The sequence below is a fragment of the Lytechinus variegatus genome, chromosome 6, assembly GCF_018143015.1.
Source record: "Lytechinus variegatus isolate NC3 chromosome 6, Lvar_3.0, whole genome shotgun sequence".
Lineage (NCBI taxonomy): Eukaryota > Metazoa > Echinodermata > Echinoidea > Temnopleuroida > Toxopneustidae > Lytechinus > Lytechinus variegatus.
In genome coordinates, this window is record NC_054745.1 from 31990933 (window position 1) to 32055654 (window position 64722).

The following is a 64722-nucleotide window of genomic DNA, read 5'->3' on the forward strand; positions in this document are numbered from 1 at the left end:
ATAATGAAGTTTTCCTTTGGGATGGGTGATTCTTTGGGATGTTTTTTTTTTTTTTTTTATTATTTATTTTTTTTTACTTGTCGATTTCTTTTTTTGATTTGCTTTGTCTTTGATGAGTGCAAGCCAAGTAATCTCATATAGTTTTAAATCATTGTTGAATATTTGATACATGAAAGGAAAAGTGTTAGGCATATTATATGTATTTTTTTAAGGGGATCCTAGTGTCAGTATATCTATTTGTTAATTGGTTTGTTTTGGATTTGGGTCTACTTTGTTTTGTTCTTTCTTTGTATTCCATGTATAAATAGCCCTCCACAAATGTGCAAGGGAGGACTTTTTGATTGGGCCGGGGGGGGGGAGGAGTGGTGTTTCAAACATTTTTATAACTGATTTCATTGTTTCTCCTTTAACTCTTTAAGCGCCATTGGCAGCTATTTGTGACCATAGGCCACTCTTGCCGGTGGCAGCTATTTGTGCCCAAGTAACTTTTTTTTTTAAACCAATTTTACAGCCAGAAAATCAGCACCATACTCTGTGTATATTATATTTGTTGATGAATTCGACTTGTTAAATGATTTGTCGCCCTCATGCGGCAGATAATTAACGATACGTTGAAACCGGCAAAATTGAATTGTTGATTGCCTTAAATTTGATGAAATCGCTGATATAAAAGGATTTGAGCCAACGAAAGGGCACAGAGGTCAGTATAATATATGATTTAACAATTGCTTTCAATAAAATAAGTATTGTGTAAAGGATTATAAAGATTAAGAAGGATATATAAACCAAATGATTGCACTATTTGTAGATGACACGTACGCAAATACACAGTGTAATGTACGAGTAGAAATGTCATGCATCTAGTTGTGTTATGAAATGTACAAGATAAAATGCACTTGTATTCCAAGCAATGATGTGAGACGTACAATTATGTGAGAATGATAGGTTTATTACTGACCACAGATATGAAAGGATTTTGAAGGATGAGTAGATTCAAGACAATTTAGACAAATCCAAAGATGACCTCACAGTGATTGGAACTCAGACTTACATGAAAGGGCATAGGTGGGACAATGTGTTATCATTTTCTTATTGTATCACCCTTAAGGTATTGCTCTAATATGATTCTTCTTTAACGCATGAGGTTTATGACTTGCATGACAAATGAGTATATGGTTATTTCCAAGCATGCAGTGTGTTGGGTTTAATTAGCCAAGATTATAGGGTTGTGATCGATTCATCATATAATAGATATCGCTTATTTGGGTAACTGTTTTGAAGCATGATAGCACAGTTTGAGACTAGATTTATTTGCATGTGCTTATTATTCTTGCAATTTATATCTTTGTCATGCAGTTTTCACGGAGTTGAACGACATGGAAGCAAACAATTAAACGCTAGACAACTTCAGTTGAGACCTGTGCCTAGTATTCATTTATAGCTCTTGTGGCTCTGCCACAGCTACAGTGAAAACTCTCGCCATGCTGAGGTTCAAATTCTATCGTCGTTAAAGTGTCAGAGTGTCTTCGCAATTATCATCAACGGAAGTCATCTGAAAATGTCTACTCATCACGAGGAAAGCTTATCTGAACCTGGAGCAGTCGGAGGTGACAAGCGAATTCGTCAACCTACCAATAAGGGATTACAATGGCAGTTAGAAGTGAAGGAAAAGAAATGGAAAAGCTGCATTACTTCATGGAGAAGATCATCAACGAAATTAAGGGCTCTTCTTACTGATGAAGATGCAGAAGTTAATGCCATAAAATCCCACAGAGATGCTCTGCAGGCAATTACGGATGATGCTATAACAGCTCAAGAAGAATTTTCTACAGCTGCAAAGATGCTTTCTAAAGAGGAAAATAGTGAAGCAAAACTTGATGAGCTAGAGGAAGAACATTCAGTTCTAATGAAACAAACGTACAACAGAGTGAGAGCCACCCAAGGAAGTTTGAGATTGTCTACGTCAAGTTCTTCATCGAAACGTCGATGTCAACAATGGCTTGATCAACAGTTACAACCCAACAATACAGATGACGTTCAAAGTGATAAAGTACGTCAAGAAAACAGGGTTGAAAAGAAAGTCAATGCTGACAAACCAATTCCAAACGAAGATCTCAGACCTAGACAACAACAAACATTTGAGGAGCCTGCAAATCCTGTGCAAGAGCCTCATCAAGACCCAGAACTCCTCACATCATGTTTGATTGACCAGATGCGACTCAATCGACTCCCTATTCCCGAGCCACCAGTCTTTGATGGAAGCCCCCTACAGTATCCGGCTTGGAAGAGAGCTTATGACATGCTCATTGAAAGGAAAGGAATCATGCCAGAAGACAAGTTTTACTACTTGTTGAAATACCTAAAGGGCCGTCCCTTTGAGTTAGTTCAGGGATACTCACTCCTTAGTGACGACCATGCTTACACAATCGCAAGACAGGAATTGGACAAACGTTATGGAGACACGTTTGTCTTGTCCAATGCATTTCGAGACAAGCTAGATGCATGGCCTAAGATAGGTGCAAGGGACTCAGATGGCCTGCGAAGATATGGCGATTTTCTACGTCAGTGTTTTGCTGCATCTCAGGTTGTACATCATTTGAAACACCTAGACGATGAGAGGGAGAACAGAAAGCTATTGTCAAAGCTTCCAGACTGGCTCACGCATAGATGGGGTCGGAAGGTTGTTCAATGGAGAAGAGATACAAACTCATTCCCTCCATTCCCTGTCTTTGTGAACTTTATCGTAGAAGAAGCAGAGGTAGCAAGTGTATCAGTAACGTCTGTTCAGGAAAGAAAGCCATCGTCTAAAGCTAGGACTCTATCTACTGGCGTACAGAAGAAAGATGAAGGAAACAAGAAGAAACTCGGCTGTCTTTTTTGCAAAGGACAGCACCGTCTGGCAGAGTGTACTTCTTTCGCATCACAGCCTATGGAAGAGAAGAGAAAATTTGTCCACAAATATAATCTGTGCTTCGGATGTCTTAAGCCTGGTCATAGATCGAAGGAATGTCGCTATAAGAGCACTTGTTCGAGGTGTAAGAAAAGACATCCTACAGCACTTCATGATGATAATTGGAGTAGTAAGCGACAATCTAAGATGACTCTCTACATGAGACAGAGGAATCTCATTCATCCCATGCATCAAGCAACAGGAGTAGCTCCCATACTTCAAAAACCTCTTCTATTGTTCCAGTTTGGTTATCCCATACTTCAACGCCAAAGGAGATGTTGGTATATGCAATGCTTGATACCCAATCTGACACAACATTTATCCTTCGAAGGACGAAGGAAAAAATGGGAGTTACAGGTACAGAGGTCAACCTACTCCTCTCAACAATGTCCAAGGCTGAGGAAAGAGTTGCAAGCGAGAAGATTAAAGGTCTCAAGGTGAGGGCCTTGAATGGTAATAAGGAGATTATGTTACCACCATCTTATACCCGTGATATCATGCCGGCGAATAGAACTCACATTCCAACGCCTGAAGTCGTCGAGAATCTTACCTATCTGGAATCCATTAAAGATCACCTATCGCCATTAATGGATTGTGAGATAGCCTTACTTATAGGCTATGATTGTCCTACTGCACTTACTCCTCGAGCTGTCATTCCCCCACCGGTACATGGAGGACCTTTCGCAATGCAGACTGACCTGGGATGGAGTGTCATAGGCATGGTGGACCATGGCTGTAATGATAATGACCCAATAGGTATAAGCCATCGTACCATGGTGAAGGTCCTTCCTGAGGAAGTGCGGCTAGACAGTCATCCTACAGAAGTCATGTTCTCATGCCAATCCACAGTTAGAGAGGAGATAGCACCTCATCAAGTCGTCAAGCTCTTAGAAGCAGATTTTGCCCCCGAAAGAGCACAACGTCCTTACTCTCAGAATGATACCAAGTTTCTGAAACTAATGGAGGAGCAGATTCGAGTCACAGACAATGGACACTATGAAACACCCCTTCCTTTCAAAGAAACACATCCTAAGCTGCCAAACAACAGGAATATGGCTTTGAAGAGGTTAGGCAGCTTAAAGAGAAAATTTGAAAAGGACTCTGAGTATCATAAGCTTTATACTCAAAAGATTCAGGCACTGATAGAGAAGGGTTATGCAGAATATGTTCCAAACTCATCTAGGGAAGCTGACACATTTTGGTACATCCCTCACCATGGAGTGCAGCAACCCAACAAGCTTCGTGTGGTTTTTTATTGTAGTGCACAATGCAACGGTGAGGCACTGAACCACCATCTGTTAACCGGTCCAGATCTGACAAATAATCTAGTTGGAGTATTATGTAGATTCCGCACCGATTATGTGGCCTTTAGTTGTGACATACAGGAGATGTTCTATCAGTTTCAAGTCAGAAGTGATCACCGTGACTATCTTCGATTCTTATGGTGGAAGGACGGAGACTATCGACAACCTGTATGTGATCTGCGTATGAGAGTACACCTTTTCGGGGCTTCATCATCACCAGGTTGTTCAAACTTCTGCCTCAAGCAGATAGCAACAGATCATGAACAGCAATTTGGAAAAGACGTAAAGGACTTTGTGCATCATGACTTTTACGTTGATGATGGTTTGAAGTCGGTCCCTACAGCTGAGAAGGCTACTGACCTGATCGTGAGGACAAGAGAGTTATGTAAGAAAGGTGGGATACACTTACATAAATTTATCTCCAACTCTCGAAAGGTGATTGAAGATGTGCCTGAAGCAGAAAGAGCCAAGGATCTAACAACTAAAGAATTATTCCACAATGACTTACCAATCCAGAAGGCATTAGGAGTACAGTGGTGTGTGGAATCAGACACATTTCAGTTTCGGCTAACATTTGACCCGAAGCCTTCAACTAGACGTGGAATCTTAGCAACTGTGATGTCGGTGTATGACCCTCTAGGTCTACTAGCTCCAGTTATTCTTCCCGGCAAATTAATTCTTCAAGAATTATGCAAAGATGGTGCCGACTGGGATGATCCCCTGAACGCTGACCTCCAAGCAAGATGGGAAAAATGGAAGAACGACATTGTAAAGGTGGAGAGTCTCTCAATCAAACGATGTTTCAAGCCCAACAACTTCGGTGCAATCCAGAGAGTAGAACTCCATCATTTCTCAGATGCCAGCAGCGTAGGCTATGGTCAGTGCACCTACTTGAGACTGATAAATCAGAAGGGTGATGTACACTGTGCTCTAGTTATTGGAAAGTCCAGAGTTGCTCCTGTAAAGACACCTACAATTCCAAGACTCGAGCTAACTGCGGCTTTGCTCTCAGTCAAAGTAAGCCTGTTTCTTAAAACGGAACTGGGTCTCACAATCGACAAAGAAGTCTTTTGGACGGACAGTAGAGTCGTACTTGGTTACGTTAAGAATGAGACAAGACGTTTCCATGTATTCGTTGCTAATAGGGTGAAACAAATCAGAGATGCTTCATCACCATCTCAGTGGAAGTATGTAGAAACCAAAGATAACCCAGCTGACAAGGCATCTAGAGGGATCAGAGTTGACCAACGAGAGATGACGAAATGGCTGATTGGCCCAGAGTTCTTGTGGATCGATGACGTCGAAGATGAGAAGAATAAGGATGAAAGCACAATTCTTCCAAACGATCCTGAGGTGAAACGCTCCCATGCTACAACCAAATGTGCAGAGAAATTTGATTTTGAGAGACTCGGACGATTCTCTTCCTGGCATCAAGTCAAGAGGGCAGTAGCCAACTGTCTTCGTCTCAAGCTTTACCTCCAGAGATGCTGTCAGGAAAAGCAAAAGGGTTCAAATAAAGCCAAGATCGCCATTCAACCTCTGTCCACTGAACTGCTTGTCAATGCTGAGAAAGAAATCATACGACACATTCAGAAAGATGCTTTCGAAGAGGAGCTACGGATATTGGGCGGCATAGAAGGAGCTACTCGGAAGGGCAGACGTCTCGTCAAGTCTAAGAGCCGTCTACATCAATTGGATCCCTTCATAGACACTGAAGGAATTCTCAGAGTTGGAGGTAGACTGACAAGGGTTGAGGGACCATTCGAGCTTAAGCACCCTGCCATTCTCCCACAGTCTCATATTATAGAGCTCCTAGTTGCCCATTGCCATGCAGAATTAGCTCACCAGGGAAGAGGAATAACAATCAACCACATCCGAGCTAAGGGATACTGGATCCTTGGTTGCAGTCACTTTGTGTCCAAGTTTATCTCCAGATGTGTGACCTGCCACAAACTTCGTCAACCAGTCCAAAGTCAGAAGATGGCTGATCTTCCCAAAGATCGGCTTACACCTAGTCCTCCGTTTACTTACTGTGGAGTGGATTGTTTTGGCCCGTGGACTATCAAAGAAGGCAGAAAAGAGTTGAAAAGATATGGCCTCATCTTTACTTGCATGGCATCAAGAGCAATTCACATAGAAACGCTGAACTCGATGACTACTGATGCCTTCATAAATGGATTACGACGTTTCGTTTCTGTACGTGGCCCTATCAGGCAGCTGAGATCAGACAGAGGGACAAACTTTACTGGTGCAGCAACTGAACTCTCAAAAGCATGGAAAGAAATGGACCAAACGAAAGTGGCATCTATTCTGCTTTCAGAGGGTTGTGACTATCTTGATTTCAAGTTCAATTTCCCAGCCTCAAGTCATATGGGAGGGGCATGGGAAAGACAGATTCGTTCAGTACGCACAATACTCGATGCATTACTGCATCGAAATGGTCACCAACTTGATGATGACTCGCTTCGTACCTTGCTCTGTGAAGCAGCTGCTATAGTCAACAGTCGTCCTTTGGCTGTGGAATTCCTCAATGAACCCAACCACCCAGAACCACTTACTCCTAACCACCTACTGACCCAAAAGACGAAGGTTATTCTGCCACCACCTGGGAGGTTTCTTCGTGAAGATGTTTACCTGAAGAAGCGCTGGAGGAGGGTTCAGCACCTGTGTAATGAGTTTTGGAGCCGATGGAGAAAAGAGTTCTTGAACCAACTGCAATCACGAAAGAAATGGACTCGTACTCGTCGTAATATGAGAGTTGGTGATGTCGTAATCATCAAAGATGATCAGTTACCTCGAAACTTATGGCCACTTGGAAGAATCGTCGAAACGTATGAATCAGAAGACAATCGCGTTCGCAAAGTGAAGGTAGCAGTGGGTGATCGAAAACTAGCAGCATCAGGAAAGCGAACTACTTCAGTGAATTACTTAGATCGTCCGATTCACAAACTAGTTTTGATTCTACCCCAGGACGAACAGGGTTAATTCCCCGCCATGGAGCCATTTTTCATTAACTTTGAACATTTGAAAGAGACAGACTATGTGATCCATAAACTAGAAACACTAATTTGACCAATTTGGGGTCTGAACTCAGAGACTAGACCTCACCTTTGATTTTAACTCATAGACCTATTGAATCTAAATTTGGTCTGAATTGGTAGACTACCTTTGTTTGGTCGAAATCTAAATTTGGTCTGAATTCGTAGACTAATTATTGTTTGTCAAAATCTTTATTGGGTCTGAATTCAAAGAATAGTTGTTTTGTCCAAATCTGAGTTGGGTCTGAATTCAAAGACAAACATGCTCCACCCATTTCAGGTCTAGTTTTTAAAGACTAATACCTTTTTGATGGAAATTTATGTCTGGAGCTCAAGACAATTTTTTCTTTTCAAGTTGACATAATTATCAGCAAATAAAGGAATTATGTCAATTCAAATGGTCTGCAGAGAAGACTAATGAGGTGTTGCAAGAAAATATCGCTATCAATCGTAAAGGTCAGTGGCAATTTTACAAGTGATAGAACAATTTTGGCTAAATCAAATCAACTTGCATTTTTGATACATAAAAACCGATCAGCAAAAATAACAAATGGGACTTTTGATCGATTTGGAAACTTGAAATTAATTTTTGATCAATTTCTTGCAAAACTCCATTAGACTGGATTATGATATAGCTATTATGACATGAATGTCTCAACGTTCAAATTTGCCTGAATATTGTGTACATTTTTTATTTGGTTTACTCTAGGTTCGACTTGTCAAAAGGCTGATGTAGGTCGATACTCAACATTATTACTATAAAAGAAAATACTAAAGAGTTATTTTTATTCAAGATTTGTATGCATGGAAAGGTAATTCAAAATTCAATTGGAAATTTGTGAAAATCCTTTGCATAATTTTGAAAGATTTTTTTTTGGACTTTGTGTGTTTATATTCAGAAAATTCAGTACAATGGTTCAAAGGAAAACAATGCCTATGAGTTATTTGTATTTTCATATGATACCAATTCCATATTCTAAATCAGTATTCAAGATATTCTTAACCAAACTCCAAAAATGGGATTGCACATTTAGTGATATGATGTATCAATTTGCTTAGTAATGCTTATTGTATCATCGTGTATGTAATTTTTTTTTTTTTATAATTGAATCTGATTAATAGTTAATGACTGACAAAATTATTCAGTGAAGGGTAAATTAGTTTTTTTTTGCTCACTAATTTAAAGGAGCCATGTTGATGACCTCGACTTGTTAAATGATTTGTCGCCCTCATGCGGCAGATAATTAACGATACGTTGAAACCGGCAAAATTGAATTGTTGATTGCCTTAAATTTGATGAAATCGCTGATATAAAAGGATTTGAGCCAACGAAAGGGCACAGAGGTCAGTATAATATATGATTTAACAATTGCTTTCAATAAAATAAGTGTTGTGTAAAGGATTATAAAGATTAAGAAGGATATATAAACCAAATGATTGCACTATTTGTAGATGACACGTACGCAAATACACAGTGTAATGTACGAGTAGAAATGTCATGCATCTAGTTGTGTTATGAAATGTACAAGATAAAATGCACTTGTATTCCAAGCAATGATGTGAGACGTACAATTATGTGAGAATGATAGGTTTATTACTGACCACAGATATGAAAGGATTTTGAAGGATGAGTAGATTCAAGACAATTTAGACAAATCCAAAGATGACCTCACAGTGATTGGAACTCAGACTTACATGAAAGGGCATAGGTGGGACAATGTGTTATCATTTTCTTATTGTATCACCCTTAAGGTATTGCTCTAATATGATTCTTCTTTAACGCATGAGGTTTATGACTTGCATGACAAATGAGTATATGGTTATTTCCAAGCATGCAGTGTGTTGGGTTTAATTAGCCAAGATTATAGGGTTGTGATCGATTCATCATATAATAGATATCGCTTATTTGGGTGACTGTTTTGAAGCATGATAGCACTGTTTGAGACTAGATTTATTTGCATATGCTTATTATTCTTGCAATTTATATCTTTGTCATGCAGTTTTCACGGAGTTGAACGACATGGAAGCAAACAATTAAACGCTAGACAACTTCAGTTGAGACCTGTGCCTAGTATTCATTTATAGCTCTTGTGGCTCTGCCACAGCTACAATGTTGTTATACTGGCAAGGAATTCACAATTCATTTTATCATATAAAAAATAGTGGTTTACATAGACATTTTTTGAGTAAAATTGTATTTTTGCATCATTATTTTGAAGAGTTGATTTTGGATATTGCCGCGATCTGAATCAGGATTTCCCCTATAGAAACGTGTGATATAACGGTTGTGTGTAGCAATACACGTACTTCTATGGGCAGAGCAAAGGCGAGTGTGCGAAGGCATTCAGCTCGGAATTGACCAATGACAGAGCGGTACGATGTTCCTCACCCAGCACTACTCGCCCATTCGCTATTGTTACATGAATATTCATGAGCTATCGCTTTGGTCTTTTGCAGGCCGGTATGGTAGTATTCTTGTGTCAAGGCTTTTTTGTGCCTGCAAATGTGCACGGTTTGGGGGAGATTTTTTTTTTTTGGGGGGGAGGTTTTATACTTTGTTTTTTGCATTCTCACAAAATTGTTCTCGTTATGAATATATGAGTAAAGAAGGCTGTCATTTCCCACTCTCGTCGCACTGCAATCACCACACTCATTTGTTTATTTATTCATTTATTATTGTTATTATTATTATATAATATAATATAATATAACCTTTGCGATATGAATTTTGTATACACCTACAAAATATCTACACCTTGGTCGAACCGGATTTATGCAACTGGTCGACATGATCTGATGTCACCTAAAAAAATACGTTTGTCAATTATGCCAGTGCATATTTATTTCAATGATGACATTTGTTTTATTGCTGGAAGAAGTATAATACTCAAGAAAGAAAGTATAGGTTTTGTTTTTAACTGTCAGGTTCAGATCTGCAGAAGGGGAAAGAGTGTGATGGAGAGGCGCTATAGTGCCTACAAAAATGAAGCATGCACACTTGACAGTTTGTATCAACATGGGAGTTACATAATATAATTGCATACATTCTCATGATGAAATCTGAAAGCTTCTACGACAAAAAAAGATTATTCATGTTCCTCCTTTGCTCCTTTTCGTCGCATACAGGGTTATAAGCCGGTTTTTCTAAATCCAACAACACCAAATTACGTACAAAGTTCGGTGGAAAAAAACATCAAATTTGCAGCAGTTACGGAAAGAAACCTTAATATTATTTTGATCATCAGCAAAATATATGTTATCAATGCGGCAAGGGCGAAATATAAAGTATGATGTGTGTGATCTTTTATTTACAAAAATCTGTGAATGTCATTCATTTTTCGCAATGCGTTTTTTGTTTTCATTCTTCCTAATTTGTTTATTAGCGAGAAATACTTCATATTAATCAATGTATCATTTCTTCCGATGATCCGTTTTCTTTTGATTCTCCCTTTTTGCCAGCAAAAAGATGATGGGTAAATACCCCTACACGCTGAGCTCATATGTCAAATCTGATATCATATACTACTAAATGAAAAAAATGAATCAAGCAAATGTGATAACAACACCAAATAACGAACCAAGTTTGGTGGAAAAAATAAACATCAAATTTGCATCGGTAACGGAAAGAAACCTAAATATTATTTTGATCATCAACAAAATATATGTTGTCAATGTGGCAAGGGCGAAATTAAAAATATGATGGGTGTAAGGAAGATAAAAAAAAACAAAAGATAAATGTGAGTGAGCGAATCAAGCGAGTAAACGCACTTTTCATGATCTTTTATTTACAAAATTCTGTGAATTTTTTTTTTTTCGTAATGCGTTTTTTATTCTTCCTCATTTGTTTTATTAGCAAGAAATAATTAATGTATCATTTCTTCCGATAATACGCTTTCTTTTGTTTCTCTTTTTTGCAAGCAAAAAGATAATGGGTATATATCCCTACACGCTGAGCTCATATGGCAAATCTGGTAGCATAAACTGGATTACTACGAAATGAAAAAAAAATATATATCAAGCAAATTTGATAATTGAAAATGTTAAATGTGCTAACATATCGAGTATGTTGATTGTGCATAAATACCGCATGAATAAAATATTGACAATGCACGTTATAAAGAAGTTTAGTGGTGTCACTTATATATAATTTGAACAGCAAATGATGTCCATTTCATTTTTTTTTTCAGGAAAGGGGAAGTAAAATTAATTTTTACTACATTGATAGTTTCAATGACGGGGTAATTATCGATATCACAAATAAGAGGTGTAGTAAATATAATCTCTGATATTGTCGAAAGCAATATCTTACTTTTCCGATAGATGATCCATTACAAACATCTTATTTGAATAAACAAAGGTTCAACAAATGATAAAGATCTAATTTTCTACAAATTGTTAGTAATTTCTACCTTCACACCCCATCGCTTCGTTATTTCTTTTCCCTCTTTTATCTTTCAATTTTCTGTATGTTTGATTTGTCAAGGATTATAGCCTATACATTTCTTCAATCTTAAATTTCATCTTTATCCTTTATTTCTAAATATGCAAAATAGGCTTCAGCTACAAGTTGATTTAATTATTTTAAACTATTTTTCTTTGTGCTTTTGATAAGGGGAAGTAACAATGCCAGTGTTTGTGGTGGTCGTGGTGGTCGTGGTGGTGGAGGTGTGCTGTTTCCCCCTTGATTTCTTGTTATCATTCTCGACATTATCCATGACATCTTTACCATCATCCCTATCATCATTTAGATTACAGGAAATTTGAAGCATATTGTTGATGCTAAATGTCCTAAAGTCGAAACAAATATTTGAATAAAAATTATGTATTTTAATGGCAATAAGTCAGTGGAAGGTGTTGGGGAAAGCGACAGAGGAATTTTAATCTTGATCTCAACGGAGAGAAAAGCTATTGTTCGTATCGGAACCTTTGAAAGTATTCAATTGTCAAATCAAAAGACGCGCGCGTGGCCCAATTTCTATGAACATCCTGTGCTAAATTGCTTTCCTCGATAATAGGTCAGGAGGGAGCGTGGATTAGACATTCCTCATAAAAGGGAGTCTGGGCATCTATTGTTCATGACTTGGTGGCATGAACAATAACGTGTAGTCGCTATCAGACAGGTGGCTACTTTGGTCGAACATTATTCTTTTTAATGCCGAAACAGATATAATGAATATTTCACCCCCATCATGAAATGTCCACAGAGTGAATTCTACATGTTATGTCTTTCACTGTTCAGCTACGATTTTATATCAAATAGTGATCCCAGAGGGCTTCAAATACAGAACAAATAGGCTTATACCCCTTTCATAAACCCAATTATGCGGCGAATAGCAGCATAATTTGGTCGTAAAATTGGAAGAGGACCAGAGTTATCCGCATTATTTTGATGCTGCTATTATCCGCATAATAGCAGCATCAGGACAAGATTTTGAGTTTGTGAACGCATTTCCAAATAATGCGGATAATTGCCATGGTACGGTCAGAAGGTCACCCTTTTCAAACGCAACCGCATCGGAGGGGGTGTGTGCGGTTTCCATGACGATTATCCTCCTTTTTCAGGACGGGCACTCGTAAAAATAATGCGGATTATTTCCGGAGTTTATGAACGCAATTTTTATTGAATTATCCGCATAGGTTTATGAAAGGGGTATTAGTATTGAATCTGTCCGATCCCTCTTTATCTTTATTTCAATATATCATCTTTAGTTTTCTATATTTTGTCTCCTTGTGACTGGCAATGCCTTTGTTACAGTATGAAAGCCCGTATGTACGACGAATAGACCCTGACAAAATATGACCAAACTTTACACTGATTCATGCTATAGAACGATAGTTGAGTGGGTCGCAAATGTTTGTTGCCGACACTGGATAGAAATCGCCTACATTATCCAAAACAGTATATAGTTGAGTGCATCGAACACCACAAATCGTATCCAGGTTACGATTTTTATAAAGCATGTTTTGCATTACGACAATATTGGCAAGAATAGAAATGACATAAAATTTACTCTGCACCAATAATTTTGTTGCGGAATACCGCGCATTCTAAATAAACAAGGGTCTTGTTTTGAAGACTACACGAATGTAAGGGTACGGTTGGCTGCACTGTGAAGATACATGGCTCTAATATATTATTGTGTGTGTTTGCGTGGGATCGCAGCTGTGCTGTGATTGGTCACTTGATCGACGACAATGCCCTTTTTTGGAAAAGGATGGTTTCAATTGTGTGTGTATAAACCCTCTCGTATTTCAGAGGAAATAACTTGAATAGCAAAATAGTATTTCATTCAAAAGAGCATTATTTTTCACATTTTTGTTTGTTCAGTTACATCAATAGATACGTCATTTGAAAGGGTAAACATTGAACTTTCATATCATTTTCTTAATTTCTTGGTATCTCTACAATTCCTTGGGTTATTTAGACTTTGAAATGTTCATGAAATCATAATTTTCTAGGTTTTACTTATTGAAAAAAACGGTGTAAAATATTTCATCTTTTCTCAATTTTTCCAAACGCAAATTTTAAAGGTCATAACATGATCATAAAGTCCATGAACCATGCATCATTTCATGTGTAGAAGGTTTCGTTATACAACGTACGGGTAAAGAGTTATGACCGTTTTAAAATCAGACTTTGCTTACGTTTCGGTCAATTTAGGATTCCTCGAATATCCCTGGCACTAGAGGGGTATTGGACCTGGCACAGTAAGAGTTAAGTTATATATGATTTATGCTGGTATTAAGTTAGTGAAAAATGTCCAAATATGAAATGTAAAATATTATGTGTTTTGAAATGTTAATTTGAAATGTTATATATTTTTGTTCATGGAATCAGAATAAAACAATATGAAAAAAAAAAGTGTGTGGGGTGGAGGGTGAATGAGAGAAGGTGTGTGTGTGTGGAGGGTGGATGAAAGTAGGTGTGCGTGGGTGGACGGTGGATGAGAGTAGGTGTATGTGTGTGGAGGATGGATGAGAGCAGGTGTGTGTGGATGGAGGGTGGATGAGAGTAGGTGTGTGGGATGGAGGGTGGATGAGAGTAGGTGTATGTGTGTGGAGGGTGAATGAGAGCAGGTGTGTGTGGGTGGAAGGTGGATGAGAGTAGGAGTGTGTGGGTGGAGGGTGGATGAGAGTAGGAGTGTGTGGGTGGAGGGTGGATGAGAGTAGGAGTGTGTGGGTGGAGGGTGGATGAGAGTAGGTGTGTGAGTAGAGGGTTGATGAGAGCAGGTGCATGGGTGGAGGGTGGATGAGAGTAGGTGTGTGGGGTGGGTGAGAGTAGGTGTGTGGGGGTGAAGGGTGGGTGAGAGTAGGTGTGTGGGGGTGGGTGAGAGTAGGTGTTTGGGGTGGAGGGTGGATGAGAGTAGGTGTGTGGGCTGGAGGGTGGATGAGAGTAGGTATGTGGGCTGGAGGGTGGATGAGAGTAGGTGTGTGTGGGTGGATGGTGGATGAGAGTAGGTGTGTGGGGGTGGAGGGTGGATGAGAGTAGGTGTGTGGGGGTGGAGGGTGGATGAGAGTAGGTGTGTGGGCTGTAGGTGGATGAGAGTAGGTGTGTGTGTGTGGAGGGTGGATGAGAGTAGGTTTGTGTGGGTGGAGGGTGGATGAGAGTAGGTGTGTGTGGGTGGAGGGTGGATGAGAGTAGGTGTGTGTGGGTGGAGGGTGGATGAGAGTAGGTGTGTGGGCTGGAGGGTGGATGAGAGCAGGTGTGTGGGTGGAGAGTGGGTGAGAGTAGGTGTTTGGGGTGGAGGGTGGATGAGAGTAGGTGTGTGTGGGTGGGTGAGAGTAGGTGTTTGGGGTGGAGGGTGGATGAGAGTAGGTGTGTGGGCTGGAGGGTGGATGAGAGTAGGTGTGTTGGTGGAGGGTGGATGATAGTAGGTGTGTGGGGTGGAGGGTGGGTGAGAGTAGGTGTTTGGGGTGGAGGGTTGATGAAATTAGGTGTGGTGCCTGGAAAGTTGGATTACAGTAGGTATGTTGGGTGGAGGGTGGATGAAAATAGGTGTGTGGGATGGAGGGTAGTTGAGAGTAGGTGTGTTGGTGGAGGGTGGATGAGAGTAGGTGTGTGGGGTAAAGGGTTGATGAGAGTAGGTGTGTGGGTGGAGGGTGGATGAGAGCAGGTGTGTGGGTGGAGGGTGGATGTGAGTAGGTATGTGGGGTGGAGGGTGGATGAGAGTAGGTGTGTGTGGGTGGAGGGTGGATGAGAGTAGGTGTGTGGGATGGAGGGTGGGTGAGAGTAGGTGTGTTGGTGGAGGGTGGATGATAGTAGGTGTGTGGGGTGGAGGGTGGATGAGAGTAGGTGTGTGGGGTAAAGGGTTGATGAGACCTAGATTACATGGGGACTAGTGTGAATGTTAAAACATACTTCGTGAAACAGCTAGAGATTTTTATAAGTAAACTTGAATTAATTGATATATGGAGGAAACAGAATCCAACAACAAAGAAATTTACCTTTAGACAGAATACTCCTCTTGTGCAAAGTCGTCTTGACTACTGGTTTATTTCAAAAAATTTAGAGGGTAAGATAAGTGCATGTGACATTATTACTTCAATAGCTCCTGATCATTCAGCAATTCTTTTAGAACTGAAACCTTTTCGATTTAATGAAAGGTATGGTAAATCTTATTGGAAATTTAACAATAGTTTATGTTTAGATAAAGCTTTTGTACAAGGTATGTGTGAGGAAATCAGAGTGATAAAAACGGATTGGTTGAAGGAATTTAATACCAAATCTTCCTTTTGGGACTTTCTTAAAATGAAAATGAGAAATTATGCATCGAATTTTTCTAAAAAGAAATCGAAAGAGAGGAGACTCAATATACAAAAACTTGAAAAAGAAATTACATCACTCGAGGAAGATCTAGGGCAATCTCCTAATAGTCCTTCAGTTATCAAAAATATAGAAGCTAAAAAAGGTCAGTTAAAGAAATTATATGATGAGTCAGTAGATGGGCTCAAGGTAAGGTCTAGAGCGGTTTGGTATGAAGGTGGTGAACATAATAAAGAATACTTTGAACAGTTACTTCGCTCTAATAAGAAGAAAACTGTAATAAGGGAATTGATCAATGACACTGGGGAAGTAGTGAAAGAAATGAAAGAAATACAGTTAATTCTTAGAGAGTTTTACGGAAAGTTGTATCCAGGAAATTTAATTATAGAGGCTGACTTAAAAGCTAACAGTGTATTTTGTAAAGACTTACCGCACCTAAGTGTTGAAAGTATGAATACTTGTGACGGAAAAATTACTAAAGAAGAATGTTATAAAGCGCTACAAAGTATGAAACTTAACAAATCTCCTGGAAACGACGGGTTTACTGTAGAATTTTATCTTACATTTTGGCCGCTTTTAGGAGGGTTACTGGTAGATGTCTTAAACGAAGCTTTTGAAAAGGGTTGTTTATCAACCTCTCAAAAACAAGTTGTTATAACATTAATTGAAAAAGATGGCAAAAATCCTTTATATGCTAAAAACTATAGACCAATTACATTGTTAAACACTGACTATAAGATAATCGCAAAGATAATGGCAAAACGAATAAAGGACGTTTTGAATGACATTATTTCTCCTGATCAAGTTGGCTATATAAATGACAGACACATTGGTGAAGCTATACGTTTGATAGATGATGTAATTTTTCATTGTAACAATTACTGTGAGGAAGAGATTTTCCTTATAGCAGTCGATTTCCAAAAGGCTTTTGACTCTGTCTCACATAACTTTCTTTTTAAAGTATTAGAAATATTTGGGTTTGGACAGTATTTTTGTTCTTGGGTTAAAACCATGTATAACGGAATTAGTAGTTGTATTATGAATGGAGGTCTCTCCACTGGTTATTTTGATATTAAGAAAGGGTTAAGGCAGGGTGACCCACTTTCACCGTATCTGTTTTTGGTAGTTATAGAAACCATGGCTCATGCGCTTAGGAATGATAGTGTTATTAAAGGAGTGGAATTTGGTGATTCTGATGTTCGACAAATTTTATATGCCGATGACATGACTTTGTTTGTTAGGGATGAAACATCAATTAAAAGAATACAGGACATATTCCAAGCTTTCCATGACTTAAGTGGTTTAAAGGTTAACATAGAAAAAACTAATATAATGAGGATAGGAAAAAACAGGAATGACCTGGGAACACTACCATTTGGTAATATTGTAACGGAAATGAAAATTTTAGGCGTATATTTTTCCTTGGATGTAAAGAGGATGGAAAACCTGAATTATAAGGAGATTTTGAGTAAAATAAAAAGGATTCTGGGATGGTGGAAACAGAGAGACGTGACAATAATGGGGAAAGTACATTTGCTTAAAACATATGCCTTGTCAAAACTGAATTATGTTTTGTCATCATTAGTTGTTCCAAAGTGGGTAGTATCATATTTAACTACGGACGAGTGACGAGTGACATGGCTTTTTGTTAGGCTGCTTTTTGGACATTAAACCCTTCAAAATACACACTAACTTTTGATTTTTACTTGGATATTCCTGAGGTGTATAGTCGTAAAGCAGCATATGAAGGAATACCACCTACGTTCGAGAGACAAAAAAGGAGAATCTTGTCTTCAATCTCCATTCAATATGCCGTCAAGCTCGCAGGAGGATTCTTACGGAGGTCTAGCAACTCCCATGCCCAAGCCCACTCCGTCTAACAAGGAGAAAGCTGCTGGTCTGAAACCAGCGGCAAGCGGTACCACACCCCGCCTTGACAATAGGAGAACCGACATAGCAGCTGGGGCTAGGCCACGCACCACCACCTCTACACAAAAGGCCGAACCGCAACTCGCAGCTATAGTAGAGGCAGCAGTACAGAAGGCCAACGCCGAATCCTGCGGAGAAATTAACAAAAAGCTTGATTTGGTACTCCGTGAAATATCCACTTTTAAAGCAGATCTCGCAGCCACGAAGCAGCTTGTTGCTGATCTGGAAGTGTCTGTGATCGACAACTCGGCTCGAGTGAGTACCATAGAATCTATCACCGTTCCTAATGTTGCTGCTGAATGTAAGAAACTGGTTAATGATTTAGAGGAAAAGTTGATCTTGCAGGAAATACACACAAGAAAGATGAACTTGCTTCTTTATGGAATTGAACAGGAAAAAGATGAAAATGTTTTCACGAAGACAACGTCTGCCATCGCTGCACTCCTCAACGTACCTCGAGAAGAAGCCGAGAAGATCCCGATTGCGAATGCACATCGACTTCCTTCAGCTCGGAATCCGTCGAGCAATTCACGCGACTCCCCGAAGCCCATCATAGTCCGTTTCGTTAACATGAAAGATCGTGATGAGATACTTCAAGCCTTCGAGCGACCTGTTCACGTCCATCACCGTCGGCAATCGACGAGCGACGTCGTCGCCGCCAGCAGACCGATCACCGTTAGAACGGATCTACCTGCAGCCATGAAGCGTGAACGCGGCCGTCTATCAATTGCCTACAAGCTTCGACATGACTCTAAGTTGATGACCAGAATCAAAATCGTGAAGACACAAGTCATCCTCCAGACGAAACGCAGCAAAGAAGACAACTGGGTCACATGGAAAGAATGAATGCTGCCGCCCGGTAAATATACTCCTACTTTATTATAGGACCTACCTATAAGTTTTGATACATCCCAAATGCTGATAATGTTTTTTTCTTATCACGTCATTCGATATTTTGAACATTTAAGTTTTGGCTGTCTTAATTCACTGGCCACACTTTCTGTATCATTCAGAAATTTTGTTCTGAAACTTGTTTTGCCCATTTGCATTACCCTACATCCAATCAAAGCTATATGCAGTTCTTCACTCATTTTATAACCCAGGATACTAACGCAACATCATTTTGTTTGGTAATAGACAAAATAGACGCCTTGTACCATCGAGTGTCATCTTTACAGCTTCCCGATACTTTCATTCTTAGTGTTCTTGGCATCCACAAGCGAACCAAAATATCGAGCTACGACCTATATCATGCATACAGTCTCCATATCATTTTTGACACACAAATGAGGTACTGTGTCTGCATTCACATGCCTAATGTTCGAATGATGTAGTTTTAATTTCTATGCAAATTTATCTATGTTTCCAAAGTGATTTACCTGTCATATTCTAGGATATTGGTACAGTTATCTTACATAGCCAAGAATTCTCATCCTATTAATATGTTGATATTGGATAGGGTTTGATAATCCCGTCAGTATCCTCAAATCTCAATCGATGATTTTATAGAATTTAACACCATTAAAAAGGGTGTGTACCTGCCGTCATCTCTTGAATGTAAAACAATAAATCAGTTATCATTCACGGTCAACTCCTATCTATTGCAATATGATGCCGATAACAGGGTGTGTTTCCTCTGTGAAAGAGAAAGGTATACAATCAATCTTAAGTTTCGATCTCTACAATAAAAATGTAAAAATTTAACAATTTGATGTGTTGGGATGCAGTCGCTTTCCAGGCTACTAGAACGTCTTTATTTGTTTATCAATAAAGGGTTTAAAATATGTACCCTCCTGATCTTGTACATTATACTGTAGCATATGATGCGCAAAAAAAAAAAAAAAGATTTCTGAAATGTTCTAGAAGCTCGGAGAGTGACTAAATTCAGTGACGGCTATCGATTGTTATGTATATTTGGATTTGTTTTTTATTCTGGAACTTGCCGAGCATGTCTAACTTAAGTCTAACTTAAGTACTTTGAAATGCCAACCTATATGTAAAAAATTATACTTTGTTTTGTAAAGAGGCAAGAAAATCAGTCACTTTTCAACGGTCTCGCGCCTTCCTGGCACAACAGGCTCTATATACCATTATTATAAAGTCATGTAGTTCATTGATTAGGATATTCTACATCAATTTTTATCGATCTTTGTGCCTTTATTGTACCTTTTCTGCCACTGGTTCTTTTGGGCATAATAGTGTTTCGAACTTTTTTTCAAATCAAGAATAGGCTTTTGGTTTCCTTGCCTCTCGTGCTTTTGTATATAGGTATATAATAGTATAATTCGATCTTTACAAATAGGTGTTTGATATGACTGCCCTACTCATTTCCCCTCAATTCAAATATTAGATACCACAAATTATGTAAGTTATGAATATTTTACAACTTTACAAGATGAGTCTTCATAACATAGATTATTTACCCTATATACTCTATGACAAAGACGTACACAGTGCTGAAATTCCTGATAAACATTGTTCTCACCGAACTTTTGCCATTTACCTTGATCTTATCACCATTGCTGTGTGGCAGTCTAAATATGCTTACTACATGTAGGCAAACGTTCTGTAGATTCGATGAAACTGCCGACCATTTTCCCCTCCTTTTGTTTGTAATTGAGATATTCGAAGGTTACCGTTTACGCTTGGCATTGATACATATGTTGTGTTTTTTTCTTCTAATTGAGATATATTTTCCTACCTGATTGAAAATAGATTCATTATCAAGGAGCCCTACAGTGGTTGGCCGCTAGATCACAATGTTGAGTTAGCATGAATTTCGGACGAGAAGGGCTATACGGCAAAAGTTATCTTGAAGGAAATTTACTACAGATATTCACATACATGAATACATTTTAAGCCGGTAGGACTGTCTCTTAGCTATGTGGTATTGATATCTTATTGCTTTTACTTTTGACCTCCAATAGATATCTTACAGATTTAGGCTCTCTTACTACCCGCATGCTCGAGCGGTCATGTGTTAAAAAATATTTAATAGGTCGCTGAGTGGTGTTGAAAAAAAAAAAAAAAACTTTTTTTGCTTGCTATTTAAAGCTGAAATTTCATGTGCTTAATGGTTTTGTATTCCTTTGCATTGACTTGGTTTACCAGCTAGGCATGATAGAGAGAGTATCTATACACGGGTTTGTGTTCTAAGGGTGAGATCTACTCTCTATTTGTAGATATATACGTGTGTATATGTGTTTGTTTTTATCTAAAATTGATGTGAAGAGTTTTTCGAATTAATACTATCATCGATTACACTTCACGTAATCTGGCTTTTAATTACACCGCCACATGTTGGTATTCTTAGGTTTTATACTATTAACAATTGTCATGCACAACAAGTGTAATTACTTTATATCCTCCATCAAATAAGATGATCTATACCATTATTCCGTGAAGACTGGTGTTTGGTGACCCTTTTGGGATGAACCTTCTAGATCGTTGTTATTGTATGTTGTATGTTTCTTTTTGACATATCACCCATAATCCGCTCCATTGTCTACTCTGGTACAACATTGAAAATTATACTCCTAACAAAATACATAAAGTAAAGATTAAATCAACGTTAGACATGTTGGATAACTATTGAATTATTCCTTTCACTCTGGGGTCTTGAAATGCCAGTATGCAACAGAAACCCCTCCATCCAGTCTTTTGAGGGACTGGTTCATTTTCAGAAGTTTGGTCGCACAATATTATATTCGTAATTTTCTTCCCCTAGTTTTTAGTTGTTTTTTGTGCACAATTGGAGATGTAGGTGCACTCTTCACATCAGTCGTAAGTCTTTAACAACATGCGAGTCCAAATGTTCCTCAAAATTACCCTTTCGCTAATCAATGGAAGTATGCCGATTTCTGTCCCGTTTTTACAGTGATTTCGACCGAGCGCATAACGCTTCCCTCGATTCAAATTCAATCGTATAAATTTGCCTGCGATCGATCGGTCGTCAGTCTCTGTGGTTACGGGGCGCTAGTCATGTTTCTAATTTTTGTTGGTCTCGCTCTTTCACTTGCAACCCCTTGTGACAAATACATGATTATTACCCTCTTCACAGTTTATACGATCGTTACATGTTTCCTTATCATTATGGGTATTTGTCTATATGTTTTTTTTTTTTTATATACGACACTTGGTCATTCTGTCTCATCCTTGCTGTTGTTTCTACAATATTCCTTTTAATTATATCTGCCGTTTTAATCTGGTGTGATCTTTGGGGGTTTGTGGGGGAGCATGCACCACCAACATTATTTACATATTGGACTTTTTGACACATATCCAAGCACAGTACTGTATCAGATGTTTCTCATTCTTTTGCTTTATTTATTTTGATTGCTGTCCCAATCTTTTTATATCGAAGTATCTTATCGTAATGCCTATTATTAGTTCATTTGCTGTGCTTTGCGATTTAAAGGACTTGCATGTTCCTCCAATAACCTTTCAATTTTCTCGTTATTGCTGTTGCTTGTTGGTTCGTCTTTCACCTCATGAAATGGTATATACATGGAAAATATAGACACATTTTACGTCTTCCCTCGAAGGGTTAATGTCTGTAATTGCCTAATATACTTTGCTTATTTCGTTCCTTTTATATAGTCAGCTCTTAATATTCTCCCTCTTTTTATAATTTGAAGGTTCCTAGGATTTAAGTGCTACTGTATATTTATTTTCTTGTTGTTTGTTTTTGTGTTTGTCGTTATTTGTCTGTATTCGTATCTTTCATATGTTCTCGTAATATCATGTCTTGTGTTATTTCGTCTAGCTGATCTGCATACTCCTCCCTATCTCCGGAGATCCCCTAGACATCCTTTGTGATGGCTGTAAACACAAATTTCCCATTTTCTGATATAGATAATGATGAATTACACGATACTTTCCAGGCTGCCTTTAATTCGAAGTTTGATGAATGTAAACATTCTGTTTTTCATGACTCCGTAGCTCAAACTCTGAATGCACAAGCTAATCTTGATTCTCTTTCTGATCCTAATGATAATACGTATCAGCATACCCCCTCGCTCTATTTTACTGATAAACAGATAGCGTCGAAACAACTTGACAACAGTAACTTTCTAATGCTACATTGCAACATTCGCAGTGCCAACAAAAATTTTGAATCACTTCGTTCCCTTTTATTGAATTCTAAGCTCTTTTGTTCTGTGATAGGTTTATCAGAAACGTGGTTTTCCCACTGTACTCAACTATCCTTTTATACGCTGCCAGGTTATAATTTGGTCACAAATAATAGAATAGGGAAATCAGGTGGAGGCGTTGCTCTTCTCGTATCCCAACAATTCGACTACAGGTTAAGGCCTGATCTTACTTTAATGAATGATGCTATTGAAACACTTTTTGTTGAAATTGTTATGCCCAACGACAAAAATATTCTTGTTGGAACGATTTACAGACCGCCTAACTCCTCCCATGATGACTTTTTAAATACATTCCATGGCTTATTGGCACTCCATGAGATGGTCAATAAAACATGTTTTTTACTCGGCGATTTCAATATTGACTTACTAAAATACGATACTGATACTTTTGTTCAAACTTTTTCGGATGTAATAATGACAGCAGGTTTCCTTCCTCTGATAACCAAGCCAACTCGAATTACAGGTACATCGGCCACTCTCATCGACAATATATTTACAAATACCAGAAGTACCCTCTCTACGGGAATAATTCTTTCTGATTTGTCGGACCATTTACCCATATTTTCGCATTTTAAACTAGATACCAACGCCACTGAACACAAAGTTGATCATAATACTCGACGTGATTTTTCTGAAAATAATATGAATCTGTTCAATGAAGAGATAGGAAATGTTGACTGGTCAGGAATTTACAGTATTCAAAATGCCGAGGATGCATTTGACGCTTTTATGAATAAAATGAATCAATTAATTAATAGCTCTTTTCCCGTGGTGCGATTCAAACGCTCTAATTACAAAAAGGTTCCAAGGTCCCCATGGATCACACCTAGCATTTTGCGCTCAATAAACAGAAAGAACAACCTTTATTTAAAAACTATTTCAAAGCCTTGCGACAGTAATAGAAAAAAGTACACTGACTACAAAAATATTTTGACAGGTATACTGAGAAGATGTAAAAAGAATTATTTTCATAATCAATTTGACCTCTATAGAAACGATGTCAAAAATACATGGAAAGTTATAAAAAACGTTATACAAGGTAGCTTCAAAATGTCTACGCCCGCGAAAACAAATGTTGATGGTGAACTGGTAGAGGATCCCCTTGCCTTGGCAAATGTTTTAATGACTATTTTGCATCCGTAGGCCAAAATCTTGCCAGCACTATCCCTGCCTCTTCTAAACACTTCACATCTTTTCTTAATGTACCTAATCCAAATTCGATATATTTCACACCAACAGACGTAAATGAACTAGCTGATATAATTTCTGGACTAAAGAATAAAATGAGTTCAGGATGTGACGATATAAGTAACATTCTCCTGAAAAGAAACCTGATACATATTATTAAACCTTTGACTTATATCTTTAATTTGTCTCTTTCTACAGGAGTTGTACCTTCATCATTGAAGCAAGCCCGAGTAATCCCTGTTTTTAAAAAAGGCAACAACACCGTGTTGGAAAATTATCGCCCCATATCATTATTGAGATGCCTTTCTAAGGTTTTGGAAAAAGTAATTTTTATACGCACGACAAAGTTTCTTAATATACATAAATTGTTTTATCCCCTGCAGTTTGGTTTTCGCGAAAAACATAGTACTTCTCATGCCCTGTTGGCAATGATTAATAAGATTGCCAATGGAATTGACAAGTATGAGCATACTGTTGGGGTGTTCCTGGACTTCTCCAAGGCTTTCGACACAATCAACCATGATATCCTTTTATACAAGCTTAATTATTATGGAATCAGAGGGATAGCCTTGGAGTGGTTCAGGAACTACCTCAGCAGTAGGCAGCAATATGTTTCCATAGCAAATGTAAATTCTCCTCCAAAATCTATCTCATGTGGAGTCCCTCAAGGCTCAATCTTGGGTCCGCTTCTTTTTTTGGTCTACATCAATGATTTTTATAAATCATCAAGTACTTTATCATTCATTCTTTTTGCCGACGACTCAAATATATTTTTTTCCCATAAGGACCCCAAACATTTACTTGACACACTCAATAAAGAATTAAAACTAGTCTCGGAGTGGATCAAAGCCAACAAATTATCGCTTAATCTCACTAAAACAAATTACATGCTCTTCAGCAATATCATTGATGAACTCCCAGGTAACATTACTTTTGATAATATTAATATTCAAAGAGTATTAAGTACGAAATTTCTAGGAGTAACTATCGACGACAGACTGTCATGGAAAGAACATATAGATAACACATGCAAAATAATTTCAAGAAATATTGGAATTATAAATAAAGTTGAATTCTATTTCCCGACTCGTATATTATTAAACTTATACTCTACGCTGATACTCCCGCATTTGAACTTTTGTATTATTGCATGGGGGAGTTGTGCTGATTTTCATTTGAATAGACTTTTACTACTTCAGAAAAAAGCTTTGCGCGTTATTTGTCATTCTCATTATCGGCACATACGAATGTGCTTTTTAAAACTCATGGAATTCTTAAGATACATGATCTTTACCATTATAATCTTGGATCTTTTATGTTCAACCTTAGTAAAGATGAACTACCAGACGTATTTTATTCTATGTTCACACGAAATATAAATGTACATCACTACCCTACAAGATCTGCTGGACTTTTTCATTTACCTAGAACAAGGACATTATTCACAAACAAACTGTTCATATCTTCTGGTATCAAACTTTGGAATTCTCTTCCGCAAACTTTACGAAATAAGCCAACTATTCATAGCTTCAATAGAGCACTTAAAAAAAATCTAACCAATAACTATAACACTCACATCATTCATCATACTTAGGATATCTTATGGATCTTCTGTTCCCCCCCCCCCACCTCCTGCCTTTATTTCGTTTCTTTTCCTGTCTCCTTTCATTCGCTCTACCTGTGCAGATTTGTTTGTTTGTTTTTTCTTTTACTCGTTTTTGTCCTTTGTTGTTGTTGTCTTTTTTTGTTCTTGTGATATTTCGTCTGTCTTGTTTTGGTATAACTTTTTGTCATGTCTTGTTCTTGTACCGTTCTGTCACGTCCTGTTTTCGCAACGTTTTTGTCTTGTGTGTCCTTTTCACTTTTCTTCATATCTTGTAATATAATCCAGCCTTGTTTATCTTCTACTTGAAAGAATATGTAAAAAAATATACATATTTAACAAGGATTTACATATAATTTTTACAAGAAAGATATGATGACTTGTATATTATATTTATTTTGAACTTCAACAAGTACGATATGATTTGTATATTATATATAGATATATATATTGTTTTTTTGCATTAATATGTCTTATTTATTGAAGGAAACCTTCGATAACAAGCTTTGCTTTCCAGAAGGTTCCTATTTCATTTCAAAATGTTATATTATATATTGCTTTACTTTGTAACTTTGTTAAAATTTTGGAATGAATAAATTCGTTATCAATCAATCAATCAAAAACAGAGATCAAGAAAATGTGTTTTGAATTTATATGGAACGGAAAAGACAGAATTAAAAGAGACCTTTGTTACCAGGACTACGGAAATGGCGGCTTAAGGATGATAGATTTTGATTTATTTGTGAAAACTCAAAGAGTAATGTGGTTAAAACGGTTGCTTTATGGGGAAAGAAATATGGGCTGGAAGCGTTATTTTGACTATAGCTTTAGAAAAGTGGGAGGTAGGTTTATTTCACTCTGTAATTACGATGTTAAATTATTAAATTTAAAAGCACCAGTGTTTTATATTGAGATGTTAAGGGCTTGGCAAGATATGGAGGAAAATCGGAATTTTAGTGCAGGAAAAGCTAATCCAATTTTTTTCAATAATAAAGATTATATTTTGAGAGGTAAAATGATTTTTGATGAAGACTTGTTTAAGAAAAATATTTATCTAGTAGGTCACATTTTCGAGGAAGAGCAGGTGAGAACAATCGATTATTTTCATAATTTAGGTTTGAGTGCTGAAAATATCATGGAAATTTGGAAGTTAACTGATGTAATTTTGAAAAGCGGAAAATATAATGGGAATTTCCACCATTTATGCTCGAATGACGTACACAAGTACAATATCTCTTTGAAGATGTTTGGAAAGATAATTTTACTGAAAGATGTACCTTCTAGAAAGGTTTATGAAAATTTTGTAATAAAGTTACAACATCTCTATACTTTACAAATAAGGGATGGCCACAATAATTTTGATGTCTCAAAAAAAGAAATCTCAGGAATATTTATAAGACCTAGAATCACAATAATCTTACCAAAAGTAAGAGAATTTCAATATAAATTACTTCATGGTGCAATATACACCAACGAACATTTGTTCAAATTTGGTTTTATAAATACTAATATCTGTTCATTCTGTAAATATAACCCGGAATCTTATGAACATTTATTCTGGCTCTGAAATGATGTTAAAGCTTTATGGCAGAGGGTCATTGAAAAACTTAGTTTGATAAAGCTTCAAAATGCAGAGTGGAAAGATATACATGTGGGAATTAATGGATCCGATCTTGAAGTGAAATTTTGTAACACGGTAATCTTTTTAATGAAATATATCATTTTTAGATCAAGGTCAGAAGGTAGAGTTCCTACTCAAGAAGAGAGTATTCAGAGAGTCGTAGAATATCGAAATGAAGAAAAAGCAATAGCTATTAAAAGGAACAAGTTAGACAAGCATTTATTAAAATGGGAGAGTATGTACCGAAATGGCAGGACTGAGGGCGATATCCAGGTGTGATTTGGGAGAAAGTGACTGTGTAGGTGTGTGTGAGGGTGTATGTGTGTATGTGAGGGTGGGTGTATGTGTGATTTGGGGGAGGGAAAATGAAGTTTTCCTTTGGGATGGGTGATTCCTTGGGATGTTTTTTTTTTTTGTTGTTTTTTACTCGTCTATTTTTTTTGGATTTGCTTTGTTTTTGATGAGTACAAGCCAAGTAATTTCATATAAGTTTTAAATCATTGTTGAATATTTGATACATGAAAGGAAAAGTGTTAGGCATATTATATGTATTTCTTTTTTAAGGGGATCCTAGTGTCAGTATATCTATTTGTTTATTGGTTTGTTTTGGATTGGGTCTCCTTTGTTTGTTCTTTCTTTGTATTCCATGTATAAATCGCCCTCCACAAATGAGCAAGGGAAGACTTTTTGTTTGGGCGGGGGGGGGGGAGTGGCGTCTCAACCATTTTTATAACTGATTTCATTGTTTCTCCTTTAAGTTATATATGATTTATGCTTGTATTAAGTTAGTGAAATAAGTCAAAATATGAAATGTAAAATATTATTTTATGTGTTTTGAAATGTTAAATTGAAATGTTATATTTTTGTTCATGGAATCAGAATAAAACAGTATGAAAAAAAAAAGTGGGTGGAGGTGGATGAGAGTAGGTGTGTGTGGGTGGAGGGTGGATGAGAGTAGGTGTGTGGGATGGAGGGTGGGTGAGAGTAGGTGTGTTGGTGGAGGGTAGATGATAGTAGGTGTGTGGGTGGAGGGTTGATGAAAATAGGTGTGTGGGATGGAGGGTGGGTGAGAGTAGGTGTGTTGTGGAGGGTAGATGAGAGTAGGTGTGTTGGGTGGAGGGTGGATGAGAGTAGGTGTGTGGGGTGGAGGGTGATGAGAGTAGGTGTGTGGGGTGGAGGGTGGATGAGAGTAGGTGTGTGGGGTGGAGGGTGGATGAGAGTAGGTGTGTGGGGTGGAGGGTGGATGAGAGTAGGTGTGTGTGGGTGGAGGGTGGATGAGAGTAGGTGTTTGGGGTGGAGGGTGGATGAGAATAGGTGTGTGGGGGAGGGGGGATGAAAATAGGTGTGTGGGATGGAGGGTAGTTGAGAGTAGGTGTGTTGGTGGAGGGTGGATGAGAGTAGGTGTGTGGGGTAAAGGGTTGATGAGAGTAGGTGTGTGGGTGATGACAGCAGGTGTGTGGGTGGAGGGTGGGTGAGAGTAGGTGTTTGGGGTGGAGGGTTGATGAAATTAGGTGTGGTGCCTGGAAAGTTGGATTACAGTAGGTATGTTGGTGGAGGGTGGATGAAAATAGGTGTGTGGGATGGATGGTAGTTGAGAGTAGGTGTTTGGTGGAGGATGGATGAGAGTAGGTGTGTGGGTAAAGGGTTGATGAGAGTAGGTGTGTGGGTGGAGGTGGATGAGAGCAGGTGTGTGGGTGGAGGGTGGATGAGAGTAGGTATGTGGGCTGGAGGGTGGATGAGAGTAGGTGTGTGTGGGTGAAGGGTGGATGAGAGTAGGTGTGTGTGGGTGGAGGGTGGTTGAGAGTAGGTGTGTGGGATGAGGGTGGATGAGAGTAGGTGTGTTGGTGGAGGGTGGATGATAGTAGGTGTGTGGGTGGAGGGTGGGTGAGAGTAGGTGTTTGGGGGAGGGTTGATGAAATTAGGTGTGGTGCCTGGAAAGTTGGATTACAGTAGGTATGTTGGGTGGAGGGTGGATGAAAATAGGTGTGTGGGATGGAGGGTAGTTGAGAGTAGGTGTGTTGGTGGAGGGTGATGAGAGTAGGTGTGTGGGGTAAAGGGTTGATGAGAGTAGGTGTGTGGGTGGAGGGTGGATGACAGCAGGTGTGGGGTGGAGGGTGGGTGAGAGTAGGTGTTTGGGGTGGAGGGTTGATGAAATTAGGTGTGGTGCCTGGAAAGTTGGATTACAGTAGGTATGTTGGGTTGAGGTGGATGAAAATAGATGTGTGGGATGGATGGTAGTTGAGAGTTGGTGGAGGGTGGATGAGAGTAGGTGTGTGGGTTGAGGGTGGATGAGAGCAGGTGTGTGGGTGGAGGGGGGATGAGAGTAGGTATGTGGGCTGGAGGGTGGATGAGAGTAGGTGTGTGGGTGGAGGTGGTTGAGAGTAGGTGTGCGGGATGGAGGTGGGTGAGAGTACGTGTGTTGGTGGAGGGTGGATGATAGTAGGTGTGTGGGTTGGAGGGAGGGTGAGAGTAGGTGTGTTGGTGGAGGGTGGATGAGAGTAGGTGTGTGGGGTAAAGGGTTGATGAGAGTAGGTGTGTGGGTGGAGGGTGGATGAGAGCAGTGTGTGGTGGAGGGTGGAGGAGAGTAGTGTGTGGTGGGAGGGTGGATGAGAGTAGGTGTGTGGGATGGAGGGTTGGTGAGAGTAGGTGTGTTGGTGGAGGGTGGATGATAGTAGGTGTGTGGGGTGGAGGGTTGATGAAAATAGGTGTGTGGGGTGGAGGGTGGGTGAGAGTAGGTGTGTGTGAGGGTAGATGAGAGTAGGTGTGTGGGGTGGAGGGTGGATGAGAGTAGGTGTGTGGAGTGGAGGGTGGATGAGAGTAGGTGTTTGGGGTGGAGGGTTGATGAAATTAGGTGTGTGCCTGGAAAGTTGGATTACAGTAGGTATGTGGGGTGGAGGGTGGATGAAAATAGGTGTGTGGGATGGATGGTAGTTGAGAGTAGGTGTGTTGGTGGAGGATGGATGAGAGTAGGTGTGTGGGGTAAAGGGTTGATGAGAGTAGGTGTGTGGGTGGAGGGTGGATGAGAGCAGGTGTGTGGGTGGAGGGTGGATGAGAGTAGGTATGTGGGCTGGAGGGTGGATGAGAGTAGGTGTGTGTGGGTGAAGGGTGGATGAGAGTAGTGTGTGGGTGGAGGGTGGTTGAGAGTAGGTGTGTGGGATGGAGGGTGGATGAGAGTAGTGTGTTGGTGGAGGGTGGATGATAGTAGGTGTGTGGGGGTGGAGGTGGGTGAGAGTAGGTGTTTGGGGTGGAGGGTTGATGAAATTAGGTGTGGTGCCTGAAAGTTGGATTACAGTAGTTATGTTGGGTGGAGGGTGGATGAAAATAGGTGTGTGGGATGGAGGGTAGTTGAGAGTAGGTGTGTTGGTGGAGGGTGGATGAGAGTAGGTGTGTGGGGTAAAGGGTTGATGAGAGTAGGTGTGTGGGTGGAGGGTGGATGACAGCAGGTGTGTGGGTGGAGGGTGGGTGAGAGTAGGTGTTTGGGGTGGAGGGTTGATGAAATTAGGTGTGGTGCCTGGAAAGTTGGATTACAGTAGGTATGTTGGGTGAGGGTGGATGAAAATAGATGTGTGGGATGGATGGTAGTTGAGAGTTGGTGGAGGGTGGATGAGAGTAGTGTGTGGGTTGAGGTGGATGAGAGCAGGTGTGTGGGTGGAGGGTGGATGAGAGTAGGTATGTGGGCTGGAGGGTGGATGAGAGTAGGTGTGTGTGGGTGAAGGGTGGATGAGAGTAGGTGTGTGTGGGTGGAGGGTGGTTGAGAGTAGGTGTGCGGGATGAGGGTGGGTGAGAGTACGTGTGTTGGTGGAGGGTGGATGATAGTAGGTGTGTGGTTGGAGGGAGGGTGAGAGTAGGTTGTTGGTGGAGGGTGGATGAGAGTAGGTGTGTGGGGTAAAGGTTGATGAGAGTAGTGTGTGGGTGGAGGGTGATGAGAGCAGGTGTGTGGGTGGAGGGTGGAGGAGAGTAGGTGTGTGTGGGTGGAGGGTGGATGAGAGTAGGTGTGTGGGATGGAGGGTTGGTGAGAGTAGGTGTGTTGTGGAGGGGTGGATGATAGTAGGTGTGTGGGGTGGAGGGTTGATGAAAATAGGTGTGTGGGGTGGAGGGTGGTGAGAGTAGGTGTGTGTGTGGAGGGTAGATGAGAGTAGGTGTGTGGGGTGGAGGGTGGATGAGAGTAGGTGTGTGGAGTGGAGGGTGGATGAGAGTAGGTGTGTGTGTGGAGGGTGGATGAGAGTAGGTGTTTGGGGTGGAGGGTGATGAGAATAGGTGTGTGGGTGGAGGGTGGATGAAAATAGGTGTGTGGGATGGAGGGTAGTTGACAGTAGGTGTGTTGGTGGAGGGTGGATGAGAGTAGGTGTGTGGGGTAAAGGTTGATGAGAGTAGGTGTGTGGGTGGAGGGTGGATGACAGCAGGTGTGTGGTTGGAGGGGTGAGAGTAGGTGTTTGGGGTGGAGGGTTGATGAAATTAGGTGTGGTGCCTGGAAAGTTGGATTACAGTAGGTATGTTGGGTGGAGGGTGGATGAAAATAGGTGTGTGGGATGGAGGGTAGTTGAGAGTAGGTGTGTTGGTGGAGGGTGGATGAGAGTAGGTGTGTGGGGTAAAGGGTTGATGAGAGTAGGTGTGTGGGTGGAGGGTGGATGAGAGCAGGTGTGTGGGTGGAGGGTGGATGAGAGTAGGTATGTGGCTGGAGGGTGGATGAGAGTAGGTGTGTGTGGGTGAAGGGTGGATGAGAGTAGGTGTGTGTGGGTGGAGGGTGGATGAGAGTAGGTGTGTGGGATGGAGGGTGGGTGAGAGTAGGTGTGTTGGTGGAGGGTGGATAATAGTAGGTGTGTGGGGTGGAGGGTGGATGAGAGTAGGTGTGTGGGGTGGAGGGTGGATGAGAGTAGGTGTGTGTGTGGAGGGTGGATGAGAGTAGGTGTTTGGGGTGAGGGTGGTGAGAAAAGGTGTGTGGGGTGGAGGGCGGATGAGAGCAGGTGTGTGGGTTGGAGGGTGGATGAGAGCAGGTGTGTGGGTGGAGGGTGGATGATAGTAGGTGTGTGGGGTGGAGGTTGATGAAAATAGGTGTGTGGGGTGGAGGGTGGGTGAGAGTAGGTGTGTGTGGTGGAGGTGGATGAGAGTAGGTGTGTGGGTGGAGGGTTGGTGAGAGTAGTGTGTGTGTGGTGGGAGGGTGGATGAGAGTAGGTGTGTAGGGTGGAGGGTGTGAGAGTAGGTGTGTGGAGTGGAGGGTGGATGAGAGTAGGTGTATGTGTGTGGAAGGTGGATGAGAGTAGGTGTGTGGAGTGGAGGGTGGATGAGAGTAGGTGTGTTGGTGGAGGGTAGATGAGAGTAGGTGTATGTGTGTGGAGGGTGGATGAGAGTAGGTGTGTGGGGTGGAGGGTGGATGAGAGTAGGTGTGTGTGAGTGGAGGGTGGTGTGTGGGGTAGAGGGTTGATGAGAGTGGGTGTGTGGATGGAGGGTAGATGAGATTAGGTGTGTGGGGTGGAGGGTGGATGAGAGTAGGTGTGTGGGGTGGAGGGTTGATGAAATTACGTGTGGGGAGTGGAAGGGTGGATTAGAGTAGGTATGTTGCCAGTGGAGGGTGGATGAAAAGAGGTGTGTGGGTGGAGGGTGGATGAGGGTAGGTGTGTGGGTGGATCGAGGGTAGATGACAGTAGGTGTGTGGGTGGAGGGTAGATGAGAGTAGGTGTGTGGGTGGAGGGTGGATGAGAGTAGGTGTGTGTGGGTGGAGGGTGGATGAGAGTAGGTGTGTGTGGGTGGAGGGTGGATGAGAATAGGTGTGTGGGTGGAGGGTGGATGAGGGTAGGTGTGTGGGTGGATCGAGGGTAGATGAGAGTAGGTGTGTGTGGGTGGAGGGTGGATGAGGGTAGGTGTGTGAGTGGAGGGTGGATGAGAGTTGTTCTATTGGGTGGAGGTTGGATGAGACTAGCTGTCTATGGAGCTGCAGGGTCGATGGGGTGACTGCATGGGTTCGAAGGTGGATGAGAGTAGGTGAGAGTTAGGGATGTAGATCATAGAAACATTCCTGGAATGATTTGAGCGCCTAGGCAGCCCAGCTAAAGCCGGAGTAGTAATAAGCAGGGCCCGCTGGGAGAACAGTTTACAGAACTTAAGAGGCTTCCCTGGGACTAAACCTATATCATTATAATTATTATCGTCATTTTTATAATACAGCGTCATAAGCTACATTGTCTGAATAAGAGGCACATATTACGCGACGGAATAGGCCATTTTAAAAATCACTATGCAGACGCTTTCAAAAACGCAACAATTCTCTTTTTAAAAAAGTTGAATGACAATGGACAGCGGCTGGAAATTTGGTGGACCGGAAATAGCTGATCGTCCAACGATTTCTTATATTTCGATTGCAAATAATTATGTCCTTTGTCCAGTTGAGAGTCCAGGGGTCCGTTGCAGAAAGAGTTGCGTTTAAACGCAACTCAAAAAATCAATCGCAAGTCCAAAATACGCGCTGTTGATTGGTTGAAAATCAAGTTGCGCATGATTTTTAGAGTTGCGTTTGATTGCAACTCTTTCTGCAACGGGGCCCAGGGCGAAACTGCTGTTTCGATTAACCGATTTTCGACAAAGCAGTTTTCGTAATTAATTGACTTTTGACAAAAGATTCTCTGTGTTAAAAAAAAGTCTGCATTGTGATGGAAAAAAAATCCTTATTTCTGAAATATTTTTTTACAGTGTAGGTACACGTGCATGCAGGGAGAGAGAGTGACTCGTTTCCGGAGAGAAGTCGAACAAAAACCACTACATTCAATAAACCATGATTTTTTTTTATTAGTCTCGAAGTTAGCTCTAACTTAATACAAGATATTCTGTCCATATTTCTGTTTTTATTTTCGATTTTTATTTTTTCTTGTTTGACCCTTTTTGTTTTCCAGCCAATCTCCTATTAATATTGTGATTCTTGATGATTAATAATAAGAACATGAATACGAAAACATTAGGCCTATACAACAAAAAATAAATACATTCGTAGGACCACACCCAAGTATTGCGTTTGATTTGTGGTGTTAGTTCAACACTCATGTGTGGTATTAAAACACCTTTGTTGTATAGCTGTTACACTCTTAGGTGTTAAATTCACTCTATAGGATGTAATTTTAACACCTCAGGGTGTAGTCCTCTAGGGACACAAACTGGAGTCGGTTTTAACACCCCATATCAGGCCCGTGCCCCACCCCCCTCGTTTGAGAGCCATAATCAAAATTTGTAATGTGAATATACCGTATTTTTACAAATTCGCCGCCCCCCCCCCCCCCCCCCCCCCGTCTCGTCTAATTTTCAGCGAACTGACCTTCAATTTGGGATGAAAACCTTTTTTTTTATTCTTATTCTTTATCTTTAATTTTTGACTTGTCAAACTCCGACCCTCCCCCTTGGAAAATCCTGGATCCGCCCCTATGTGTATATATATCAACTCTCCGTCAATGTATCACCAAACGGTATCTGAATAGTTCTCAAACATCTTACCGTACTTGCTAAGCTAGAACAAGCACTCAGGATCAATCTCGTCCTCAGAGTATCGGTGGGATATCATAAAGTTCCTAACTTCTAGTAAGAAATAAGAATTGATCGATCTTGCTGAAGCATCGATCAGAGGTCTATTCCACCGGCAGTTCAAAAGTAGCTCCCTCCACAACACCAATCAACTGGAGCAAAGTTGATTAGTGAGTGAAAATCGCTTGAGCATCTGCTATATCTTGTCCCAAAGACGGAGAGAGTGAACCATAAGCAAGTTGAAAACCAAGGTAATGGATCATGATTAATGAACTAAAACTAAAAGCAAAATCGCAGCTGAGAGTGTCACAATGTATATTATCCCCTTCCATTAATACTAATGTAATCAACTGTTTTATAATTCTCTTTTTTTTATTCAGTAAAATGCAAATAACAGTATAAGCGCTTAAAAGGCGGAGCAACAGCGACGTCAATGTTAGTCAATAAGAGCTTCAAACAATAAGAAGAAAACAAGCTGTGAAGTTCGGGTTCACTCAAGGTCTGCAAAAGATGTGCGCATTACGGAATCTCGGTGAAACTCCCTGAAACACTCCAAGCAAGACTCAGATAATTGTACCAAAGAACTCCTGCTCGCTCTTACTCTTTCAGACTTACTAATTTCCTCATTGTTACTTGACAAAGAAATAGATGTTACATCTATTCACACATGCAGCATGGCCATTGGAAGCGGGGGGGGGGGGGTGCTGATCACATCCCTATTGGGGCTTCTGCTTGTGTTATTCCCCACCGTCAGCATCCCCTGGAAATCTGATAGATATGGTAAATGGCAGAAATGTTACACAAATGACCTATTTGATAGTTAAAACCCTTGTTTGGTTTCGTTCTGTTTTTTTCTTTTGTTTTGTGTGTATGTGTTTTTTTTTTTTGGGCTGTCAAATTTGTCCTGGAATGAAATCTCATTCTTTTTTGTAGCAGAAACCTTCTTTTTTACTTATCAAATTTATCCTGCAAGAACATTTACTTTTAGAACAACCCTTTTCTGGGGGGGGGGTGTCAAATGTAAACCAGGGGAGCGTTTCATGAAAGAACTTGTCGGACGTTTTATCTGACAAGTTCCACTTTATCCGACAGTTACCATAGTAATGATGCTTCTCAGCTAATCACATTCAAGGAAAGATGTCAGATCTGACAACTTGTCAGACAAAAATGTTGATGAAACGCACCCCAGATTCCCCTTTAAAAAAGTCGTTCCTAGGACCTTAAAAGGCAACAATTTTCCACAGTTCCATGCGGCTTAAGGATAAAACCAACCTGGGTCCCGTAACACAAAGGTTAGCGATTAATCGTACACTTGATTTTACGATTGATTGTACATTGTATAGTCAATGGAATCAATTGTAGAAAAATATTTTACGATAATTGCTAAGCTTTGTGTTACGGGCTTCTGGTCAAGTTCATGACCAGCAGGCCCATGCAAGCCGTACAATCCTATTTGAAGTTCTTGTAATAATTACCTCGATTCTTAAACATTATTTTGTTCCTGGTATCTGTGATAGAGTAGGATATCTATTTTTTCTTCTAGAATTTCCTTTCACTTGCTGACTTGATGGGGGGGGGGGGCTCAAAGAGAAATGATATAAAGAAAATGAAAGCGAAAATCGTGAACTGTAATATTATTAACTGAATATTATGTCAAAATCTATCACAAATCTGAATATTTGTCAGAAAAAATGTCATTTTTTTGCTCTCTCGCTCGCAACTTTTCATAAATTTTGCCCGATAAGCCATATCTATCCCCTGAAAAATGTTGGCTCAGTACGCCACTGTAAAGTACTGGAACAAGTACTCTTCCTCTCAAACATTTTTGTTTCTTTACTATACATATGAAACCTTAAGCTAATTCATTATCTTAATCTTTAATATAAATATAATAATAATAATAATATAGGGTATTTATATTGCGCACATATCCACCTTGTTAGGTGCTCTTATATTACCCGGCTAAGCTAGGCGTTCATAACGCACACAGCTTTTTAAGGAATTACTTCCTACCGGTACCCATTTACCTCACCTGGGTTGAGTGCAGCACATTGTGGGTCAGTTTCTTGCTGAAGGAAATTACGCCATGGCTGGGATTCGAACCCACGAGCCTATGTTTCAAAGTCCGAAGACTAATCCACTGGGCCACAACGCTCCATATCCCAAAAGGTATATTAAAACTAGATATTTGAAGAAAAAAAACAGTCAATGAGAGACCCCATGTAATGTTAGTAAATTTGCTTATCTTTCATCCTTACCAATCTTTTATTTTTCACCCTCCCCCATCAGATTATTTTTCACATATGCTTTACAATCAAAATATCGTTTTAGCTAAAACCACTTTGGGGGCTTATAAACGCAGGTTTATGCTGAACCGTGATAAATGCTCAGTTTTCGGTACCTCTTTGGCAATTAGTGTAAAGAATCCTTGTATCAAAGTCACTCCAATGACTCGGGTTAAATTTATAATTCATGTACTAATGGATCAACCGTAGGGTCGATAAGACACTGGTTTATCAGGCAATGACAGGTCAAAAAATTAACATTAACTAAAACATTGAAAAGTACAACCAAGTGGATATTTCTACATTGTTATGTGCTCGAGACGAAGGCGAGGGAATGATATCCAAGTGCAAGAATATAAAGTGTCTATAAAATGGGAATGAAAGAGATATAAAGACGGAGTCACGTACATCATCTGGCATCACAGAATGAGAACATTTTTTGTAATGTCCTCCTAAATAACGGATTAATTAATTGAATAGAGATTGATAGAAAGACAGATGTACAGACATTTAAACAGCCGGATCAATCATCAGATAGATAGATAGATAGATAGATAAATAGATAGACAGCAATATTTAAACAGATAATTATTAGACAGATAGATAGAAAAAAAAATAGTTCAATAGAGTTAGATAGGTAAATAGACAGACAGATAGATGGATCGATAGATAGAAAGATAGACATATTTAAACAGATAATAGGCAGAGAGATAGATAGATAAATAGATAGGTAGACAAATAGATATATCTTTTAGGTAGATAGATAAATGAATTTTATGTACGGTCTAATACGACAGCTGCATGTATTATCCAACAAAAGTGAAAGGATTTGTTTTCTCTCAAAATTAAAATGTGAAAAGTGAAATAATTTTTCGTCTAAAAAAATGTATTTTGTTTGAAAGTGAAATATACTTTTTTTTAAGTGAAATATATTTTTTGGGAAAAGTAAAATATATATATTTTTTTAAAGTGAAATATACAATTTTTTTGAAAAGTGAAATATATTTTCCAAAGGGGAATATATATATTTTTTCAAGTGATAATTTTTCTTTTTTTGAAAACCGAAATATATTTTTAATGAAAATGAAATATATTTTTTGATAAAGTGTAATACATTTTTAAAGTGAAATATAAATTTCTTCGAGTAAAATGGTTTAGTGGAAGAGAAACATATTTTTTAAAAGTGACATACATATTTGATTGTAGTCACGATGTGTTGATTTTGTTGTGATTGTGGTGAAGTGAAATCGTGTTTGGTGAGGTTTTGTGGCCATTTAATATGCGTATTTTGTTGAGATTTTGGAGTAATTTATGTTGCTGTTCTGTGGAATTTGAGGGAAAATATGTTTTCCGTGATTTTCCGTTTGATAAACCACTTTCCGTTTCAAAAGGCCATTTCCGTGAATTCCGTCCGTTTTCCGCGATCGCGGAAAATCACTGTCCCTAGTGGGCGTGCCATACCCACGAAACTCGGCATTGACGAAAAATAGGTAGCCTATACCACGAAAATAGGCCTAGGGTCAGCCCGCAAATTTCCTTTTTCGATTAGTCTCAGAAACGCATTGGTACTACCGGTCGTACTGCACTGTACACGTGTGGGCGGTGGGTCAGTAGCCTAGACCTAGTCAATGTTATTTTTTTTGTTTGTTTTCGGAGGTTTAGCTAATTTGATTTTGAGAGTAGTCGCCACTGTTCGACGTCCTGTCCATATATACACGAAGAAAAGAATACGTGTAAGTTAGATACATAAGTTTCGTATTTAGAGATAGAGAGGGTCTCAACTCGGGAGTCCAGTTAAACTTAAGCAACTCTCGATCAGCCCCGGGGAACCTGTCCATGGCATTGGCATTGGCTTTGCCTCCGGAGATCGTCGGCATCGCGTATCGTGCTGCCGGGCTGATAACCCATGGTCATGGAGCCCAGGCATGCCAGGCCAGGATCTTACGTGTAAAGGCAGGCGCTAATGCAGTTTCGCACCGGCCGGTTACCAGCATACCTCATCACCAATATTTGTTCCCAAATGTCATGACAAGTCAATCAGTGACATTTCGATGTTAATATATCCACCACTTTTCAAAATGGCAGTGTATACAGCCACACGCGTGTGTCTTTACCATCCAGCCACACGCGTGTGGTTATATCCAGAACACCCATCTGTGGATACCGCCACACGCCGCCAGTAATAACAGTAAAACACGTATGTAGGTCTGACCGTCTATATCACGATCAAAATAACCTCATTTCTTCATTAAATTCTTACATTCTAAACCCCTTTGATATCCTTAGCCTAGTAGATCGTTTCAATTTCATTCTCACCGTCTTCTCTCCTTGCTTTTCTTGTCTTGTTACAAACGGTCGTCTGTTTAACAGCAAATTCTCTTTTTCTACTTGTGTCGATTCTGGCTTCCTTCGCGGTGGCAGACCCATACAGCGTTAGCGCAGCGCAGTAGTAGACATGTACACAGTTAGTTTGGGTTTCGTACGTACGCACGTACGCGCACATAGCCTAGACTGCTAGAGTCAGTAGAGAATTGACACAAGTAGAAAAAGTGTGGAAATTTGCTATTTAACACTAACAGGCGGCCTTTTGTAACAAGACATGAAAAGCAAGGAAAGAAGACGGTGAGAATGAAATTGAAACGATTTAAAGAAATCAGAGTGGTTTAGAATGTAAGAATTTAATGAAGAAATGAGGTTATTTTGATCGTGATATAGACGGTCAGACCTACATACCGGTACGCGTTTTACTGTTATTACTGGCGGCGTGTGGCGGTATCCACAGATAGGTGTTCTGGATATAACCACACGCATGTGGCTGGATGGTAAAGACACACGCGTGTGGCTGTATACACACATCGTGATCGGGAATGGCTGTATTTCGGCTTTTATCTCAACGACAACGTCGTTGACCGACACGGCGTAGTCATCGCCTCGCGGATCGCTTGGATTCACCGTAATGTTGATATGAACTGAAGTTAGCTACCAAATCATGCGAACATAGATTCGCATGCGGTATGCTGGCAGTTTGTTCGCCACATTTTTGCATGATTTGGTTGCTAACTTCAGTTCATACCAACATTACGGTGCACGGTGAATTCAAGCGATCAGCGAAGCGATGTCTACGCCGTGTCGATCAACGACGTTGAGATCGAAGCCGAAATATAGCCATTCCCGATCACAATATTTTGAAAAGTGGTGGATATATTGACATCGAAATGTCACTCTGAGGGACCTGTCATGACATTTGGGAACAAGTATTGGTGATGAGGTGTGCTGGTAATCGGCCGGTGCGAAACTGCATTAGCGCCGTAAAGCCAAGGCATACTCACCTGACAAGCGTGAAGTATGGTCAAAATAATTCTCTGAATAAATAGTTAAAACAGAAATCAAGCACTTACCAGTTACCACGATTAGGCCCTACCTATAATCTATATGGATGAAGGTCTAATGCGTGGCAGTTTTTCTGACATCTGGGTACAGACTAGAACCTCAAAAAACGAAAAGTTCTCTCCTACCCCCGTCTCGATCGGCCATTTTTGTTATGAATTGTAACAAAATGGCCGATCGAAACGGGGGTAGAAGGAGAGAACTTTTCGTTTTTTGAGGTTCCAGTCTGTGCCCAGATGTCAGAAAAACTGCCACTTGTTACAAGACGTAAGACCATCATCCATATAATCTTGGTAAGTGCTTGATTTCTGTTTTAACTATTTATTCGGAGAATTATTTTGACCATACTTCACGCTTGTCAGGCGAGTATGCCAAAATGCACGTAAGGTCCTGGGCTCCCTGGGTTACGGCCCGTGAAGCGGGTCGAAGTGAAAGGGCCGATCATGAAAGGGTCTTTCCAAGGGCAAGGACCGTCTTTCGTGTCGCCCATCTTTTAATGCTGATGCGCTGTATACGGGATGAATGTATGATAAACAAATTAAATTTGTTAGCTAGCAGTAGCATTTGAATCAATTATAGATCTACATTTCGTGATATTCATCATGATCTATTAATAACAAAGATTTTGTTTACTTTAACGGATGAACATGATGTATAAAATATGTTTGCAGGTAATTTATTAAAAATGCGTTTCACATGGCCGAGCGACACAAAAAAGATGGTTCTTGCGAAGACCCTTTCGTGCAACTGCAATCGGCCCCAGGATGCGTCAGTCATGGTCTGTGTAATATTTTGGCAGAGGGTACTCTCCAAAATGGGGTAGAATGTCATGAATGTGATCGCAATAGCACCCCAATTTAAAACTTTTTTATTTTGGGCCTTGAGGAAAAAATAAATTATGCACTTGCGCCTACCTCAATTATACTAAGGATGAAGGTCTATCGTGACACAGAATCCTGACATCGCATCGACTCAAGGCACAAACTGGAACCTCAAAAATAGGAAAAGTTCTGTCTCGTTCATTCTCCTTTCAAATGGAAAACAAAATGGCTGATCGATACTGAGAATGAACGCTCCGCGGGCCAGAGCTCCCTGGGTTACCGGGCTGAGAGAGAGAGTTATGCTGTGTGTCACGAAAAAAATGCTCTTTCAATTTTTTTTTCAAGTTCTTTCTTTGGAGGGGGGGGGGATAATTAAGTGCAGAAGCTCTTGCTTTGTCCAATTGTGTTGCAATATACTAGATGTTACTCTTAAAGGGGAATCCAGCCTTAGCCATAAAATGTTGTGCTTGGAAGGAGAAAATTAAATTAAACAGAATGGTGAAAGTTTGAAAGAAATCGGACCAGCAACAAGAAAGTTATAGACGCTTTAAAATTGAGATCACTAATACTATGTAGATTTCAAATTGGCAACTGAGTAAGTAAATTATGACAAGGGACAAGGACAACTTTCCCATAGGCCATGTACTTTATTTTCTCCTAAGCACCCATTCCCCTGGGGCTGTGATCTAAATATAACCCAGGTAGTATATTGTTGTATGTCGCAATGAAAGAAAAATATAATTTGAAATAAAACTTTTGGGGAAAATGACATTTTAGCCATAATATGTATTGGAGTACATGGAAGAGTAGTCCTTGCCTTACATCACTATGACATCCCATATGCGGCCAATTTGAAGTCTCCATGGGTATAGTGATTACCAATATTTACATCTTTTAAAAATTCATAACTTTCTTGTTGTTTGTCCAATATTGTTCAAACTTTCACCTATCAACTTGTCTGATTTTTCTTTTCCTTATAAAACAAGTATTTATTTGGGTTGGATTCCCCTTTAAAGATTTTTTTTCCCTTTACTGGAAGCAGAAAAGGGAATACTTTTTTATTAAAAAAAATAGTTCAAGTACATGTAGTACTCAATTTCCCCCCCCAAAAAAATCCAATGTCTGATGACTTGAAATAATGAACTACATTGAATGCTCATTTCTTTGAATACCTAGGGAGTACTAAAGATGGATCAGAATAAGTCTGCTGAGCCAGCCGAAAAGAAAGCAAGGAACGAAAACACAATGACGCTAGAGGCCATTCGCTACAAGGGGAGGAGTTTGGAGATCTTGAACCAGAAGAAGCTCCCTCTTGAGACGGTTTATGAACAGGTCACATCGACCGAAGATGGCTGGCATGCCATCAGAGAAATGAAGGTATGGAGCTTACTGTAGCGTAGGAAAAACATGAGGGCTATGGGCAATTTCACCCCCAAGACATCCCAAACTGCCCCTAAAATTCCTCCAAAATGCATGCTTTGTGGCGACCATTCATTCTAGGGCACCCAAGGGTTCATTACCATCCTGCCTGTGGGGAATCTACAGGTAGGACTAGGTATGCCAATGCTGTGCACATCACACAATTTATAAAAAATCATTAAAATATCACTTTTGTGACCGAAAATACAAATTTCCATACAGTTTAAATTTATTTTTCATTAGTGACTTGGGGGTAATTTTTGTATTTACCAGATTGCTCAAAAACTTGAATTTTGGGTATATATTTGTGTACGCCCTCTATTGGTGGAAAGTAATATGGCAAGGCAATCGTAGATTTTCAATCTCTATTTTTAATTAAGAAAAAACAATTTAAAGAATCAAATTTACTTAAGAGCCAAATTATATGATGAATGCATGTAGCTCTTATGGAATCTGACAGTGTCAAAAAATCAAGCATTTGTCTCAAAGAAATAGAGAAAATAAGCCAAACGTTGCCAACCTTATTTCACCACACAGGAAGGAATAACAGAGAACAAGGTTACCTTGTTCATAGAATGAGTGATTCTAGGGTTGCCCTAAGATCTGTCACAAACAATATTCATGCTTATTCAGAAAATCATTTTAAAGTACAATGATAATTTGCATAATACTGCATAGGCTTTAGGCTTGTTTGCCTGATAAACTAGCTCTTAGAATGAAAGAAATGGCCCTTAAATTCCGCAATCGCCTCAATGTGGAAAAAAGATAGGCCTCAACCCTGAAGGACTGAAAATTATTACCTACCCACCCTGGTTTACTTTTACCTTTTTTACACAGGATTTTCTTAGCCCTCGCTAACTCGCTACCCCCGGACTACTGGTAGCTCATGAATATTCCCGAGCGTCGATGAGGAAAGTATTAAAACACGAATTCCAACTCGCTGACTAATGGCGCGTGCTTTTTCTCATCTCCGTGTTCGCTGTTCATGAATATTCACTATGCTTACCTCTGATTGGACAACAGGACCGGCTGCAGGGCATGAATGGGAGCGCTTAGCCCACTTTCGTTTACACTAGCGATCTTAACCTTGTACTATCGCTCTTAGCACCGCAATTGCAGGGATAACCCTGTTTTTTTTGCAGGGCCAAATAATCCCGTACTAAATTAAAGGTGGGGTTAGCACACTTTGCAAAAATGCTGTGTAAAAAGAAGGTGGGCTAAGGTTAACCCCGTACTGTAGGTGGTGCTAAATGACAATCTAGCCCCACCTATAGTACGGGGTTAAGGAAATTTTAGCGTGTGTAAAAGGGTAATTGTAGTTTGAATTGCCACCTCGTCCACACTCACTTGATCTGCAAATATTTGTATTCAGCCAAAGAGATCTCATCCCCAGTACTGAAAAATGAAAAGAATACTGATGGTTTCATGCAAAATACTGATTTCTCAAGTTTCAGTTTTATGTGTTGTCCTATGGTATGTCTTTGAAAATACTGATTTCCTCGCCAAAATACTGATTTTCAGCTTTGAAAATACTGAAATGTTCTTGTTCAGGTTGGCAGCTCTGCATCCCACTCTAATCTTGGTTTGTCTTCAATTAATTTGTCTGATGATATACTCCTTTACCATTTTGTCTAATATCCAGTGAGGCTATGTTCCATATTTTGTCCAGAATACTACTGTTATTATTATTGTATGTTTGGCATCACCTGTGCCCGGGAGGCGAAAAGCGAACTGAATCACTCTGACCCGCAGGTCTCTCCTCCTGATATAAATGATGGGGGGGGGGGGCAGGTGGACTACCAGACTTGTCAACCACTACCTTTGAATTAGGGTATTTAGTCACAAACTGGCATGATTTTCTAAAAGCAAAATTATGATAAAACTGCTATTATTGTGATGAATTGGGAAATATTTCGTCCCATTGTTGTCCCCGACCTTGGCAAAGAGGGCTTCATGAAACGGTTAGCGGACAAGTGGCTCACTCTCCCCGATTTAGTGAAGAAGTTAGACTTATTTACGGTGTTGAGAAACAGGCCCCTTCCAATCAAACAACCATGTACACTATGAAGTGGGAGTTCACAATTAACACTCGCAGCCAGAAATAACTATTCTTCTTCATTATCATAACATTTTAGAAATTTCATCTTTTTTTTGTCAAACTCCTATTTCCTCCAGGTTAGGGGAGCTCCTGCGATAGCGATTGTCGGATCTTTGTCTCTGGCTGTTGAGCTTAGCGGTATGTCCTTCGAGAGCAAGTCCGAGCTGGTGTCCTTTATCTGTAAACAATTCAGATACCTCAACACGGCCAGGCCTACAGCAGTGAATATGTCGGAGGCTGTAAAAAGGTTCACCAGTCTGGCAGAAGAGCTTGGCAGTGATTCTGAGACAACAATGGAGTCATTAAAGGACAGGTAAATACATATCTCTTCTTTTACCATGATTATGTCATAGGTCTTGTTAGTCCAGTACATGTAAAATGTTCACCAGTCTTTCTCTACACCTTGGCAGTTATTATGATGCCGCAATAGAGTCATTAAAGGACAGGTAAGTATCTCTTCTTTGAGAGGAGTTTCTCAAATGCCCCATTAATTTGTTGAAGATGAAATTGGAGAATTGATGATCAAAAGCCGCATTTGGCTCTGACACAGCTCTGATTTCTTCTTCTAGGTTGATCTGCCTCCTGCAAGATTGAAGATTCTTGCAGATATGGTTGAAGCAGTGTGTGTGAGTAGCTGTGTTCAGGTGCAGTAGGTCTATTTACAAGGTTCAAATAGTAGTGGTTTAGCTTCTGCCTTCCGTCAAGCTTTGACGGAAGTCTGTTGGATTACAGGCATTGATGGAGCTGGATGGAAGAGCATTCTATGCCCTGACAGTTCTTGGAAAGTAAGGATTGTTTGTAGAGGTCTGTCCAGCATTATCTGGTAGCATATCCAGTGGGTTTTTATTCAACATTAAAATAAAGTATCTCTTACAATTTGTCCCCCCCCCAGAATAATAGAAGAGGCCGAAAACATGCTAGAGACAGATGTGCGGACCAATCAGAGCATAGGAATGCATGGAGCGGACCATTTGATACGTTCATCCGGGGGTGGACAGGTTGTGATGACTCATTGTAACACAGGATCCCTCGCTACAGCTGGCTATGGCACAGCTTTGGGTAGGTGCAGTAAAAAAAAAACATATCAGGGGGCTTTTCATAAAGCTGTTCGTAAGATAGGAGCGACTTAAAGAACGACTGGTGAATCTTTCTTACGTGCTAAACCCTTGCCAATGAATATACCTTTTACCACAAGAAAGGATCACCAGTCGTTCTGAAAGTCGCTCTTACGAGCAGCTTTATGAAACACCCACCTGTTTCATGTATATCTAGGAAATGGTATCAAATCAGACAACACCCTAACCAGGGGGCCGTTTCATAAAGCTGTTCGTAAGTTAAGAGCGACTTTAAGAACGACTGGTGATCTTTTCTTACGCAATAAACCATCTCCAATGAATATGCAATTTACCACAAGAAAGGATGACCAGTCATTCTTAAAGAGAAATGCCAGTAGTTGCAGTAAACAATGATTTCATGAGAAAGTCTGTAAAACAAAGCTTAATTGTCAGAATATCATCGAGGATCTAGATCTGGTACAGTTACATAAACTGAACTTTGTGAAATCTTGAAATCTACGCTGAAAAACGTTCACACTGAAGATCACCAACACAGATAGGCACACGTGGGACAGTGTATTATTATTGCTGGAATAAAGACCCGACGGAAGTGACCAAATCCGCACTTATTTTGCTTATTTCTCAGCAATTACACAATTTCTCCCAGAATCCTTTGGCACATATTTTTTATTCATACAAACAGACACTTGGGTGGTCATTATATTAGATTCTGTAAAAAGTCATTTTGAGATCGTAACCAAAACTGGAATTTATCTTTAAAGTCGCTCTTTACTTATGAACAGCGTTATGAAACATCCACCAGGCATAGTGGGTGTTTCATATCGGCTGCTCGTAAAGTTACGCACAACTTTACGAACGACTGGAACGTGTTATGTCCTAAATGAATGACATAAGGATGTATCATCTAGCACAAGAAGGGGTTACCAGTTTTGTGTAAAGTCATTCGTATCTTACAAACAGCTTTATGAAACCCCCACCAGGCTTGTTTGGATGTTAGCAGGGGGGGGGGTGGATCAACCCCCTTGGCCTCTTGGAGATCTCGGCTGCAGACTGGGCGACCACTACAAAAGTTTAAATCAGAATTTTTGTCTCACCTGCGAAGCAAAGTGAGACTATAGGCGCCGCTTTTCCGACGGCGGCGGCGGCGGCGGCGGCGTCAACATCAAATCTTAACCTGAGGTTAAGTTTTTGAAATGACATCATAACTTAGAAAGTATATGGACCTAGTTAATAAAACTTGGCCATAAGGTAAATCAAGTATTACTGAACATCCTATTAGAGTTTCATGTCACATGACCAAGGTCAAAGGTCATTTAGGGTCAATGAACTTAGACCATGTTGGAGTAATCAACATCGAAATCTTAACCTGAGGTTAAGTTTTTGAAATGTCATCATAACTTAGAAAATATATCGACCTAGTTCATGAAACTTGGACATAAGGTTTAGTCTGGTCAGTTAGCGAAATTATGTGGACACGGTGGACAAAAGCGTGATTTTTTCTCCAGACCTTTGTTTATGTATAAGAATTAAGAATGGGGTATGCTCCAAAAAATCTGGCTGCAGGGACAGTGAAAAAATGGGTAAAAATGTCAGAATTTATGAGTTCAGATTTGTCTGATATATAGACTAGCGCTAGTGCAAAACTCAATAGCAGTGCATTATTTTGCATTGGATTAGTTCTTGAATTCAGACCCTTTTTGAACAGATCTTCTGTTTGTCCTCGCACCTCAATGCACCAAATATCTGAATGAAGATGCTAACCAAGCCGAAGGGTGACTGTGGAGAGGGTTGAATGCTGGTGTGTATATCCATGTTTTGGTCTTGGGGGAAACGTGTGCAAGACACATTTTTTGCATGTGTTGGAAATTGTGTTGCCATGGTAACAGTGTATTATTGCAAAAAATAAGGTAAAATTCTTGCAGTTAGAACCACTTCCTCTGTTTTTAACCGATTCTCATGAAATTTGGCACACACATTGGTCTTGAGGTGAAGATGTCTAAGACACACTTTTGTGTGTCTTTCAGAAATCTTGTTGCCATGGTAACAACATATTATATGGTGAAAATTGGGAAAAAAAACTTACAATTCAAACTGCTTCATCAGTTTTCAATCAATTCTCATGAAATTTGGCACACACATTGGTATTGAAGTAAAGATGTACAAGGCACTTTTTGTGTGTGTTTCCAAAACTGTGTTGCCATGGGAACAACATATTATATGGCAAAATTTAGGTAAAAACCTTGCAATTTGAACTACATATTCAGTATTAAAAGGGAATCAAGCCTTGGTCATAATGTTGTGTGCATGGAAAAGGAGAAAAATAAGAATGGTGAAAGTTTTAAAGAAATCGGACAAGCAAAATAAAGTTATGGCTGCTTTAAAATTAAGATCCCTAAGGCTACTAGTATGTAGAATTCAAATTGGCAACTGGGTAAGTAAATTATGACAAGGGGTGAGGCCACAAGGACAACTTTCCCATAAGACTAGTAGTTATCAGGATTTTTGGTTTTCTCCTAAATCCCTATTGCAAGTGAATTGCTAAAACAAGTGCAGAGATTTTTGTATATATTTATATTTCTATAATTAGTTGCATGATTAAAGGTACACTTTAAAATATGTCAGAAAAAATATACTTAGAGAGAGACAGGAAACAGAAGGAGATGGCATGGTGAAGCTCAAAATCAAGAGTGATGTGAAAGTTAAAAAGAAAGAGTAGGAACGGAATATGAATATGAATAAAAGACTGAGTAGGAGAATATAAATAAACAATGGTTAATTGGGTACTGTAAACAATTTTTTTATCAAATCAGAATGCATTAAACTTCAAATGAATGGTCTGAAGTGCAAAGGACTCTTCTTACCTTTGAAGGGGGGGGGGGGCATTTTATACTAAAAAGTATATCAGCCCCCTATTTTTTCGGGGGGGGGGGGGGTTAAGTTCCTAGTCATAATCCTTTAACTGTAATTTTTATGAGGTCATTTTCTAAAGACCCCACCCCAAAAAAGAGTAATGTCTAGCTTTAAAAATGCATTGACCCCTGAGGGACAAAGGTGTAGACTGGTTTGAGCATGGGGAAGTAGAACTAAAAGTGGTATGGGAAGGGGTGCACATCTTGGGGAGGTGGAACTAAGGTTTGGAAAATCAGCTGTTGAAAGTAGAAGGGGTACACATTTTGTTTTGCTTGCCAGTGTTGGAACTCCTCTGCTTCAGCGGAAGGTTTCATATTCACCCAGTGTACCTCCAGCCTATATGCCCTTAAGGGGATGCGTTTTTTAAGAGTGTTTATCATTTTTATGTTTCTAATGGCCACTGCCTTTAACCTCTTTGATGTCAGATTTAAAGGACTAATCCTGCCCCTTCCCCCCAAACCCAGAAATATTAATGAAGCCCCCCCCCCCCCACATTTTAATGCAGAGAAGACATTTAGAATTTAATATGAATCTTTACCCTAAGATGAATATTTCTTCCAATTTTTATGAGCACTGACTAAAAACAGGGGAAGAAGTTTGATCCACAATAAGTTTTCCTACATTTCTGGCTATCATATGTGGCTACCCTGGTAATGCACTCTCTGACAAATGCAAAAGAAAAAAAGTTCTTGCACATCTTTACCCTAAGGCCAATGTGTGAACCAAATTTCACGAGAATTGGTTCAAAACTGATGAAGTAGTTAAAATTGCAAGTTTTTTACCTAAATTTGCCATATGATATTTTGTTACCATGACAACACAGTTTCTGAAACACACACAAAAAGTGCCTTGTACATCTTTACTTCAATACCAATGTGTGTGCCAAATTTCATGAGAATTGATTGAAAACTGATGAAGCAGTTTGAATTGTAAGTTTTTTTCCCAATTTTCACCATATAATATGTTGTTACCATGGCAACAAGATTTCTGAAAGACACACAAAAGTGTGTCTTAGACATCTTCACCTCAAGACCAATGTGTGTGCCAAATTTCATGAGAATCGGTTAAAAACAGGAAGTGGTTCTAACTGCAAGATTTTTACCTTATTTTTTGCAATAATACACTGTTACCATGGCAACACAATTTCCAACACATGCAAAAAATGTGTCTTGCACACCTTTCCCCCAAGACCAAAACATGTACATACACACCAACATTCAACCCCCTCCACCGTCACCCTTCGGCTTGGTTAGCATCTTCATTCAGATATTTGGTGCATTGAGGTGCGAGGACAAACAGAAGATCTGTTCAAAAAGGGTCTGAATTCAAGAACTAATCCAATGCAAAATAATGCACTGCTATTGAGTTTTGCACTAGCGCTAGTCTATATATCAGACAAATCTGAACTCATAAATTCTGACATTTTCACCCATTTTTTCACTGTTCCTGCAGCCAGATTTTTTGGAGCATACCCCATTCTTAATTCTTATACATAAACAAAGGTCTGGAGAAAAAATCATGCTTTTGTCCACCGTGTCCACAAGTAGGGCATTTTTTACGCCAACTGACCAGACTAGTTAATCAAGTATCACTGAACATCCTGCATGAGTTTCACGTCACATGACCAAGGTCAAAGGTCATTTAGGGTCAATGAACTTTGGCCGAATTGGGGATACCTGTTGAATTCCCATCATAACTTTGAAAGTTTATGGATCTGATTCATGAAACTTGGACATAATAGTAATCAAGCATCACTGAACATTTTGTGCAGGTTTCAGGTCACATGATCAAGGTCAAAGGTCATTTAGGGTCAATGAACTTTGGCCGAATTGGGGATATCTGTTGAATTCCCATCATAACTTTGAAAGTTTATGGATCTGATTCATGAAACTTGGACATAATAGTAATCAAGCATCACGGAACATTTTGTGCAAGTTTCAGGTCTCATGATTAAGGTCAAAGGTCATTTAGGGTCAATGAACTTTGGCCGAATCGGGGGTATCTGTTGAATTACCATCATAACTTTGAAAGTTTATTGGTCTAGTTCATTAAACTTGGACATTAGAGTAATTAAGTATCACTGAACATCCTGTGCGTGTTTCAGGTCACATGTCCAAGGTCAAAGGTCAATGAACTTTAGCCGAATTGGGTGTATCTGTTGAATTACCATCATAACTTTGAAAGTTTATGGATCTGATTCATGAAACTTGTACATAAGAGTAATCAAGTATCACTGAACATCCTGTTCCAGTTTCAGGTCACATGATCAAGGTCAAAGGTCATGTAAGGTCAATGAACTTTGGCCATGTTGGGGTTTTTTGTTGAATAACCATCATATCTCTGTAAGTTTATTGGTCTAGTTCATGAAAAGAGGACATAAGAGTAACCATGTATCACTGAACATCTTGTGCGAGTTAGAGTAGTATGCAAAGTCAGCACTGCTGCTATAGTGAACTGCGTGATGCAGGTGAGACGGCCAGAGGCATTCCACTTGTTGTTTTGTAAAGCTCTCAGAATGGTAGTATATGATGTAAATATTCTATGTAGCCTTCCTAATCATTCTGTCTGAAGAAAAAGCTTTGTTTTAAAAATCAATTACTCGTGCTAAAATCAGAATCATTTGGTGAAAGTAAAAATGATCATATTTTTATAACATGAGAAAACGTAAAAAAGCAGGTTTAGACCAATTAGCAATTTGCCCGATATTCAGACAATTTTTTTCTTCCTCCATTGGCTACTTTTCACAAGTTGCTGCCTAATTCTGGGACATTAGATAAGCTTTAACGTTGCAATGAATTGGGATTTTCAAAGCCACCTTTATTTTAAGTTTCCAGGGCACTATTTGGGGTGAAATCATCCCCCGCCCCACCCCACATAACTTTTATCCCTGCTGATTGTTCTCCCTTTCCAGGCGTTATCCGCGCTCTTCATGAAAGAGGAAAGTTGGAACACGTCTACTGCACCGAGACACGCCCGTACAACCAGGGAGCACGTCTAACCGCTTATGAGCTCGTGTATGAACACATCCCAGCTTCACTTATTACAGACAGCATGGCTTCATTCTGTATGCTCAAGAAAGGTGTCACAGGTGAGTTTACACCAGTAATTGGTGCTGAAGGTTTCTGTATGAACACCAAGCCCTGAAATGATCGGGCACGGGGTGCAAATTTGCATTCTTGAGGCCATCGATTGTGCCAGTAAAGCCGCAAATTCTAGACGATCAGGCAGAAATATTTTCCAGGTAGTATAGCGCCCGCGGTAAGGGAACAGTGAAGCCATATGTGCATCATAACTTTATATCTCAAATCCAAGTACAAGTATGATGAGCACAGTTTCAAATCATGGAATCACTGGCTTGCAAAATGCTGGAAGTTCCAGCAGGCATTCGCTCCCTCATTACTCATGGAGCCCTAGTTGTATGAAGGCAACCCCCGAGGCTTGACTTTATTTCTGTGCGAATTCATTGCTTATGTGGTTTTAGGTTTGTATTTTGATTAGTCATTTTGAAGATATGATCCTACATTTGCGAGAAAGTTCGCGAACTTGGAATAAAAGCCACAGATTTCTTAATTTGAAACACATTTTTTGGCGATCCTGCTTCCCATGTGTGATCTCTTATCATTACTCTTGCTATTCATTTTTTTAAGAAATAATGTAGGGATCGGGGTTGAAACTGTACTAGTGCCTTTGGAAATAAACTGTTACAAAGGTACCTATCCATATGATTCGTACAAACGCCCTTGATGATTTGTATTATTTTTATACTATATGACTTTCTCTTCTCCATGACAGCTGTTGTCGTTGGTGCTGACCGCGTCGTAGCTAATGGTGACACAGCAAACAAGATCGGGACTTACCAGCTTGCCATAGCGGCCCGACATCACAACGTTCCCTTCTACGTCGCTTCCCCCGTGACCTCTTGCGACCTCAGTTTGACCTCTGGGGATGACATCGTGATTGAAGAGCGTCCAGAGGGAGAGTTGACAAAGATCAACGGCATGCAGATTGCCGCTCCAGGTATGTAGTGCTGCCAAGTCGGTTTATTTTCAATGGCCTGTATTCCGAAGTCGGGTTTAGCTTACACTCGGGTTTAAAGTTGTGGTTTGAGTATGGATAGCCAATTGTTACATAAATCCTTAATGTTAGAGATAACATAATTCAGCTCATTTGGCTCTCAAATCATTCATAATTGTCTAGGAAGTATACATAGATGATTTTCTTCACCATAGATAAATCAGGAAAGAGCACAGTAAACATAAGAAACATACAACTTAAGAATAATTTTCACAATTTTTGCTTCTAATAATTTTAGCACAGGGTTAGACCATAGTCTAAGTTAAACCTGGCTTGAGAATACTGCCCAATTGGTCTAATACCAATTTGTCCAATTACCAACTCATTATTATTATTATTTGTACTGTGCTTTTCCCATTAGTCACAAAGCACTTACAATGAATGAATTAAATGTATCTTAAAAACTACAAAGTATGAAAGAGATGAGTTTTTAATGACTTTTTGAAAATTGCTAATGATGGAGACTGTCAACTTATTAGTGGCAGGTCGTTCCAGGATTTTCAAGCCGACATTGTAAAGTTCTGTCACCAGCTAATGTACGAGTTAATGAATATGTGAGGCGAAGGTGATTACTGGCCGACCTAAGAGCTCTAGTTGGTGTATACATATTCAAGCGGTTACTGAAATACTGTGGAGCCTATTTATTCAGTGTTTTGTAGACAATCAAGAGTAATTTGAACGTAATTCTCTGTTTAAAAGGAAGCCAGTGAAGAGAATTAAAGAGTGGTTGGGAAGGATGATCCCGGGGAAATCTGTAAAATTAATCGTGCTGCCCAATTTTGTAGTCATTGAACACGGACTAATTGATTAGAGGGAATTGTAGAAAGGAACCCGTTGCAATAATCGATACGAGACAGAACCAATGAACGAACAGCATTGTGACAGGCAGACTGGTCAATGAACCTTCTGATTCTAGAAATGTTCCTTAATAAATAAAAAGTGACTGTGCTACAGATCTACTATCATTTGGTCCACCATTAGTTCAGCCACTATCCACATGGTCCAATTACCATTTCTTCCACTCATCATCTGTTAGCCAGTTGGTCCAGTAGTGATTTAGTCCATATACCAAGTGGACTAATTGGGCTAAGTGTTAATGGGGCGAATTGAATGAAAAAAAATCTGTATTAGTCCAACTGGCTATGAGACAAAAGGATTATTGGAACAAGTGTTAATTGAACCAAAGGGTTGTTAGATGGAATGTCACGGGCGAAATCTGTGATGTCCCCTCCCCATCCCCCCCCCCCCGATCTCGGCCGTTGATCGCACGATTGCGATGAAAATTTACATGGGTGTTACCCATGGCATTTATCTTCTTATTTATTTTATTGTTTTCTAAATTTTGTGTATATTTCTTTGTTTTTGTCTCACCTGCATAGCAGAGTGAGACTATAGGCGCCGCTTTTCCGACGGCGACGGCGGCGGCGGCGTCAACATCAAATCTTAACCTGAGGTTAAGTTTTTTAAATGACATCATAACTTACAAAGTATATGGACCTAGTTCATGAAACTTGGCCATAAGGTTAATCAAGTATTACTGAACATCCTATTAGAGTTTCATGTCACATGACCAAGGTCAAAGGTCATTTAGGGTCAATGAACTTAGACCATGTTGGAGGAATCAACATCGAAATCTTAACCTGAGGTTAAGTTTTTGAAATGTCATCATAACTTAGAAAATATATGGACCTAGTTCATGAAACTTGGATATAAGGTTAATCAAGTATCACTGAACATCCTGCATGAGTTTCACGTCACATGACCAAGGTCAAAGGTCATTTAGGGTCAATGAACTTTGGCCGAATTGGGGGTATCTGTTGAATTCCCATCATAGCTTTGAAAGTTTATGGATCTGATTCATGAAACTTGTAAATAATAGTAACCAAGCATCACTGAACATTTTGTGCAAGTTTCAGGTCTCATGATTAAGGTCAAAGGTCATTTAGGGTCAATGAACTTTGGCCGAATTGTGGGTATCTGTTGAATTACCATCATAACTTTGAAAGTTTATTGATCTAGTTCATTAAACTTGGACATTAGAGTAATCAAGTATCACTGAACATCCTGTGCTCGTTTCAGGTCACATGACCAAGGTCAAAGGTCAATGAACTTTGGCCGAATTGGGTTATCTGTTGAATTACCATCATAACTTTGAAACTTTATTAGTCTAGTTCATTAAACTTGGACATATGAGTAATCAAATATCACTGAACATCCTGTGCGCATTTCAGGTCACATGACCAAGGTCAAAGGTCAATGAACTTTGGCCGAATTGGGTTATCTGTTGAATTACCATCATAACTTTGAAAGTTTATGGATCTGATTCATGAAACTTGTACATAAGAGTAATCAAGTATCACTGAACATCCTGTGCGAGTTTCAGGTCACATGATCAAGGTCAAAGGTCATGTAAGGTCAATGAACTTTGGCCATGTTGGGTTTTTTTGTTGAATAACCATCATATCTCTGTAAGTTTATTGGTCTAGTTCATAAAAAGTGGACATAAGAGTAACCATTTATCACTAAACATCTTGTGCGAGTTAGAGTAGTTTTCAAAGTCAGCACTGCTGCTATATTGGACTGCGTGATGCAGGTGAGACGGCCAGAGGCATTCCACTTGTTATTGTTTTTTTTCACTGGAAATTGTCGGGGCTATATATTGACCATAAAAAAAGATGAAATTGATTTATTTTAATCAGTAAAAGGAAAAATGGTGATACACTCATGAATTTTGGCTAAAAACACTATTTGCATTGGATTTGTACACTAATTCACGGTTTTTAGCAATTTTGGGTCTGCATGCACTAACTGAATGTTGTGTAATTTCAGAACCTCGTTCCTGGGGGTTGCAATTTTTGTGTCAAAAGTTGCACGAGACTTGAAAGTAAAAGGTCAGTGAGCAACGCGGTAAAAAAAATTGCACAGCGGATTTATCGCGATTAATGTCGAGGGGGGTTTAGGTCTAATGGCAGCAATTGAAATAACAGATATTACACTAAAATTGAGACAACAAAAGCCAAACAAACCCTAAACAAAACAAAACTGTAATACAAGAGTCTATATAGAGATTCAAATAATACTGATCCAGTAAGAAAATGTTGATATTTCTTTTTGAAGACATTTCGTGATTTACTGATACACATGGGCATGGATGTGACTTAGAGTCGCAAATCAAAAAGTTTCAAAGCCCAGTTTAGATGCTCCCTTTTATCTTTTAAATTGTCATGTTATTCTTTATTTCACTTTTTGTTCAGGTATCTCTGGATGGAACCCTGCCTTTGACGTGACCCCGGCTGACCTTATTACTGGAATTATCACTGAGCATGGTGTCTTTAAACCTGAAGAACTAAAGGAAAAACTGACTCAACTTTCGTCAACATCATAGTATTGAACGTGGTGTCTTCAAACCAAATGAACAAAAGGAAAAAAGAGTTACTCATCTTTCCTCATCATCATAGTATTGAGCATGCTGTCTTTAAACCTGAAGAACTAAAGGAAAAACTGACTCAACTTTCGTTATCCAGGGCCTCTATGGTTCAACATCATAGTAGCTGCAGATCTGCTTCCATGTAGGTATCGTTCTTTACTCAGAACCTTCTTAATTTTCATATTTATTTTCCTATTAAAGGGCAAGTCCACCCCAACAAAAACTTGATTTGAATAAAAATAGAAAAATTCAACAAACGTAACACTGAAAATTTCATCAAAATCGGATGTAAAATAAAAAAGTTATGGCATTTTAAAGTTTCGCTTATTTTTAACAAAATAGTTATATGAACGAGCCAGTTACATCGAAATGAGAGAGTTGATGACATCACTCTCTCACTATTTCGTTTGTAATTTATTATATGATATATGAAATATTTTTATTTTCTCGTCATTGTCATGTGAAATGAAGTTTCATTCCTCACTGTACACATGGAATTCCATTATTTTAACATTTTGTGCTTCAGGCAAGGAGGTCCTAATCGTCAAATTCGTAAAAATTGAAATATTGTATAATTCAAACAATAAAAAACAAAAGAAATAGTGAGTGACATCATCGACTCATTTGGATGTAACTGGCTCGTTCATATAACTATTTTGTAGAAAATAAGCGAAACTTTGAAATGTCATAACTTTCTTATTTGACATCCGATTTTATGAAATTTTCAGCATTGTGCTTGTCTGATTTTTCTTTATTGATTCAAATCAACATTTTTCTGAGGTGGACTTGACCTTTAAAATAGATCACTGAAAATGGTAGGTCCTATATAATTTTGAAGGAAATGGATTGCCTGTACATGCAGATCTCGAAACGATAGCAAGAACGATATCTGCCGAAGATAAATAAGTTCTAAATTCGCTGAAGTTAGAACACGATCCACCAACAGATAGTATTCCTAGAACCGAATCTGCCAAGCACCGGATCTGCCGCTACACGGTCCTTTCACTTTATTTAGAGATTCCTAGAAATTATTGGAAGCCTTGGGTATCATGAATGATAAATATTCACATTGGTATTCCCATAGCATTAATACAGTTGATGTTACATGTAGCGTAACTATGGAGTGCCACTCACAGATGCCACAGTTTGTGACTGCATTGATTCAGACTTCATCCTATTTTCAGCCAAAGAAACACTTTTTGTGTGTAGATTCTACTGTAGAACTTATAATTGATGATGATTTTCCCACTTTTATAATCAATTCTAAGTGGCATCACTACTCATTAACCCCAAAATATAAAACTGTCTTGGATTGTTTTTAAAGATTTTCTGAAACTGCAATTGGCATTTGATACAAGGAAATGAATATTTTTGCCAAAACATGAAACTAATTGGGTTTTACTTGTGTAATGCATTTCCTTAATTTGACTCTTTTTTCAAGGGAAAGTCTAGTAAAAACACACGTACATACAGTTGAGGCCAAAAGTTTAAACACAGCTTTGGCATTCAGTTCAATTTGTTCACTTGCCAAAAAAAAATTAACTATATCTTCGGAAATATGAATACTACCATGACAAATTTGGTATCAAATAAAAGAGGGTCTTGAGCTCTTTCACATGAATGGGACGCTGTTGGGATTGAATTATGTTTTAGGCGGAATTTTCTTTGAAGTATGATATTTTTCCTGAACGTATTACATTGACTCATAGAACTATACATGTATGTCAAATCTATGATTTATATTACATTTTCTACATTATGTCACCACTAAACAAAAGGTGTAATCTGAATGTTTGTGTTGAGAAGTAACTAGCAGAAATATGTTTTTTTTGTAAAATGTGAACATTTTGGGCGAAGAAAATGACACCTAAATATTTTTCAGCTCCTGATGACAAAGCAATGTGATGAAGGGGCATGACATACTCATTTGTTTAATATCAAATTTGTCATGATAGCACAATTTTTTTTATAAGATACAGTAAGTTGTATGATGTTTGGCAAGTGTCAACATTTCTTTGAATTTCCTGGGTGTATGTAAACTTCTGATCTCAACTGTATGGCCAGTATTCTGAAGTCGGGTTTAACTTAAACTTGGGTTTAAAGTTGTGGTTTAAGTATGGAAAGCCAATTGTTACATAAATCACTTAGTAGAGATATAATACTTCAGCTCATTTGGCTCTCAAATCATTCATAATTGTGTAGAAAGTGTAAATAAATGATTGTCTTCACCATCGATGCATCAGAAAAGAGCACAATAAACATATGAAACATACAACTTAATAAAAATTTTGACAGTTTTGGCTTCCCATAATTTTAACACAGAGTTAGACCATGGTCTAAGTTAAACCTGACTTCAGAATATGGGCCAATGTATTGATACTTTATTTGATATATAATGTGTGCTTTGATTGTTATCTAGGCCTCAAGCACTAGTAAAAACGTGCAAATAATTTATGTAAAGCCAGACTTCAGTTTTGCAGCTCTGGTGTTATCATATCCCAGTATTCCATATATTATATGTATATCTATATTTTAACAATTCAGTGTGTATCTGTTACATGTTTGTAGTAAGTGGTGAAGTGATAATTGATACATAAATTTGCATGAGTTGATACCGCTTGGGTGTACATGTAAATGGGATTATTTTTAATTGGTCTCATGCCAGATCGTCGAATTACCAACTCGTCTACTATCATTTGATCTACCATCAGTTTGTCCACTATCCATGTGGTCTAATTACGTCCCCTCACTATTTCACCTGATAACCAGTTGGTCCAATAGCCATTTAGTCCATTACCATTTGGTCTAATTGGTCTAAATGTTAATGAGAGCGAAATGAATGAAAGTAAAATGGATATACCATGTAAGGCCCAACTGGTTAAGAGACTAAATGGTTATAGACGAACTAGTGATTTATAGACGAAGTGATGATTGGGGAAAAACTGGTTATTGTACCCGATGGTTGTTTGATGAAATGTTGATGGACGGAATGGCATTAGACTAAATGAAGCTAGTCCATATGGTGAGGGGATGATTTGGCAGTAGGTCAATTCCATTGTGACTTATGGGACATTTGATACTTTTTCTACATAACTGAGGTGCATATCTGAAATAGTAGCTGCTCAAACATGGATTTACTTTATTAAACTGTAAGAAGAATACTGAAACTTACTATATACAAAAATGTATGCTTTCAGCTTGGTTGCATAGGGTGCTATATCTTCAGAAATGTCATTGTGACTTATGGGACATCGATGGACCACACAAATTGAGCTCTTTTGTTCAAAGTGCCATATCTATCTCAGTTTTATGACAATGTTTTTAGATTTGGGCTTGGAGATTAACCAGTGATAGTGCTCACTTACAGTACTTGAATTGGACTTGATTCATTTCATTTGTTTCAGTAGTTGTGTGCAATCGTGTGTGACTTATGGGACAAGTGAATGTGACTGATGGGACCCTATCTCATTTCATGGAATTTACATTTCCTCTCGATGACTTTTTAAGTCAAACTTAATTTTAGCATGAATAAATATTCCCTAATAAGATGACACCTTTAATAATTCATGCCATTGTGTCAGAAATAAATTCAACAAAGGGCAGAAACATCTTTTCATGCACTTCATTTATATAAAGGGAACATTAACCAAAAAAAACTTCCTAACTTGTCATCAAGCTTTAAGAGCTGTAATCAAATAAGTACAAAATAATCAATAAACAATTACAATCATAAATATTTAGCAAACAGATGAAAAATGAACAATTAGAAAGAATGTACACACTTTCCATTGTGACTGATGGGACGTAATGATAGGACATATTTGTTACAGATGAGACAAATAAATGTTGCCTTTCTCTGTCTGTCTCATACAGTATGAAAAAAAGACCTTTACAGTGTATACATGTAAGAAAATTAAGGCATTAATGCTGCCATGAATTATATCAATATTCTTGTTAATATATTCTCTTTTGTGTCAAATGCTGATATTTGTCATTAGTTGTTGATGTTTATGATAAAAAAAACAGATGGATAATTGGATATCAGTGCACAGACAAATTTTTGACAAAAAATATTAAAATTTTGGCATAAATTCTTTAAAGAAATGTATTAACTGGACTGTCTAGAAAACGGTTGCAATTGATTTCTACTATCTAAACTGCATGTATATGTATACTTGTATAGTAAAAATTGTATTCATTTACATGGAAGATTTTACCATTGTCTGTGCAAAAAATATGAAAATAATTGATTTTCATGAAAAATCCAAGGTGGCCGCCAAAAATTGCCAATTTGGAACCCCATGGGACACGATTTGACAAAGGGAACACCAGGATTCATTAACTATACACTTCAGGCAATACAAAAAATGTTGGTTAAAAATATATCATGGGGGTGCACCCTATCACAACTTCTTTTTTTGCCAGCTGCTTGGGTTGATACATATGTATGTCATCTCTTTCATAGAAATTATGAATGTCTGTAAGGACATCATCATTTATAGAGTACCAAAGTGATGATGTCAGTTGTCATGGTGTAATGGCGGCCTGGTTCTGAAGAAAATAACCTGGGGCCGTTTCGTAAAGCTGTTGTAAGTTAGGAGCAACTTTAAGAATGACTAGTGATCCTTATATGCTAAAACATTGCCAATTTATGATGACATTTACCACAAGGATCATCGGTCGTTCTTAAAGTCGCTCTTAAGTTACGAAAAGCTTTATGAACCAGTGCCCTTTTACGACTCTCAGAATGATGGTAACAACCAGGGACAACACACATCACCATTTTTGCAAATACAAATGTGTAAGACGATCATGCAGCTGCGACTAGGTTTAGAACCGGCCGATTCGATGTTCATGACATTGTGACATCACACTTCGGTCCTCTTTAAATGCGCATGTTCCTTTCTATTGGCAGGCGGCAGGAATGATTCTGAGAAAACTTGATTGCAAGCTTCTGAACAATTTTTTGGCATTTACAGGGGCTTTAATAGCTCTGCTCATGGTAGCCTTAAATGCATCTGAGGACTGGTGCTCTTATTTTGACAGGATCCAGAGGTCGCTCAACTACAAAATTTGTGACTGATGGGACATTGACATAGGTTTTAATAGTTTCCATGGAACTACATGTATATACCAAGTTCACATCATATGTAAAACAGTGGATGCATACTCCAAGGGGACAAGAAAACCAAGAGAGTGATCTGGACCTAAAAAATGAATAAAAGCTAGGGTGAAACAAACCCAATTTACCTGCACTCAGCTTTGCATTTTAGCGATCATATTCAGTTTTCTCCTACTTTCTGGACTGGGCACACAATGCAAACTTTTTTTTGTTCAATGCACTGCCTATGATATTCAGACTGTTTTTTTTTTTGACAGTCAGCATACTGTTCTCCAGCTTTTAAGCATTCTCATCTCACTCTTTGATGTCATAGACAGCTTTAAGGTGGCATGGTTTACGAACTGTATGTGTGACTTATGGGACATGTGACTTATGGGACTTAAATGTATGTCCCCCAGTATAGCTATTTCAAGTCCAATACAGATGCAGCTTGATTTGTTGATGCAAGCATGTACTATGGTAGATAAAAAAGTCCAATACTTGTCTCCAGGAGTCTATGGCAGCATATGAGGGAAACTTAATGCTCAAAACTGTGACTTATGGGACATCAAACATACACAACTTGAAATGTATTTTGTGCCTCACAGTTTCACTGCAGCGTGTAAAACAATACAGCTAATGGTAAATTATTGCTTGGAGGTCACATGGACAGTGGAATTTTTCATCAGCACCCTTTGCTTGCCAGGAGCCAGGGATGGGTGAAAGTTGTACACTTTCTATGAAATCTTAGTACCAAAATGCAACTGAGTGCACATTGCATATTTTATGAATGAATGAGGTATAGTAAATATAAGTGTGTTTTTGTAAACCTTAAACTGTATACTTATAAACAGTACAAACAAAATTGCTCAGAAAAGAAATTTTTGAAAATGGAAAAATGCAACATTTGGCTGGAATTGACCAGTAGACAAATCGGCTATTTACCTAAATTAGGCAAAGATGTGATATGTATCTCTTCAAATTTCTCTGTATGTCTACAGATTTATGATTGTAGACCCAAAAGATTCTCTGTTTTAGGCAAACTTACCTGTATTTGTATATCTTTACTTTTTTCACAATTTGGTGTGCATCTCTTAAAAGTTGTGTTGCTTGTAATATTATGTAGTATAATGGTAATTACTACATTGTCTGGCTTATTTTATTTTAAATGAATCTCTTTAAAGGACAAGTCCACCCCAACAGAGCATAACACTGAAAATTTCATCAAAATCGGATGTAAAATAAGAAAGTTATGGCATTTTAAAGTTTTGCTTCACTTCACAAAACAGTTATATGCACATCTCGGTCGGTATGCAAATGAGGAACTGATGACATCACTCACTATTTCTCTTGTATTTTATTATGTGAAATATTTTTATTTTCTCCTCGTCATGTGAGATGAAGTTTCATTCCTCCCTGAACACATAGAATTCCATTATTCTATCATTTTGTGCTTCAGGCAAGGAGGTCCTTATCGTCAAATTCGTAAAAATTGAAATTATGTATAAATCAAACAATAAAAAGAAAAAGTGAGAGAGTGACATCATCGACTCTCTCATTTGGATGTAACTGGCTCGTTCATATTACTATTACTATTACTCATAACTATTTTGTTAGAAATAAACGAAACTTTGAAATGTCATAACTTTCTTATTTTACATCCAATTTTGATGAAATTTTCTGCATTGTGCTTGTCTGATTTTTCTCTATTGATTAAATCAACATTTTTCTGAGGTGGACTTGACCTCTTTAATAATATCCGTACATGTTTATTGTTTTGATCCTTTTACCAACTGTAACAAAATATGTGTATTCAGATATCACGGAATGTACATGAAAATGCCTTAATAATTGCCATTCATGTTGTGGAATATTTGTTTAAAGTATTGATCAAATCAATGTAGAAACACCTTGAGAGTATATGAATTGAAGCCGCAACAGTTGTGTTTGTGCTATAGAAATGTAAAAATATTTTACATGGGAATCGGCAAACTTATAACTTGTATTTATGTTTGTTATCAATCTCAGTTTATTTCAGATCATACAACATAAAAGGGATGCTCCAAGCTGACACTGATAATCTAAAATTCAACAAGCAAAACGCTGGAAAATCTCATTAAAATCTGTTAACATTTAAAAAAAAAAAGTAAAATCATTGAATTTTGAAATTTAACAATTTAATTTTGTGAAAGCGATTAAATGCATGCCGGCATGAATGTGCAGTGTGTGGGCTAATGATGTCATGTCCCCTCTTTCATTTTTCTGATGTTGTATCAAATCATTTCAGATCTTTATACTTGTATGTATAATATGTCTCCCTTATGACAAAATAAATAGTACCCGGGTAGTCTATTTTTTCTTTGTTTTTGGAGGACAAAATTTTAATTTCACATAATAATAAAATACAATAGAATATTAAAGTGGGAATATGACATCATCTGCTTGCTCATTGCATATTCATGAAGGCATGCCTAACACTGTTTTACCAAATAATGCAAAGTTTTAAATGTCATAACTTTGTTATTGCTTGTCCGATTATGATGAAGGTTTTAGTGTTGTGTTTGTGTGATTTTATATGATCTCATGTGCTTAACATTAACTTGATAAGTTTCTAAGCACTCTACATTAATGCAGCCTGATTGCCGTGGCTTTAGCCAGGGCAATCAGGCTTTAGCAGAGCAGCTGTTATTCGCTCTGCATTTCAAGGTATGAAATTTATTTGAGGTACCCGTTCACCTCACCTGGGTTGAGAGACCCACAATGTGGATCAATTCGTTGCTGAAGGAAATTATGCCATGGCTGGGATTTGAACCCTTGACCCTTTGTTTCAAAGTCAGAAGACTAATCCACCGGGCCACATTGCTCTAGATCTGTTCAACTCAAAATTATTTTATGCCTGGAGTACCCTCTTTAAAGGGATTCTCTTGGCTAAAATTAATATGATTTTAGTGGATAGAGAAAAATCATACAAACAAACAATGAAAATTTGATCAAAATCGGTCAAGGAATAACAGAGATATGGCATTTAAAAAATTTGCATTATTCCGGTGAAACCGTTCTAGGCATGTCTT

The 64722-nt window shown here is 38.9% G+C and overlaps 4 protein-coding genes across 4 annotated transcripts; 3 read left to right on the plus strand and 1 right to left on the minus strand.

Annotated features, from left to right (window-relative positions):
• Positions 1-565: 565 nt before the first annotated feature.
• LOC121417714 lies at positions 566-3391 on the plus strand. Its single transcript, XM_041611447.1, has 2 exons — positions 566-700; positions 1357-3391. The coding sequence occupies exon 2, from the start codon at positions 1559-1561 to the stop codon at positions 3389-3391; it is 1833 nt and encodes a 610-aa protein (XP_041467381.1). The 5' UTR covers positions 566-700; positions 1357-1558.
• Positions 3392-3417: 26 nt separating this feature from the next.
• LOC121417715 lies at positions 3418-7239 on the plus strand. Its single transcript, XM_041611448.1, has one exon. The coding sequence runs from the start codon at positions 3418-3420 to the stop codon at positions 7237-7239; it is 3822 nt and encodes a 1273-aa protein (XP_041467382.1).
• A 22491-nt stretch (positions 7240-29730) lies between these two features.
• On the minus strand, positions 29731-34582 carry LOC121417716 (early nodulin-75-like). Its single transcript, XM_041611449.1, has 2 exons — positions 34525-34582; positions 29731-31061 (listed from the first exon to the last, which is right to left on the minus strand). Exons 1-2 carry the CDS (start codon positions 34580-34582, stop codon positions 29731-29733), a joined length of 1389 nt encoding a protein of 462 aa, XP_041467383.1.
• A 4378-nt stretch (positions 34583-38960) lies between these two features.
• On the plus strand, positions 38961-56634 carry LOC121417379 (methylthioribose-1-phosphate isomerase-like). The gene is made up of 7 exons (XM_041611063.1): positions 38961-39071; positions 42723-42923; positions 45141-45376; positions 45956-46122; positions 51961-52137; positions 52842-53066; positions 56378-56634. Exons 1-7 carry the CDS (start codon positions 38967-38969, stop codon positions 56506-56508), a joined length of 1242 nt encoding a protein of 413 aa, XP_041466997.1. The 5' UTR covers positions 38961-38966; the 3' UTR covers positions 56509-56634.
• The last annotated feature ends 8088 nt before the right edge of the window (positions 56635-64722 follow it).

Coding starts and splice junctions, on each gene's coding strand:
- LOC121417714 (XM_041611447.1), top strand. CDS start 1,559: ATGTCTACTCATCACGAGGAAAGCTTATCTGAACCTGGAGCAGTCGGA.
- LOC121417715 (XM_041611448.1), top strand. CDS start 3,418: ATGTTACCACCATCTTATACCCGTGATATCATGCCGGCGAATAGAACT.
- LOC121417716 (XM_041611449.1), bottom strand. CDS start 34,582: ATGAGTGTTGAACTAACACCACAAATCAAACGCAATACTTGGGTGTGG. Junction 31,062..34,524: donor TTGGGTGTGGTCCTACGAAT/GTATTTATTTTT, acceptor CCAACTTTCCAG/GCACCACACCTAATTTCATC.
- LOC121417379 (XM_041611063.1), top strand. CDS start 38,967: ATGTTATTTTTTTTGTTTGTTTTCGGAGGTTTAGCTAATTTGATTTTG. Junction 45,377..45,955: donor ATGGAGTCATTAAAGGACAG/GTAAATACATAT, acceptor TCCCCCCCCCAG/AATAATAGAAGAGGCCGAAA. Junction 53,067..56,377: donor CATGCAGATTGCCGCTCCAG/GTATGTAGTGCT, acceptor CTTTTTGTTCAG/GTATCTCTGGATGGAACCCT.